General features: G+C 38.6%; 1 protein-coding gene across 2 annotated transcripts; it reads right to left on the bottom strand.

Moving 5' to 3' along the window:
- Positions 1-14,510: 14,510 nt before the first annotated feature.
- Positions 14,511-61,084, bottom strand: TDRD5 (tudor domain containing 5; the record flags this gene model as incomplete). 2 transcript variants are annotated; one of them, XM_081111896.1, is made up of 17 exons in its annotated part: positions 14,511-14,758; positions 21,740-21,950; positions 23,501-23,641; positions 24,439-24,618; positions 26,530-26,685; positions 28,937-29,092; positions 29,580-29,780; positions 37,209-37,275; positions 37,800-38,012; positions 42,139-42,359; positions 43,440-43,612; positions 48,422-48,575; positions 50,986-51,042; positions 53,304-53,387; positions 58,136-58,326; positions 59,814-60,221; positions 60,853-61,084. In XM_081111896.1, the coding sequence occupies 17 exons, from the start codon at positions 61,082-61,084 to the stop codon at positions 14,511-14,513; spliced, it is 3,093 nt and encodes a 1,030-aa protein (XP_080968022.1). The 2 variants fall into 2 exon arrangements, with proteins under 2 accessions (XP_080968022.1, XP_080968023.1); XM_081111897.1 differs by lacking the exon at positions 26,530-26,685.
- Between the last annotated feature and the right edge of the window lie 3,714 nt (positions 61,085-64,798).

The following is a 64,798-nucleotide window of genomic DNA, read 5'->3' as shown; positions in this document are numbered from 1 at the left end:
ACCAGCTTATCAATTTCTACAGAAAGCCAGCTGGGATTTTGATAAGGGTTGATCAGTTTAGGAATATTGACATCTTAACTATATTAAGTTTTCCAATACATGAACATGGAATGTCTTTTCATTTAGGTTTTCTTTCAGTAACATTTTGTACTTTTAATGTACAGGTCTTGGACTTCTGTTAAATTTATTCCTACATGTTTTATTCTTTTTAATGCTATTGTAAATTGAATTGTTTTCTTAATTCCATTTTCAGATTGTTCATTGCTAGTGTAAAGGAAAACAATTGATTTTTGGATATGGATCTTATATCTGAAACCTTGCTGAATTTGTGTCTTAGCTCTAATAGGTTTTGTGTGTGTTTATTAGGGTTTTCATTTACATGAGATCATGTTATATACAAACTGAGATAGATTTTCTTCCTCTTTTCCAATCTGAATGCCTTTTATTTGTTTTAGTTATTGATTGTCCAAACTTGAACCTCCAGTGAAATGTTGAATAGAAGTCACACAAGTACACATGTTGTCTTGTTCCTGATCTTTTGGGGAAAGCTTTCAGTCTTTCAGCACTATGTACAATGTTACCAGCAGCTTTTCATCAAGGCCCTTATCAGCTGAGGAAGTTCCCTTCTATTCCTAGTTTGTTCAGTGTTTTAATAATAAAAGGGTGTTGGAGTATGGCAAATGCTTTTCTGTATCTATTGAGATAATCATGTGGTTTCTGTATATATTTTTAGTTAACGTTTTAGTGGATGCTATAGGGATTACAATTAACATCCTAAATCAGCGGTCGCCATCCTTTCGGACCCCACGGACCACCAGGGGTCCATGGACTACCGGTTGGCGACCACTGTCCTAAATTATAGCAAATACTTCAGATTAATACCAACTTTCAATTTCAATAGTGTGATGGCAATTTTATGTAAAACTTGACCGGGTCATGTTTTTTGGTATTTGGTCAAACATTATTCTGGGTGGGTATCTCTTTAAGGTATTTTTTGGACAAGATTAACATTTAAATTTCATGGACTGAATAAAGCAGATTACCCTCCCAGGGGTAGGTGGACCTCACTTAATCAGTAGAAGGCCTGACCTGAACAAAAGGAGTGATTCTCTGTTGAGTAACAGGGAATTCTCCTGCCTGTCTTTAACCTGGGACATTGGCTTTTTCTTACCTTCAGGCTTGAGCTGAAACACCGGCTCTTCCTGGGTCTTGAGTCTGCTGGCCTTCGGACATGAACTATATCATTGGCTCTCCTGGGTCTTCAGCTTGTTGACTAACCCTGCAGATCTTGGGATCTGTCAGACTCCATGATCACATAAACCAACTCAGAATGAATGAATGAATGAATGAATGTCCTACTGGTTCCGTTTCTCCTACTGTATATGGTGCCATTCCCCTCCTTTTTCATGTTACTATTTTCATACAAATTACATTTTTATACATTACATATCCATCAATACAAATTTATAATTATTACCTTATACATTTGTATTTTAAATCAGAAGAAAAACAGTTAAAATAAAAATATATTTTACCATCTTATATATTTACCTATGTAGTTACCATTACTAGTGCTCTTTATTTCTTCATGTGGATTTGAGTTACTGTCTAATGTCATTTCAGCATGAAAGGGCTCATTGTATTATTTCTTACAGAGCAAGTCTGCTAATAATAAATTCAGTTTTTAACTTATTTTGGAATGTCATAATTTCTCACTCATTTTTGAAGGATATTTTTGATGGCTATAGAATTTTTTATTGACAGTCTTTTTCTTTCAGCATTTTGAATAGGTCATCTCATTGCCCAATAGTTTCTGATGAGAAACAAGCTGTTTGAGTATTCCTCATACGTGATAAATTATTTCTCTTATTGCTTTCAATATTATTTATCTTTGGATAGCTTGACTATGATGTGTCTAGGTCAGGGGTGGGCAAACTTTTTGACTCGAGGGCCACAATGGGTTCTTAAACTGGACCGGAGGGCTGGAACAAAAGCATGGATGGAGTGTTTGTGTGAACTAATATAAATTCAAAGTAAACATCATTACATAAAAGGGTACGGTCTCTTTTTTTTTAGTTTTATTCATTTCAAACGGGCCGGATCCGGCCTGCGGGCCATAGTTTGCCCACGGCTGGTCTAGGTGTAGATGTGTTGGAGCTTATTTGATTAGAGTCCATTTGGTTTTTATTTTGTATCAAATTTGGGAAGTTTTTGGCCATTATTTCTACAAATATTTCTCTTACAGCCTATTCCTCAAGTTAAAATGTGTCCTTTGACATTGGTCTTAGTGGTGTTTTTGTGAATTTGACTCCAAGGGCAAGTTAAACAAAAATAAACAAACAAATGGGACTATATCAAACTAAAAGTTTTACACAGCAAAGGAAACCATCAACAAAACAAAAAGGCAACCTACTGAATGGGAAAATATATTTGCATAAGGTATTTCCAATAAGAGGCTTAATAACCAAAATATATAAAGAACTTATATAATTCAACAATAAAAAACAAACAACACAATTGAAAAATTGTCAGAGGATCAGAATAAAAATTTTTCCATTGAAGGCATATAGATGGCAAACAGGCACATGAAAAGATGTTCAATATCACTAATTATTAGGGAAATGAAATCAATACCACAATAAGCTATCACCTCACACCTGTTAGAATGACTAATATAAAAACAAGTAAGAAATAACAAGTGTTAGAGAGGATGAGGAGAAAAGGGAACCCTTATTGGTGGGACTGTAAATTGGAACAGCCACTATGAAAAACAGTATGGAGATTCCTCCAAAGATTTAGAGCTACTATATTATCCAGTAATTCCTCTCTGGGTATTAATTCAGAGAATATGATAACACTAAATTGAAAAGCTCTCATGTACCCCTATGTTCTTTAAGAGCAGCATTATTTACTATAGCCAAAATATAGAAACAACCTAAGTGTTCATCAACAGATCAATGAATAAAGAAGATGAGGTGCTTATATACAATGGAATACTACTCAGCCATAAAAAGATGCAATATTGTCATTTGTGACAACATGGATGGATCTCAAGGGTGTTACTAGTATACTAAGTGGAATAAGTCAAACGGAAAAGGACAAAAACCACATGATTCCACTCATGGAATATAAAATAAAAAAGTAACAAATGCACAAACAAAAAACATAAACTATGGATACAGGGCAGGGGAACTTTGTCATGGGCTACAGTGAACCAAGGTCAGTGGGAAAAGAGCTGAAAATGAAAATCAGAGAATGCTGAGGATGAACATGGCTCCCTCCCAATTTTGCTGGGACGATCCTGCTTTATAAGATCCTCCAAGGATAGGATTTCCCTGTAGAACCCAGGTTGTCACCAAAGGTGTCCTGAGACATCTGGTCACTTTTACAAGAAAAGAGAACAAATTCTTGCTACTGGCATTACTGGCATCTAGTTGATCCCCAGGGCTACTGTTTATCCCCTCTATGCCTGGTCAGCTGCAACAGGCGCTGCCTTCTTTTAGTAAAGGATGAGCTCTTTTTACCATGGGAACAGGAAGCTGCACAGCCTGCGTCACACAGGCCCACAGTAAATGTTCACTGAGTTAGAAGATGACAGCCCTCTCATTTAGCGACGAGTACATGTCAAGGTGCATCTAGAGTGACGGGGGAAGGAAGAAGAGAAAGCCATCTGCCGCCAAAGATGCTTCTCTCTCTGTTTTCCAGTTTCTGCATTGTAGCCATGTTACTACTACACGCCTGTGAACTGCCCTAGATTTTTCTACTTAGCAATTGCCTATGAAGGTGGTAATTTCTCAAATCAATAATTCAGGAACACAGTAGTGCAGAAATAAGGTGGGTTGAAAATTTATACAAGGCTATTGAGTAAAGTTTATCATCGCAGGCAAAACATGTTTTTTCCCCCCTCCTAAGACGTTGTGGGGGGAAATGATTTTCAGCAGCAAATCTGCTTCTCTGTGCCCATATGCACACTCACACATCCTCCCTCTCCCATTCCACCTTCCTGTTGGCGTCATTCGAGACGGACGCCAGCAGGCTTCCTGGGCTTGCTTTAATTTATCTCTGCGGAGCTCCTGCACTGGGGTCACAGGGAGGTTAGAGCTGATGCTCTTCTCACCGCCCCTGCTTACTATTCACTTTGCTTTTCTCTTGGGGTTCACCAGAGTAGAAAAAATCTCCTGGGGGAGATACAAGATACAAAGGGGACTGGGAGGCTGGGAGATGACAAGATACAGAGGGAATCGGAAGCTGTAGTGCTTTCTTTGGAAAGGGGCAACTGTGACTAGAGAGGTCCAATTAATTCCCTTTCACTGTATCAGACAGGCAGGAACCTCAACCTCACGGTAAGGTCTTTCTAGGTAGGACTGATCTCGTTTCTTCTCATACCCTTGGAGTTTTGCATTGGGCCCGTCCTACAGAAAATAAACACGTTTTATGTTAGGAGGTAATGCCGAGAGTCTGGGAACATGGTAATTGCCTGGGCAGAGAGGCGCTGTCAATCCCGTGCCTTGACCCAGAATGTTCCAGCAGAAGGACCATAACAACTGGGAGGTAAGTGCACTCCCGACCATGGCCAATATCTCCTCTCCGGATTAGGCTCGCTAAGGTTCTTCAAATATTTGTCATCAGACAAGTTGAAACCGAGGGGCTATCATGCAGTGGAAAGCAGCATAGGCTTTTGAAATCACTCATTCAACAACTACTCATGTACCTATGTGTTATTGTTTTAGTCCGTGAGGATACAATAATGAACAAAACGGACAAAACACATGCCGTGTGGAATTTATAATGTGGTTGTTGGAGACAGACAGTAAACATTTATATTGTATCTTAAAAGTAGGTGCTATGGGAAAAAAAGTAGAGGTGAGTAAGAGGGATCAGGATGAGTAGTAATTTCCAAAATGACATCTCTGAGAAGATGCAGGTACTGGAGGGAGAAGAGCCAAGGCAAAGCCCAGGGGTGGGAGCTGCCTGTTTGGACTCCAGGAAAGCAAGGTCGGTGTGGGCAGGGAAGGGAGTGAGGAAGAGATTGTGGGAGGTGAGGTCAGGAAGATAATGGGGGGCACACATCATGTTGGGCCTGTCGGTAGGGTTGACAGATTTAGCAAATAAAAATATGAATTCCCAGTTAAATGTGAATTTCAGATATTTTAAAAGTACAACTGTGTCCCAAATATTGCATGAGAGATACTAAAAAACTATTTGCTGTTTATCTGAAACCAAAATTTAACTGGCCATCTTGCATTTTATCTGGCAATGCCACGTGAAGGCCACTGTAAAACCAGGAGTCCTTGGAGGGTCTGAGCAAAGGCCGGATTCCTGGGGTGCTTTGTGGAAAAGTGAAAGAGCAATGTAGGAAGCAGGGACACCAGACGATGGTGTTGATTCAGACCAAGCGGCAGGAGTGCAGGTGGAGAGAAGGGGCCAGATTCCAGATACATTTTGAAGGTACAGCCAACAGGATATCCTGTCTGACTGGGTGTGGAGTAGGAGAGGAAGGGAAGAGGCAGTGATAACTCTGAGGACTCTGGCTGTGTAGTTCGATGGAGGGAGCTGCAATCAACTGGGTTAGTGAAGACTGTAGGCGGTGTGGCCTGATGCAGATGGGACGAGGATATGGAGCTCCACGTTGAACCTGCTAAGTTTGACATCAGAGTGAAGAGGTCAAATAAGCATTTTACTACGGAGTTCAGGAGAGAGGTCCATGCTGGCGATACAAATGGAATCTTCAGCAGACGACAATTAAAGCCACGCGATTGGCGAAACTCGATAGACGAGACCTGCTGCCCTCCTGCACTAAGAGGAGGAGCCGGAAAAGGAGATGCGAAGGACTGACCAACAAGCACAAGCAGGAGGGAACCCTGGAGAAGGTGATGTCCCTGAAGGGGAGATCTGCCAGACTACTGACAGGTCAGGTGAGACGAGGACTGAGGGCTTCCTCTTGGAGTCAGCAACAGGAGGTCACCGGAGACCGCAACAGGAGCGCGTTTGGTGGAGTGGCGTTGGTGAAACTGGAGGGGGCTTACGAGGGAAAAGAAGAAGCATAATGGGAGACAATACAGGCAACCCTTGGGAGGAACCAGACGTATTTAGTTCCTGCCTTTTATGTCTTTGCCAAAGATGTGACTTTGGGTAAATTACTTAATTTTCTCAGCCTTAAGTTTCTCCTCTTGTAAAAAAAAGGAATAGCAACTGGGACACTGTGAGAATTAAATAAAATATGTAAAGGGTATGGCATATACTGTTAACATTATGACACAATATGAATTTGTCATAGTGTGGGCAAGACACTTAACCTTTCTGTGCTTCAATTTCCTTTTCTGTAAAATGGGAGTAATAATAGTACCCACCCCGTGGTGTTGTTGAAAGATTGAGATAATCTCCAAGCCACTTGCGGCACATTATCTGAACTCAAAAAAGCTGTTAATATCCAACCAATTCTCTCATACATGCTGGTCTACCTCTTTTGTAAATGCACTGCTACCCAGAAGTGAACAGGGTGCTGCACTTACAACTTCCCCTCTTAGATACTATCCTTGTGTTAATGTGACCTAAACTCATTCCCTTGTGATGGCAGTGCCTCTGCTGCTTTGTGATATGTGAATCTGTGCACAAGTGATGGTCATAACTGACTCAAGATCTTGTTGGGAGCTCAGCCCACTCTCTGAACCACAGAAGTTGCTTGTCTTCACTTGAAAGTGTGTCAGAAAGGTTAGTAGTTGTTTTCCATCTTCCCAGAGAACCCAGAAAGCGTAGAGGTTTATTAACTCAGGGTGCAGAATTCCTGCAGGCATTCTTAATCATTTTTGAGAATCTGAGGAGGCTAAGAACTTTCCTCCAGAAAATATACAACCACCCAAAATTTAACACCCAGAGATTAAAAAAAAAAAAAGTCCTTCTAAAGACTCAAAATGTGTTTAAATTGTAAGAATTTTGCATTTCTCTACAACAGAAACTTATAAAGGAGGTAAAAACATCGACTTGGAAAGTCCAAAAGAACGATGGAAAGGTGACTTTTCCCCTTTGAACTTCCTCAGTGGAGCAAGATAGACTTAGTCGCTGTAGCTTCCGAATATGATGAGGGGCTGGTGGGTGCTTCCCCACCACCTTATGTAATACAGACAGACAGACAGACAGACAGACAGTGTTTAAGTTCTGTAAACACAGAAAGCTTTGTGGCAGCTTCCAGTAGGGTTAAATTAGGAGAAACTTCAAATTACTCTAAGACCCTTACTTCCCACAGGATTCACTAATGTCACTTACCTTGTTTTTCAAGTACAGAGAGGTTAGATGAAGTGAATTCCAAGTTCCATTTACAACTCTGAAACTACAGGGCCATGAAACTGAATATTTCAAGGAAAGGAATTTTATTTTAGCACAGGGCTTGGCACCAGAATTCGTCCTAGAGCGCCACCTGGCAGTGAGGTGAGAGAAAAACCTAATCTCCAAAGAAAAGCTATTTCATTTGACTTTTAGAACAAAACAAAATTTTAAAAATAAAAGTTGATAAACTAAAAGATGCCAATTTGGTAAATCAAACTTTTCGAAAGGAGGGTGAGAGCCTGATTGTTGAGAACCTGCAAATGTCGAACTGCTTTTTTTCTTTAATACTTTCTTTTACAAACCAAACTAGAAAAACAATCAAATGTGGTTTGTGCAAAAGAATAACCTCGGCAAATATTTCCAGTCCTCCTGCTCAGTTCTTACCTGGGGGGCACGCTCTTTAATTCTAAATGCAAAGTTTAAATGGGATGCTGTTTGCTCGTGTGCAATTAACTCTTCCCAACGAAGCCTGTTTTATATCCAGAACATAGCAATGTAGAAAAGAGATCAAGGTTTCAATGAACCTTATTTGTATCTTATTCTTTGTCCTGTTTACTTATTCATTCACTCAATAAGACTGACTGAAATTCTACTTTGTGCCAGAAAAGACACGAAGGTGGCTTGGCCTACGTTAGTGGCAGCAGGTCTGCAGGAAAACAGGTGGACTATGAGGTACTCAGGAGGTAGAATCTGATTGGAGCATGGCAATGCAGGGCAGGGAGTGGTCACGGATGGTTCCACTCCTGGGTTTGTATCTGAGGCAACTGGTGGGTGGTGGCAGGGAATACAGGGGTAGAGATGGGACAGGGGAGGAAGAAGATTTTTCTCACTTTTTTTCTGTTCAAGAAAGTGTAAGGAGGGTTTCTGGAGTCATGGACTCCTAAAATTAGGGAACAATGTGTATGAACACGTGCTTTCTGGGGAGACAGTCCTCAGTGTCTGACATTTATTTCAAATAAAGCAAATGACCCCACAAAAGGTTAGGGATCACTCCCCATAGCATACAGAACTTGGAAATTGTTAAATATTAAATTCATGACAAATAGAGGGCTCTACCAAGTTGCGCAAGCACATGGTCTTTAACAGGACTCTATCTCAGGAGTATCCCATGTTTATGATCTGGTCCAAGGACAAAGAAGGAACTGTGAGCATGAGTTTCCTTCAACTTAGCTGAGAGACTTGGCAAAAATTCCATAGAACTCTAGGTTTGACACCACAAATTGATTTCTCCAATATGTTGAATGACTGTAAGTCTGAAAAGATCCTAAGTAAAGCCAGTACTGATAATTACATGGTGTTTTCTACAACTGATTTGACTATTGTTGTTAAACTCACCATTTTTCTCTTAAATCAAGTTTTTGAGGCAACTTCGCTGAGTCTCATGAATCCTGGTAAAGTCAACAAATGGACCAATTCCAAGTAGAAACTAGATAAGGACCAAAAGGTTTTGGTGGAGTTATGTTTTTGAACCTAAAAAGTTTAGCAAACATAAATCTGCATCAATTGAAGAAAAGATTGTTGAAAAAGCCATTCTGCCCTGACCAGTTTGGCTCAGTGGATGGAGCGTCAGCCTGGGGATTGAAGGGTCACGGGTTCGATTCCGGCCAAGGGCATGTACCTTGGTTGTGGGCGCATCCCCGGTGGGAGGTGTGCAGGAGGCAGCTGATCGATGTTTCTAGCTCTCTGTCCCCTCTCCCTTCCTCTCTGTAAAAAATCAATAAAATATATTTTTTAAAAAAGAAGAAAAAAAAGAAAAAGCCATTCTGTCTACTTGATCATAATAGATGTTCCACTGCCTAAAATGTGAGATGTTACAACCAAATGTTCCACCCCTCTACTCTCAATTTGTTTATCTGCACTACTCCAGGTCAGTACAGGAACACTGTTACTTTTAAAATTCACAAAAGGATAAACCTTTGGCTCTTCTAGCCCATATCATGTATCTTTGCTTAAGTTTCATTCTGCTAAGCAAAGGGGAAACATATTGTGAGGAGGAAATACGGAAAATCCCTCAGGAATATGCTTTGCCTAATAGTATCCTAAATAATAAAGTTTTATTTAACTGACAGATATTTTCATGTGTGGTATAAGAGGAGGCTTTCCATAAATATCAACACTACACTAATAGTATGCTTTGTCAAGAAGTAATTTTTCTAGTAAGTTATGAACTTAGCTGTCTTTGGTTTCTACTTAAGAGTACAGTGGGATGACAGATGAAAGAAAAGTTTGTAGGAAATGTCACCTGAGAGGAGTCTGAGGACCACCAGTAAATAATCTGCTTTAGGCAGAAGAATTATTGCAGCAAAGGCTCTGAATGTGGCTTCAGGAAATCAAGGCAACGCAGCCACAAGATGCGATGAGGACTGGTATTCAGTGATTTAAGAATTTAAGAAACCAGAAGATGGCTTATAAGGGTTTGATATGTTCCTATAAACATAAGAAAACAAGTCTTAGAAAGGTAACTGTCAGATATTTAAGAAGTGGCTCCGGTGCAAGTTAATTTCCAGCTTCATGGAATAAAGGTATTTATTTACAATATAGCAAAGGTTTACAAAGGCTAAAGTAAGAATAAAGAGGTTGTGCCAAAAATGAAGACAAATATTTTAGTCAAGAAGAATATCAAATCTCTGTTTTCACAACTACACAAGGAAATTTTGTATTTTACTCAAGTTCTTTCAGTCACATATTTAAAAGAAGTTTTCATTTCTGCAGAATCATCACAACAAAAAAGCTAATTAAAAAACAAACAGCCTAGACACTATTGACGAAACAAATTCCAACTTCATAAATATTTAAATAAAGCAAGCAAAATGCTGTTACAAACGCCAAAGATTAGGTTAATAATAATTCCTTAATCCCAGTAACTGTTTGTTCTATAACAAACGTTTAGAGAGCAGAGATTCATGAATTTGGTTTCCTCACCGATTTATCTAAATTGCATCAAGAATATTAAACACATTGTTGTATGACCATTTTTCCATAAATTAAAAAATATTTTTAAAGGACTGACTTGCCTCCACTCACACTGCTTAAATTCCCATATCTGCTGACTCCTAGCTCAGTGCCTTCTCCACAGGAAAATATTTTTTTAAAAAATTTAACAATAATATAAAACAAAATTTAAAATAAAACAGAAGCTAAAAGCATTTCCTGAAAACTATGTTTACCACCAAGAAAATTTAGCTGTGTGTAAATTCTCTACTCAGTTTTGGGGCAGATCAAGGAATTTCATGTGAAAAGTGGCACACCAATCAGTCATGGTTCCAAATATCAGAGCAGTCCTTGACTGCGAAGTTAAAACAGTTTCTGTGTACGTGGTTCAAATAGCAGAGTTTACACATTCTGGTTCCAATTGGATGATTCCAAAAACTTAGTAGGTTGACTGCTGACTAACTGTATGAGACAAATGAATAGGGCTCAGTTCAAAGTAAACAGATTTAGTTGATATGCGCCTTGGAACACATCAAGATCTGAGTGGGCTATTGGAAATGAAATTTTTAAATGTCTTAGTGGTTCTCAACCTTCTGGCCCTTTAAATACAGTTCCTCATGTTGTGACCCAACCATAAAATTATTTTCGTTGCAAAAAAAAAAGACAAAAAAAAAAATTTTCGTTGCTACTTCCTAACTGTAATGTTGCTACTGCTATGAATCATAATGTAAATATCTGATATGCAGGATGGTCTTAGGCGACCCCTGTGAAAGGGTCGTTCGACTGCCAAAGGGGTCGCGACCCACAGGTTGAGAACCGCTGGTTAATGATGACTCCTGCAAAATTATGAATAATACTGTCTGTGGCATATATATAAACATGACGAATTTAAGTCTGAAAAGACATCAGAAGTTTGTTAGAAAAGCCTTGCCACACAGTATAAACATTAATAGGAAGCTTCAGGAAGATGGCTTTGTAAGATGTTGGTTTCTCATCCCTTCAATGCCCCCTGCCAGGTTCTTTTTAAAAAAATACATTTTTATTGATTTCAGAGAAGAAGGGAGAGGAAGAGAGAAATAGAAACATCAATCAATGATGAGAATCATCTATCAGCTGCCTCCTGCACGCGCACGCCCCCTACTGGGGATGAGACCCACAATCCAGGCATGTGCCCTGACCAGGAATCGACAGTGACCTCCTGGTTCATAGGTAGACACTCAACCACTGAGCCATGCCAGCCGGGCCCCTTCCAGGTTCTTCAGTAGAACTGGCCCACTGCTATTTAAGCTATCCATGTTCAAGAATGAGCTCTCAGCAAATCCACCCTGCCCTTCCTTCCAAAACCAGGGGTGTTTCTTCAGCTACCAGGACCACCTTTCTTCTGGATGTACCTACGACACACTGTCTTCTAGCACCAAATCATTTCAATTTCACAAGAGAGAGTTACACTATTTTCCTGTGGAGAGGGCACTGAGCTAGGAGTCAGTAGACATGAGAATTTAAGCAGTGTGACTGGAGGCCAGTCTTTCTAGGCTTCAAATTTCCTCATCTAAGATCCCTTCTAGATCAAATTTCTATAATCCTAAATCTCTCAGACATAGTCTGACTGCAGGCTGAAGCTTCTAGTTATCCCCCTTGAAATGGACAACTGGCACCTCAATGTGTGAGGCTCAGAGGGAAGAGGCATGGTTGGCAGTAGCTGGAATGACCCCTTTTTTTGATACCCCACGTGTTTTTAGAAGGAAGAGGGGTATTGGTGACAAGCCACTGGAGTCAAAAGTTGAGGTCTGTCAGTAAAGCCACTCCCTCTCCCACTACTAAAGAGTTTATAACCAGGAATTTCCTGTATGTTCTCACCCCCATTCCCTCTCACACACCTCCAGCTCCTACTTCCCAGCCAACATTTCTTGGGGACCTCCATTATTTCTAATAGATCCTTAACACCAAATATGTGGGAAGGGGGGGCTATTCTAAGGACAGTAAATGTCAACCCATCTTTTAACAATAAAATACAATTTAACCCTAAACCACGGAGCATCTACCTATCTTCTGAACAGTTCTTTGTGCTGTTTCAATTAAACAGAGACCTATTTACTCATCTTCGAATGACCTATTAAATTTGTTTCATGCTTTAACTACCAAACAAAGCCCACCTTTTGGGAGAAGACAGGTTAAACGGATAGGCAGACTGGCTGTCCTAGTCAAAGCTAAGTGGTCAAAGTAAAAAGCCACTCAAAGGTCCGTTCTTCACTCTGCTAACTCAAGCAGGATGTTAACTATTAATTATTAAATGGGTTTCTAAGTGTGTTGACAGACAGGGTGAGATGGCACTGTCTAAATGGTTCTTCTCTATCAGGGCATTTGCAGTTGGATAGGATTCTCAAAGAGCCTTCACACAGGGGTTCCCTAATCCCTATCTAACTGGCAAAGTGTAACATTAGTCACTGCCAGGTTACTCAGCATTGGCAGAGTTCCTGCTGGTAGCTGAATGATTTTCAGAGGAAAATGTAAATATTACTCAAAATGTAAATATTGCTTCTACCAAATTTACCTGGCCACAAACCCAATGGCTGCCCATCTGGAGAAGTGAAGTATGTTACTCAAACTTGGTTTCTTCTTTAAAGAAAGAATTCTAAGATAAATTTTCTTCTTTAGAAATAAATTTGTGAATAATTACCTAAACTTACAGGAAAAACAAAGCTTTTCCAGTCCATATGACAATATCACATGTGCTATTTAACTGCCATATTGACCATTTATTGACCCTCCATGTAACTCTTCAAATGTCTTCTCCAATAAAAAATGTCTTGATATAAAATCACAAAATCCAAATGAGTAACCGTTCTTTCCAGTGGATCAATGATGTTTCCAGATTACTATTTTTTGGGTCAATTGTCATATCATCATTCTCTGAGATAACTGGAATTAAAGGTGAATCTAGATTTTTAAATTTTATTGCAGTACACATGTTTTTTCAAAGGTCCTTAAACCAAAAACTATCAGCAGTTAGCGACTCTGGGTTTAACTTTGTTGTATGATTACTTACTTCTAAGAAATAAATTTCAGCCAATAAGATTATAAATTTAAGTGCATTTCCGTATCCATTGTCATCTCACTCCCTTCCTCAGTGGACACGGCTGATTAAGTAGCCGAGAAGGAAGAGGAGAGATTCCTTATTGTGGAAAGAGAGAAAGGAACTAGGGGGCAGCTCTGCTGTTTAATGTTAAAACAGGAGGCTGTAGGAGAGGGCTAAGCAGTGGGAACCTAGTTACATGTCAGTAACTCACACTTCTTTCTCTGACTTCATGTCAAAGAAATGCTTCAGTATAGGGTTTTTATATTTTGGAGATAAGTCTGGTATTTTACCACACAAAAAATGAGTATCATTCAGATTCTTTAACTTCACCTTTGTAAAGCTTTTCTTTCCTCTTGATGGTTTATACTATGAGCTTAATAGGTCATATAATATTTCACACAACTGGACTTCAGAGAACATAACGTTATATAAATGCTTAAATACCACGACTCAACTACTGTGACCTTAAGGCTCCTGGGAACTGTGATGACTACAGAAATGGCTCAGCTCAGTTTCAACAGTCAGCCTCTAATTTAGTCATTTGTCTCCAAAGAATTGCCTATACTGAGAGACAGCTTAATTTTTTTTATGTAAAAGTATTTCCATAACCAAAGCTTCATATGTGAATTTTCTTATTGATCCTAGTATTTCAAAGAAATACAGATGGTAAGAATTTAAGCCCTGAATTCTTTCTCTGATATAGAAGATTGCAAATGAATAGAAAAAGCAGCTTTAAGATTCAGACATCCTTTTTCTGGAGAAAGAGATGTGAGATAATTTTTATCTTACTAAATATGGATCACAAAACATTAGTTTTTCAGTTTTCATTTATCAGTCATGATATGTATAAGAAAAACATTTATATGTAGCAACATAAAGAAACAACAAATATAAAAACTCCATTAAACTACTACATTAAACAAAGGTGAACAAAACTATACAGAATAAAAAACAACATCAATGAAAAACTTAACAATAAATACCAATACTTACACAACAAAATGGACTATTAGCACAATAAAGATAACACACAGTCACACAGAGAGACAAAGGCCTCAACTACCAAAATACTATTTTGTCTCAATATGTCCTATTTTTGGCCTGGGAAATCACCAAACCCTAAGCAGTGGGTTTATTTTCTCCCCAGCTCCCTCCCTCCCTTCCTTCATCCTCCCCTCCCTCATGCCTCCATCCTTTTCACACTGGGGTACCAGTGTAGGAAGCTCCTGGATGTGGCTAACCGGGCAGCAGCTCCTAAGGCAGCAGTGGCTGTACTTCGAGGAATGTAGAATTTCTGAGAAATCTGGTGCTCAGGAGACAAAATCAAAGAGAGCTGGTCCATGGCTCCATAGCTCTTATCTTTGAACACTGTGATAGCATGGCTACTAGAAAAATCTTCATTCTTTAGGCTCTCTGGAGAGCTTTCCACTGAAAAAGAAAGAAAGCACAAGTCTTTTCAAGGGATTCTCATACTACCTTCTCTCTCCTATTCTAGATCTCTGCTGTGTGTTACAAACATCTTCTGTTAGGTGGTGATAAGAACCAATGGCAAATCAGAGAGGATAAGACTTAGAAACTAATCAACAAATGGAAAGGAAATGAGGATGAGGAATCATGCTTTGAGATAAACTTCTGTCTGGATGAGGGCAAAAAGAGAGAGAGAAAAAATGCACCCTGAACAAGAAAAGGAAATTTTCTTTCTAGGGCATCTCATATGAAACAGATTGGATATAATTCCAATTCCAGGGAAGAGTCCTGAAGTGTTCCTATTTCCTTTCCTGGGCATTGTCTATTGCCAAAGCGGTCCCAATTCCAAGTCTGTGGCAGTGTAAAAATAAAACTGATCAAGACTGTGGTTGCTATGAAGTTCTAAAAACCAGTTATTAGCTATAACATGAATTCTTTAGGAATTAGTTTCAATTAAGAAGAAAGAACCTTTTTGGTGAAGGGATTAAGCAGTAAAAATTGGTAGTTGTAGACTAATCACACAGATGTGGATTGCAGCATGAAGAATATAGTCAATGATGGTGAGATAATGAGGTGTGGGGCCAGGCAGGTGCTTAGGGCAGCAGGGACCACTCTGTAGAGTGCATGGTGTTCTGGCCACTTTGTGGTACATCTGACACTGGTGTGAAATGGTACTGAATGTAAACTGTGGTTGAAAAATTATATATATCTATATATATAAAAGCCTAAGCAACTGGCCGACCGGCTGACCATCTGGTAGCTATGACATGCACTGACCACCAGGGGGTAAGGGGTGGGCAAACTTTTTGATTCGAGGGCCACAATGGGTTCTTAAACTGGACCGGAGGGCCGGAACAAAAGCATGGATGGAGTGTTTGTGTGAACTAATATAAATTCAAAGTAAACATCATTACATAAAAGGGTACGGCCCTTTTTTTTTTTAGTTTTATTCATTTCAAACGGGCTGGATCTGGCCCGCGGGCCATAGTTTGCCCACGGCTGGGATAGATGCTCAACGCAGGAGCTGCTGAGTGACAGCAACTTTGCAGAATGCCCTCTCGCACTCCTGGACCCCTTAGGGGATGTCAGACTGCTGGTTTCGGTCTGTGCACCGGACCTCCGACATCCCCCGAGGGGTCCGAATTGCAAGAGGGCGCAGGCCAGGCCGAGGGACCCCACAGGTGCACAAATCCATGCAAAGGAGGGAAGGAAAGGGGAGGGGAGGGGAGGGGAGGGGAGGGGAGGGGAGGGGAGGGCTGGGCCTTTTAAATGAAATAAATTGCTGGGAACTCATATTTTTCAGAGTTCCAATATCCAAAAAAGGGAATGCTAGGCATTCCCACATGTGTACTCTAGACAGTTCTACTAAAAGTAGCTGCTCTATGAAGTACTTATTACTTGCCTACCATGAGAGAAGTAGCTTTTTCCAGCATTCTGCTTCCTTTAAGAAAGCCCTGCTTTAGAAAAATAAAAATCTACGTGAGCTAGACAATGCTCTATTGTGCAGTCCACTATATAAACATTTCACACACTGGCATCAGTATGCTGACTACATTTTGAAAGCACTGCTCTATACCTTAAAAACAGAGATTTTTTAAAAAAAATTCAGAGAAGCCCTGTTTACTCAGTGGATAAAGCGTCAGCCTGTGGACTGAAGGGTCCCAGGTTTGATTCCGGCCACAGGCATATGCCCGGGTTGCGGGCTTGATCCCTGGTGGGGGCATGCAGAAGGCAGCCAATCAATGATTCTCTCTCATCATTGATGTTTCTATCTCTCTCTCCCTCTCCCTCCCTCACTGAAATCAATAAAGATATATTTTTAAAAATAATAATAATTTAAAAAATCAGAGAAAATAGCAGGTATAATCCAGTATTTTATTCACTTCTGCATCTTTAGCACTAGCTACAGTAGTAGCATGTGGTATATGTTCCATACATTTCTGATTAATTAATTATATTCAAGATTTGACATGTTATTCTAAAAAGTAAAACTGCAATCATTAAAACTATAATTGATGCCCACAAGAGAGGAAAAAGATGGTGTGTTCTAATGCAATAATGTGGTTTGACAGGAGGTCTTCGGTGAGCTCAGGTTTCCAAAAGCAGGGTCACGTGATCAAAAATTTAAAAGAGCAGCAAAACTTCTGTTTCCAGACATGATGCTAATTTAACAAGGATTGAAAAACAAATTTCCTGCTTTAAACAACTGGAGAACTGAACAAAATATAGGAAAAAACAGCTTTCAGACCTGAACAACAAATGTGCAGGACAGAGATCCCGAAGAGGAGGTGAGAAAACAAAGTGAGCCCAGTAAGTGCCTCAGCTCACTGGAGATGGCTTCCAGGCTGCAGTACAGGAGGAAGAATCCAAACTGAGGCTGGAGGTCTTACTGGGCTCAGAAGACCGAGTCTGGAATTTGGGAGGAAAGTATCAGAGATGGACAGAGAAGCAGCTGGCAGTCTACAAGAGGTCTCTTTGAGTCTCAGGCCAAGCAGTCATCTGGCCACAATGTAAAATTAATAGTGTCTACCATCCAATAAAAAATTAACAGTTATGCAAAGAAGCAGAAAAAATGACCTAGTAAAGATTTGGAAACAGCCTAAGTGCCCATCAGCAGATGAGTGGATTAGAAAACTGTGGTACATCTACACAATGGAATACTACGCTGCAGTAAAAAAAAAAAGGAACTCTTGCCTTTTGCAACATCATGGATGGAACTGGAGAGCATTATGCTAAGTGAAATAAGCCAGTCAGAGAAAGATAAATACCACATGATCTCACTCATTTGTGGATTATAGAGAACAACATAGACTGATGAAAAGGGACGGACCCAAAGACTGAGAAACAGCGATCAGGCTATCAATCCCCAGAAGGAAAGTAGGGGAGGGCGGGGGTAAGGGGAAGAGATCAACCGAAGGACTTGTATACATGTATATAAGCCAAACCAATGGACATGGACAACAGGGGGATGGGAGCATGAGTTTGTGTGTGGGGGGGAGGTTGGGGGTTAATGGGGGGGATGTGGACACATTTGTAATACCTTAACTAATAAAAAAAAAATGACCTAGTATCAGGAGAAAAATCAACCAATACAGGCTGATTAAAAAAAATGATAGAGATACCAGAATGCAGAAATGATATATATGCTAGAATCGTAAGACAAGGATATGACAATAGCTGTTATACGGAAATGCCAAGTTTTCAAGAAGGCAGAGGAAAAATATGACTATGATGAGGAGAAAAATGGAAGATATAAAAAAGATCCAAACCAAACCTCTAGGGATGAAAAACATAGTTTCTCAGATGAAAAATATATTGAATGGGAAAAGAACATATAACACATGGAACAAGAAAAAGTTAGTACACTTGAAGACATAGTAATACAATCTATCCAAAATGAAACACAGGAAGGAAAGACTGGGGAAAAAGAAGGTGTATTAGTGAGCTGTGGAACAACATCAAGCGGTCTATCACATGTGTAACGTGAAAACGGAGTAAAAGAAGGCGGGAGGGTGATTGAAAAAACATTGAAAGAAGTAATGATTTAAATTCTTCCAAATGTAATGGAAACTATAAACTTACAGACCAAGAAGCTCAATGAACCCCAGGCAGAAGAAATAGGAAGAGAACCACACCAAGGCACCTCATGATCAGATTGCTGCAACCAGTAATGAGAGAAAATCTCAAAGCTTCCAGAGAAAAGACCACATTACAGCAGTGTCCCCCCTAAACCATGAAGGATATGTCCCAAGAACCCCAGTGGATGCCTGAAACCACGAATAGTACCGAACACTATCTATCTATCTATCTATCTATCTATCTATCTATCTATCTATCTATCTATAAAATTATGATAAAGTTTGATTTATAAATTAGGCACATTAAGAGATCAACAACAAGAAATAATAAAATAGAATAATACTAACAACATACTATAATAAACGTTATGTGAATGTGGTGTGTGTGTGTGTGTGTGTGTGTGTGTGTGTCTTCCTCTATCTCATAATGGATCAGATAACCCAGATGGCTACTAAGTGATTCAAGGGTGGTTAATGCACATAGTGTGACTATGCTGGAGAAGAGATGCCTCATATCTTGGGCATGAAGAACCAGGATGGCATAGGATTTCATCATGCTACTCAGAACAACATGCAATTTAAAACTTATGAATTATCTCTGGATAACTGAAATCATAGAAAGCAAAACCACGAATAAGGGAGGACTATTATACAGAGGAACAAAAATAAGAACAACAGACTTCTTGTTAGAAACAGTGACAAGCAGAGTGACATCTTTTAATGCACTGAAAATTTGTCCACCTATAACTTTATATCCAGAAAAATAATCTTAAAGAAATTAAGGAAAAATAAAGACTTTTTGTCATGTATGAAAGCTGAGAGAATACACCAGTAGCAGACCTGTACTACAAGAAAATTTAAAGTTCTTCAAGCAAAAAAAAAAAAAGAAAAACAAAAATGGATGGAAAGTTGGATTTACAACAGGCATTGGCAAACTACAGCCGGTGGGCCAACACCAGCCTATCACTCGTTTTTTTGAATAAAGTTTTATTGGAACATAGCTATGCTCATTTATTTGCATATTATCTATGGCTTCTTTGGGGCTATATTACAGAGGTGAGTATTTGCAACATAGTCCATATGGTCTGTGTAAATATGGTCTATTTACTTTCTGGCTCTTTACAGAATAGGGTTGCTGTAAAAATCAGATTTCCTAAATTTTTATTTATTTATTTATTGCTTAAAGTATTACAAAGGGTATTACATATGTGTCCATTTTATCCCCCCGCCCTAGACAGTCCCCTAGCCTCTCCTATCCCCCAGTGTCTTATGTCCATTGGTTATGCTTATATGCATGCATACAAGTCCTCTAGTTGATCTCTTACCCCCCTACCTCCTGCCCCCCAACCCTCCCCGGCCTTCCCGCTAGATTTCCTAATTTACACAATAAAATAGAGAACACTAGATATAACAGACAAATGAATGAACAAAAAAGAATTTTCTCATTTTTAATTTTTTTAAAAAGAAAATTGACTGTAGCAAAAATAGTAAGAATGGACTTTGAGACTTACAATATGTGAAGAAGTAAAATATATAACAATAGCTCAAAGGCTGGGATGGGAAAAATGGAAATATGCTATTATAATGTTTTCATACTATACACATGATAACAGACACTGATCCTTATATCACACCATTTGCAAAAAATCAATGAATTGGATCACGGACCTAAATGTAAGGTCTAAAATTATAGAACTTTTCTAAGAAAATATAAGAGAAAACCTTACTTGGGTTAGCAAAGATTTCTACATAGAATGAAAAAAACAACTCAAAACTTTAAAGAAAAATAAATCAAGAAATCTGACTTCACCAAAATGAAAGCTTTTGTTCTTCCCAAGATGCTAATAAGGAAATTAAAAGGCAAGCCACAAACTGGGAGACAATATTTCCCATATTATATTTGACAAAGGATTTATGTCTACAATAAAGAATATTTTACAAATCAAAAAGAAGAAGATAGTCCAATAAAAATTAGCCAAGCCCTGGCTGGTGTTGCTCAGTGGTTGGAATGCTGGACAGCACACCAAAAGGTTTTGGGTTCGATTCCCAGTCAAAGGCACATGCCTGGGTTGCAGGTTTGCTCCCTGCCCTGATCAGGGTGCATGTGGGAGGCAACCAGTTGATGTGTCTCTCTCACATCCATGTTTCTCTCTCCTTCTCTTTCCCCTTCCTCCAGTCTCCCTTCCTTTTCTTTACTCCCTCCCTTCCACTCTCTCTGAAAAGCAATGGAAAAATATCCTCATGTGCGGATTAACAACAACAAAAATTAGCCAATACTTGAACAGGTGATCCACTAAAGGAGGTATAAGGATGGCACATAAGCACATGAAAAAATTGTCAAAATCATTGGCAAATGGGGAAATGTATATTAAAACCACAATAAGATACCACTACACACCTACTAAAATGGCAAAATTTAAAAAGATTGATGATAGCATGTGTTGGCAAGGATGTGGAGCAATCACAACTTTCATACGTTGCTGGTATAAATACAAAAGGTACAGCCACTTTGGAAAACATCTGGCAGTTTTTAAAAAGAATGCAGTGACCATATGTAGTGGAATGGCGCAGCGCGTCTACTCTGAAATATGTACTAAAAAGAAATAAAAAACATTATATCTACACAAAGAGCTGTATGTGAATTTCACAGCTGCTTTATTCTTAATGGCACAAACCCTGAAACAACCTAAATGGCTATCATCAGGGGAAGAGATAAACAACCTGTAGTATATCCAACACACCTGGTTACTACTCAGCGATAAACAGAAACACACTTTTGACACTAGTAACAACTTGAACGAATCTCTAAAACAGTGGTTCTCAACCTTGGCTGCACATTAGAATCACCTGGGAATCTTTTTTAAAATCCTGAAGTCTGGGCCTCATCCTCCAGAAATTCTGTTTCTTAGGTTGAGAACCACTGCTCTAAAACATTTTGCTAAATGAAAGAAGTCACTTTCTTCTTCACACATAAAAATTATAAACTTGATGAAATTCTAGAAAAGGAAAAGTAACATGCCAGAAGCCAGCAAGCAGGGGGCGGGAATGACTGCACAGAAACACGACAAAACTTCCGGATTGATGTAAACATCCCATATCACAATTGTGGTGGCAGTTATGAGACTGTAGACATTTGTCAAAATTCGCCGAATTGTGTAAACCAGAAAATTTTACTGTACGTAAACCTGACACCTCCCAGACTGCAGGAAGAAAAGAAGAGTGGCAAAGTGAAAGGGAACAACTGAGCCCAGGACGTGAGACAAATGCGAACGTCAGCATTTTCCAATTCATGTTCTGGAAAAGACAGTTGTTTTTTTTTTTAGCAACGTGGTGAGTCACATTTGTCAGTTCTATGTAAACCTACCTGAACCAGGGTGTTTTTCTGGGGAATCCATCATGGTCGGGGGTGAGTCGAGTGCTGCTGCAGAGAGCTGAGCCTGCTGTGGCTGCGTCTGGATGCTGTGCAGCTCGCCCGGGCTCCCTTCTGCTGACTGCTGTGACTGGATAAGAGAGATGTAGAACTCTTCCAACTTGGGCAATGGGGAAGAAGAGGAAGAACCTTCTGAATTTGGTTGCTGCAGAATGGGAAAAAGGAGGCAAACCATGGAAAGTAACTATTAATATAATGGAAGGATTAAGCCTGTTTTGTTTCCTTACTTATAAATAAAAAATAAATATTTTTGTATCATAAATTTTAAAAATCATTTTTAAGAATCTAGATACTTTCTGGAAAAAACAAGTCCACTAACTTAGTGACCATCAAAACATTCACTGAACACATATTTTGAGCAAACAAGGCACCTACCAAGCACTGCCATACACAGCTAAGGAAGAATGGCAGGAAACGAGAGGCAGTGCTCGCAATGACCACTTTTTGGTTAGGTGTTATGTGTTTGTATTACAGAGAGCTAGAGTAAGTTATCCAATGTCAATCAATAAATGACAAGACAGAGATTTAAACTCAGTCCAGTGTGTGCTCTCTGTGCTCAACCACATCACTTTTCAGGAAGATGTGACCTAAGGAGCTCAGAGTCCTGTTAGGGAAACGGTGTGTGCTGCAGCTAGCCATGAAGATGCATTAACTGCAACACAAAGCAGTTAAATGGAGGGCTCCTCAGAAGAAGTGACACAATGGAATATTAAGAAACCATGGCTTCCAGAAACACCAATCAGAAAGGATATATGCACCCCTATGTTCATAGCAGCACAATTTACAATAGCTAAGATTTGGAACAGCCCAAGTGCCCATCTGCAGATGAGTGGATTAAAAAACTGCGGTACATCTACACAATGGAATACTACGCCGCTATAAAAAAGAAGAAACTTTTACCATTTGCAACATCATGGATGGAACTGAAGAGCATTATGCTAAGCGAAATAAGCCAGAGAAAGATAAATATCACATGATCTCACCCATATGTGGGATATAATGATCAACATAAACTGATGAACGAAAACTGATCCAGAGACAAATGGCAGGGGTGGGGGTGAGGGTTAGAGATCAACCAAAGGACTTGTACGCATGCATATTAGCATAACCAATGAACACAGACATTGCAGCAGTAGGGGCTTGCCCTCGGGGGTGGGAGGGAGGGGTGGGTCAATGGGGGGGAAGGAGACATATGTAGAACTTTAGAAAAACAAACAAACCATGTCTTAAGAGAAAAAGACGAATGTCCCAAAGAGAGACTGAATTTGGGCTAAGTGAATGGAGTGCCAAATTTTCACATACAAAACCACAAATTGTCCTGCTGTTTTCAGGAAGCTCAAAACATAGTTGAGAAACAAGTGTATTTTGTTCCAGGGTTAGTGCGCCTGCCAAACAACATGAAAGAAAACAGGCCTAAATAACAGGACAGATATAGAGCTTAAAATTTACAGCTAAGTTATAAAAAAATACCTGTTTATGTATCCCTAACATAGATGCTTAATCAATCTTTTAATTTTAGGCTCAGGATTTTCTTTTTAAGTATTAAGTTCACTGAACTTTTAAAATCAGCATACATTGTATGTATATGTATTCTATAAAATGCTAAGGGAGGGATCATTAACCAGAATTTTACTTTCTAAAATGAAGCACTTTCCTCATGCAAACCTGAGAGAATAACATTCATTAGACATTTACCTTTTGAGTGCTGGTTGTCCCAGTATTTTTTTCCTGAGTACCCAGTCCTTGTTTTTGAGCTTCTACTTGCATTCCATTCACAAGGCCTAAAGGCTGACATGAATCATCTTCCCAAGTATCTTGTGTAGAAAAACACCAATCCTACAGAGAAAAAATTGCAACAATAAACTGAGAAATAGTGATACATGGCCCAAACAGAGGATAACTTGGCAAAGACAAGGCATCTATGTATATTAAACAAGAAAAGGTACTTATTAATTTTCTGTATCAGTATGCCTTTTCCTCCTTTCATTGATTGACCCATACCCAGTTTCCTGAATTCCTCTGAATACACAGATCTCATAAACACAAATGAGTTATTTGCAGTATTTTCCTCAATACTGTTTTCATGGCTAGATTTTTCATGATCATGTATTATTGAAATGGCATAAATTAGAAGGAACGCCTTAACTGCAGATATTCTTTTTCATAACCGGTGGGAAATAAATGAAAATTTAAATATCTAGTTAGGACCAATATTAGCAAATGTTCTCTCACTGCTGACATCCAGAAGTTAAGACTAACTCAGCAAAAACAAAATTAGGGAAAACAGTTTACTTATAGACCCTAAGGCCCTGACCAGATGCCAATGATGAAACAAAAATCATGACTGAAAGGGCAGATAGGCACAGTAAGTCCATGGTTTATTCGTCCCTACTTCATTCTATCCCCCTTCCTACCATGACTAACTACCAGGACAGGGCATCAAAAGAAAGTCAATTTTATTGTATGCTGGGTTAAAAAAGAAACTGTGTGTAAAAGAAACTGTGTATTTTTTTAAATTATCTTCTGATAAATCATTTTGAATTGAAGAATGTATGGCTTTCTTGAGGTGTGAACAGTTGAGTTTACATGTGCTTTTTTCAATATGATTCACTTTGTTTTCTCAAGGATCTAACCTTCTCTGGCATTTCTTTACATGACAGGTATGGCTTCTTTCCACCATGGCTGGAGGTAAGTAAGTGGGAGGCATCACCCTCTTTTCCCACTTTAGCTCGCAAAGGTAACCAGTTTTCATCCCAAACATCATCACCTATGGTCACTGACTCCAGGCATGGCATTCCAGTGGGGATCTCATCCTAGAAAGTATCGGAAGACAGAAAAGCTTTAATTTATAATTCCTATATGAGCACATTTTAAAATTCAGGTTTATAATTTTTTCTGATTCCAGGTAAAGATGGCAGTTTGAATACACAATTACTCTCTCCCTCCTGAAATATCACCAAAATAAAATAAAGAAATTTAAGGTATAAACTCATGGTCAAAGGGAACAAAAGAACAGAAAATACCATCTACATTCTGGATACAGGAAAGCAGACAAGTGACAGCTGATCAGCAGTCCTGAGACAGTGGAACCCTGAGCTTGCAGTGGAAAAACTAAGAATAAACCCAAATTTATACCACTGTTACCACAAAAGTGCAGGAACTGCCACACAAGGTGTTTTTTTAAGTAAGGGGGTAATGTGGAAAACAAACAAAAGCACTGGTTGAAAAATCTGAGTAAGAAGCAGTTAGATTCAAACAAAACTGAAACAGACTCATAGACACAGAGATCTGACTTGTGGTTGCCAGGTAGACTGGAGTGTGAAAAAGGTAAAGGGATTAAGATTACAAATTGGTATTTATGAAACAGTCATGGGGATATAAAGTACAGCATAGGGAATATAGTCAATATTATTGCTATAACTATGTACGGTGCCAAGTGGGTACTGGAAATATCAGGGGTACCACTTTGAAAAGGATATGACTGTCTAACCCAGCGGTTCTCAACCTGTGAGTCGCGACCCCTTTGGGGGTTGAATGACCCTTTCACAGGGGTCGCCTAAGACCATCGGAAAACACATATATAATTACATATTGTTTTTGTGATTAATCACTATGCTTTAATTATGTTCAATTTGTAACAATGAAATTGGGGGTCACCACAACATGAGGAACTGTATTAAAGGGTCGCGGCATTAGGAAGGTTGAGAACCACTGGTCTAACCATTATGCTGTACACCTGAAACAAATGCAAGACAATACTGAAAGTAAGTTGTGATTAAAAAACAAAAAACGCAAAAAAAAGCGGTAGTAGTTAGAGCACCAGATTCAAGGACCCCCATCTCAAGGACCCAGGAAGCTACAAGTCTTCCTCCCTCTGGAAGGACAGAGGGTCTTCTCAAGAGTAAAACTGAGGATGGAGCACAAAACTATACATGTGTTAAAATCGACAGGACAGGGCATCAAAAGAAAGTCAATTTTATTGTACGTTGGGTTAAAAAGAAACATTAACACAAGAAAATATAAGCTATGCAGGGAAGGAAAAGTTGCCATAACAAACTTGGCTGTGAAGAGCATTTACAGAGTCAAAACACTGTAAATATTGAATAGTGAGCTAACAGAAAGTTTGTTAACTGTATTAGTGAGATGGTGGGGGGAGGTAAAAAGGATATGGTTGTATGTGGTCCATACATACACAGTTAACTGAAAAATCAATAAATAACATAAGCATGTTATGTAAGAAAGAAATAGAGGTAAATTCCAAAAGCAGCATCTCTGAAAGAGATGAAAATGATTGCTCTGTGAAACAGGAAATGTAGGGGGAAGAGTTATGGGGGACGCGAAGCTATGTGTTCATAAACATTTGACTAAAATAAATATGTCCTCCAAAAAAGTTACCAGCATTTTTTCCTGATGCGTTTTCCTAATACTGTTTCTCAACACTAGTTTCTAATCACTGCATAATTCTTGAAGATTGCTCAAAGCTACAGGATAGTAACGGACACACCAAAGCCAGATAAGGCCCTTTCTTTTTTGTGATCAAGACTATGTTACTTCTACTTTGGTCTTGGTGACTGCTGAAGGGAGAATTTATAATTCATCTGTGGCAGATGCTCTGACTGCACTGAAGGCAACAGTAAGGTTTAAAGAGCTATTTCATTCCAGCCCCCTTCACTTATGGGTTATTTGTATTACATTAATTACATTAAAAAAATCTTTCCTTCTACCTCATTTTCTTCCTTCAGATCCTTTAGCTTAGGGATAGAACACTTTGTATCTTCTTCATAGCTCTTATCTTGAGTTTTCAAAGAGCTGAATTCAGAATCCTTTAATGGCTTCTTTGACTCAAAGTCAATGACAGCCTTTCCATCATTAATATCTTGCTAGTAGATATGAAAGATAAATTATGATTATTTTTGTTAATCCACACCTGAGGATATTTTTCCCATTGCTTTTCGGAGAGAGTGGAAGGGAGGGAGGGAGAGGGGAGAGAGACACATTGACACAGAGTACTGCTGCACGTACTCTGACGGGGCAGAGAGCAACACTCTAACCACTGAGCACACAAGTCAGGGTTATTTTATTTAATTTTCATACTAATGCTGTTTCCAAAAGCTATTCGGGGAGGGGAGGAATATTTTTCTGTGGTTCACACAAATGCTACATTGTTTTCTAACTTTATCCATGACCCTTGGACTTCCCATCCTGCTAAACTGGTTCACGCCAATAAACATTTATTTAGTACCTATTATAAAATGTGTACAAGGTAGCTCTGTGAATTTAAAGATGAGTGCAATAGGTTCCAGCTCTAAAAGAACTCAAATATAGCAGGAAACACACAACTGGATAATCACAGTACAACCAATAGTGCAGATCCCTCTCAGTGCCAGAACTAAAGTATTACCAGGGAAGGAGGATGTTTTGAGAAGATGCAATGAAGAATTTAACACAAACTGCTGGAATGCTTAAAAGAAGAGAGGAAATTACAGGGAACTTGGTGTATGTGTGTAGCATAAAAGTATTAATATGTTAAAATATAGGCTGGATGGAATAGGGAAATTTTAAGACTTCTCTCTTTTGCAGAAAAGATGGCCGTATTTCATTTCTATGGCTGAGCTATGATTATTTGAAGACATAAACAGAGTGACGACAGTATATTCTACATATATTAAAGGTTGAACTCAATTCATTATTTAAGAATCAGGAAATATAATTGTTCTAATCAAGTAAAAATGACTAAGAAAACTTCAGGCTTAAGAAAAGTCAAACAAGCCCAATTAATTTTAACGTAAACTAGAAAGAAAAAAAGCACTTTATATTGCTTTAAACATGCAGCAATAGCCCTAGCTGGTTTGGCTCAATGGATAGACTCTATCCACTGAGTGTCAACCTGTAGACTGAAGGGTCCTAGGTTCAATTCCAGTCAAGGGCACCTGCCTGGGTTGCGGGCTTGATCCCCAGTATGGGGCATGCAGAGGCAGCCAATCAATGATCCTCTCTCATCACTGATGTTTCTATCTCTCTTCCCTCTCCTTTCCTCTCTGAAATCAATAAAAATGAATTTTAAAAAACATGCAGCAATAAACTCTCACACATATTTTTCAAAGCCAGTTAATCTCCCCAGTAGTCAAATTTGCTTTTTCTTTCTCTTTTTGCAATAACTAGTGTCTACAATCATAGCCCTAACTGGTTTGGCTCAGTGGATAGAGCTTCGACCTGTGGACGGAAGGGTACCAGGTTCGATTCTGGTCAAGGGCATGTACCTTGGTTGCGGGCACATGCCCAGTAGGGGGTGTGCAGGAGGCAGCTGATCGATGTTTCTCTCTCATTAATGTTTCTAACTCTCTATCCCTATCCCTTCCTCTCTGTAAAAAAATCAGTATTTAAAAAAATACAATCATATTAATAATTTTAAAGTCACAGATGTAAAACATACTAAAATTTTCATATTTTATTAAATGAAAATAAGTCTATTATGTCTAGAAAACCACTTTTTTTGCGCTCCAATTTGAACACACCCTATATTCTTAGCCCAGTACTTGCTGTCAGGAGGAATATAAGACTCAAAGGACACGTTTATTTGTTCACTGGTTGAAAATCATTTAAGTTCTTACTATGTGCTTCACTTATATGTAAAGGGGAGATATGAAGTACCAACCTGGTAAAGTGGTTTTAAAGATAAATTAACATGTGAGTACTCACAACAGTGCCTGCCACACAGTATGAGTTCAATATGCAAAAAGGTTTACAGAGAAATGAAAACATAAGAACACCCGAAGAAGCAGCTGAGGAGTATCAGCATTTGGGTTGGTGTAGGTGAAGTCACAATTGCACCAAGGCAGCAATGGAATTGAGTGCAGGAGAATTCGTGCAGGAGGAAGCATTACTGAAGCAAAGGCTAAACCAGAAATTTATGAGAGGTGTAGGTAACTGTCTCTCACTAGGTATTTCCTGGGTTTGGAAACCCTCAGTTTCCTTACCTATAAAATACAATTATTATAGTAACTATGTCACAGGGACTTTATGAAGATTAATATATCATACTTCAAGTTCTGTATATAGTGTTTGGCATATAGTAAGCACTAATTAAATGTTAACAATAAAATTATAATCATATTTGCAAAAACCTATTACCGGGGTATATAAATCACTCTCTTTTGACTGTGGACTTATCTCTCGGTCTTCATTAAAATAGTGGTTCTGGGAAGGACAACCAAGTCCTGTCAAGACATCCTCTGGCCCTTCACTGGATTTAGTGTATAAAGTTAAAGGATTGAGTTCGCTGAAACCCTAGGATAAAATAAAGAAGAAAGTGTTTAATTACTCAGAGAAAAGTGAAAAAGTTAGCACTTAATAATTTTCAATTGTTGTGGAAATGTATTATCTTCTAAAATTAAGGGTTAAAAATAATGAAAGTTTTTCCTAGTCAGAAAAATTCTCAACATCAATATTAATGGTAATGCAAACATTGATGCCGATAATTGCAAGATAAGAGAGTACTCTTCTTCTCTAAGTACACCTGAGAGAATTAAATACTTCAGGGTAAATTCTCAATTATTTAAAATACAAGTATTCATAGTCTAAAGGACAGGAAGCTAACTGCAATCGTTTGTGGGCATCTGAAAATGAAGAGAGTTGCTCTGCATTGAGAAGGCAGGAATCTCATAGGTATCTAAGACTAGAGAATAAATCAAATAACCTTCTGTATTAAATTCTCTTATAAATTCTCTCATACCTTTTGAAATTAAATAAAACAAATTACAAAATACTGCTCCACCTTAGAAGGGACATTTTCTCGGCATACAATAGCATGGCCCTCTGTTCTCAAGACATGATGGAAATAGACGTCTTCGTTTGAGGATGTATCACACAAAAAAATGTTAAGGATCCCATCTATGTATTCATCTACTACCCCAACTAAGGGCTTCAAACCACACAGCTTCTGGAACTGCAAAATGGCTCTGGAAGTCCAACATTCCTGAAATAGAACCAAGATATGAAATTCACATGGTAAAATCAAACATGAATTACATATAGTAAGCATATGCGAAAGTGAACTCCCAATGAACTAGAGTTGTTTTTTTTTTGTCTCAAAGAAATGTTTTTATTTCTTATTACATATGTCTCCTTTTTTTTCCCCCTTGACATTCTACCGGCGTCCCCTACCCCCCAGTGTCTTATGTCCATTGGTTATGCTTATATGCATGCATACAAGTCCTTCGGTTGATTTCTTACCCCGCCTCCCGCCCCCCAACCCTCCCCGGCCTTCCCGCTGTAGTTTGACAGTCTGTTCTATGCTGCTCTGCCTCTGTATCTATTTTTGTTCATCAGTTTATAAGGGTCTTTATTATCCATAAATGAGTGAGATCATGTGGTATTTTTCTTTCATATTTGCTTATTTCACTTAGCATAATGCTCTCCAGTTCCATCCATGCTGTTGCAAATGGCAATAATTCCTTCTTTTTTACAGCAGCATAGTATTCCACTGTGTAGATGTACCACATTTTTCTAATCCATTCATCTACTGATGGGCACTTAGGCTGTTTCCAGGTTTTAGCTATGGTAAATTGTGCTGCTATGAACATAGGGATGCATATATCCTTTCTGATTGGTGTTTCTGGTTTCTTGGGATATATTTCTAGAAGTGGGATCACTGGGTCAAATGGGAGTTCCATTTTTAATTTTTTGAGGAAACTCCATACTGTCTTCCATACTGGCTGCACCAGTCTGCATTCCCACCAGCAGTGCATGAGTGTTCCCTTTTCTCCGCATCCTCTCCAGCACTTGTCATTTGTTGATTTGCTGATGATAGCCATTCTGACAGGTGTGAGGTGGTACCTCATTGTCGTTTTGATTTGCATCTCTCGGATGATTAGTGACTTTGAGCATGTTTTCATATGTCTCTTGGCTTTCTGAATGTCCTCTTTTGAAAAGTGTCTATTTAGGTCCTTTGCCCATTTTTTGATTGGATTCTTTATCTTCCTTTTGTTAAGTTGTATGAGTTCCCTATAAATGTTGGAGATTAAACCCTTATCGGTGATAACATTGGCAAATATGTTCTCCCATGCAGTGGGCTTTCTTGTTGTTTTGTTGATAGTTTCCTTTGCTTTTTATTTTGATGTAGCCCCATTTATTTATTTTCTCTTTAGTTTCAAGTGCCCTAGGAGATGTATCAGTGAAGAAATTGCTTCGGCATATGTCTGAGATTTTGTTGCCTTTGGATTCCTCTAGTATTTTTATGGTTTCCCGTCTTACATTTAAGTTCTTTATCCATTTTGAGTTTATTTTTTGTGTATGGTGTAAGTTGGTGGTCTAGTTTCATTTTTTTGCATGTATCTGTCCAATTTTCCCAACACCATTTATTGAAGAGACTGTCTTGACTCCATTGTATGTTCTTGCCCCCTTTGTCAAATATTAATTGAGCATATTGGTTCGGGTCAATTTCTGGGTTTTCTATTCTATTCCATTGATCTATATGTCTGTTCTTGTGCCAGTACCAGGCTGTTTTGAGAACAGTGGCTTTGTAATACAGCTTGATATCTGGTATTGAGATCCCACCTACTTTGTTCTTCTTGAACTAGAGATTTTAATGGACAACACATTTGAGGATATTTATAACTTGTAGATGACAAAAGTCAGAATAAAGAAAAAATCATGAAAAATGTGATCATAGAAAAAAATTTTTAAATTTTTATTTGGTGAAAGCTTTCATTTTCAGATATGATTCAGTAAGATTACTGGACCAGTCCTCTTATAAAAATAACTAAATATTCTAGATAAAATACTTTAAAAATGTGTTCAAAAATTGAAAAAAAAACTGGTAAGAAAGTAACAAAATTATCAAGCCAAAATTAAAGGGAAAATGGGAATTATTTTTACCTTAAAGGCATCCACTAATCCAGGCAAATTTGAACTTTAGTTCTGATGTTCTCAAAGGTCAAAGGGAACAGATTAAATCCCATGGTAGGGAGTGGAGAGGAGAACTCTCCTTCATTCCCCTGAGTTCCTGCAGGAGTACACACTCAGGATAATGGGGGAAAAGAAATACACTAGTCTCTTTCACATGGATTTGCACCTTGATTTTCACATCACCTGGGTGGTACACAAATCCTCAAGCTGTTCATTTTAATTAACAAGGTTCCAGACTGGTAGTATTCCTAGGTGCATGGCAAAGTGAATAAATCTCTCTGTAGGTAGGCAACCTCAGCCTGTATTATTCAACCATTCTTACGAATAACTTTTCAAAGACAATGAGCAGTACATAAGCAAAGATTAAAAACATACAAAGAAACAACAAATCACAAGAACAAGAAACAACACAAGTGAAACAAACCTTAAAAAACTTTATATAGTTGAGATTTTAGACAAATTATAAAACAACTAAACTTACTCTGCAGAGATTATCTATCTATAATAATAAAAGCGTAATATGCTAATTAGACCAAATGACCTTCTGGATGAAGCCGGGGCTGTGAGGGCTGAGGCAGCTCCCGTGATTGCCTCGGGCCGAGGCAAGCCACTGCGGCTGCGAGGGCCGAGCCCCTTGCATGAATTTCACGCATCAGACCTCTCGTCAATCTACAATAACCGATCTAGCAGAATGAAAGAATTAAGAGAGCTTTAAAAATACAATAAAATTTAAAACCTAATAGGTTAATTTTAACAGATTAGACAGAATTAAATCAAAAAGTAGAAGGTAACTTGGAAAATAGTACCCAGAATGTAACATGCAAAGCACAGAAATTTGTAAAATACAAAAGAGAGGTTAAAGGATATAGACAATAAATTGAGAATAATTATGGCTCCAGAAAGAGAGAGGCAGAAACAGACAGGGAATATATATCTATATTAATATATGTACATACAGTCATATATATGAATTAACATATATATGAATATGGGGAAACCTAATTGAAAAGAAAATGGCTAGGAATTTTCCAGATTTAATGAAAAGTAATAAGGCACAGATTAAAACAAATCCAATGAACCACAAAAGTAGAATAAATAAGAATAAATCTATACATAAACATACTAAAACTGAAGAACACAAGCAACGAATAGGAAATCTTAAAAACAGCTACAAAAAGGACACTGGCTACAAAAGAACATCCATTAGAATGACAACTGACTTCTCAAATATGATAGGGAAACCAGAAACCAGAGCAATGATATCTTCAAGGCTGTAAAGATATTTACTGCCAAACCTAAAATTCTATACCAAGGGAATATAGCTTTCAAGAATAAACACAAAATTATATTTTCAAGTAAACAAAATTAAGTCCACCATTATCAAACCCTCACAAAATGAAATACTAAAGGATCCAGTTCAAACAGAAGGGAACTATTCCCAGATAAAGGACATGAGTGGTGAGAATAAAGAGCTAAGAAAATGAGAAGTATGTAACTAAATCTACATGGATGTTATTATTTTATGCAGTCAATTTCTTGAGGGGTCAAAAACTATAATATTAACTACACAACAAAAATAGACCAGAAAGCCCTGACTGGTTTGGCTCAGTGGATAGAGCGTCGGCCTGCGGACACAAGGGCCCCAGGTTCAATTCTGGTCAAGGGCATGTACCTTGGTTGCGGGCACATGCCCAGTTGGGGGTGTGCAGGAGGCAGCTGATCAATGTTTCTCTCCCATCGATGTTTCTAACTCTCTATCCCTCTCCCTTCCTCTATGTAAAAAATCAATAAAATATAAAAAAAGAAAAAATAGACCAGAAAATTAGGTTAAAGAATTTAAAGTGTTCTAATATCCTTGCATTGTTATACACATATATGTTGTATTTCCTAGAATAATCACTAAAATAATATAGTGTTAACACATTGTTTGCGGGTAGTTTTTATCGCAAACTAACAGGTGGCGCGGGCCATTTTTGCAGTTGAATAGATTGATTACCGTTATACCTGGAAGTACAAACATAATTCACCATTGTATGTGTTAGAGACCCAAATTTTGTCCTTTGGAATTCGTATATCTGCATGTTAGCATCCCTTTAGAGCAATAAAAAAGTATAAAAATAAACGTATTTATGTTACCCGCATTCTACTGCTAGTCTATAAAAAACGTATTAATACGTGTCCCGCGCTCTACCACCAGTCAACGTAAAACGTATAAATACGTTTCCCGCATACAATGTGTTAATTAGGGGAATGATTTTTAAATATCTCTTCAAAATAGGGGAAGACAAGGTGAGAAAAAGAAAGACTAGATAAGCCAGTGATTTTTCAGGGCCTGGGCTCTTCCCAGAACTTGCGAAGTTTAGTAGTGACCTAATAATCTGGACAGATTGTACACTGATTATAGAATTCACCCAATCTGTGGCTCCCTCCCTTCATGTGTGTTTCCTTTTAACTTCCAGCTGTATGCCAGTCCCAAACAATGTCCTCTAACTCTTTAAACCAGCAAGGCTGGAGATTTGGCTTCCAAGGGTAGACTGCTTTTCTGCCCCCTTTGGATTTTGTCTCTGGGAGTTAGTCCCACCACGCTATTCTGCCATTATAAATTACATTAACTTTCATCGAAACCATAAAAAAGATAGAAATAAAGTGAAATCCATTCATTTAGTTAAAGACACTAGTGACCCAGTGCACGAAATTAGTGCACATTAAAAGGGAATTAATTAGAGGAAATATTTTAATATTGCTATTTGCCCTTTCTCTATAATAGAAGTGTCAGAGATGAAAGAAAATTGGTAAAATGTATATGAAAATCTTCCTCCTGTCAGAGTCTGGGGCGCACCATGGGAACCAGAGTCAAGTCCCCACCCACCTACATGTGCCTTGAAATCGTGCGAGACCCAGACCCAGCTGGCCCCACCCCCATTTGGCTTTATCCAGACCCGGATGGCCTCACCCCCGTCAAGCCCCGCCAGGTGGGGGAGCGCAGCCTCAGGTCACCTGGCCCGGCACTGGGGCAGGGGGCATGGCCTGAGGTCCCCCGGTCCGGGCCGGGGCAGGGGGCATGCCTTAAGGTCCCTGTCAAGCCCCGCTGGGCAGGGGGCACGGCCTGAGGTCCCTGTCAAGCCCTGTCGGGCAGGGGGTATGGCCTGAGGTCCCCCAGCCTGGTGCCAGGGTGTGGGGCGCAGCCTCAGGTCCCCTGGCCCGGTGCCAGGGTGGGGGACGCAGCCTGAGTGCCCCTGTCAAGCTCTGCCAGGTGGAGGACGCGGCCTGAGGTCCCGTCAAGCCATGCAGGCGCGGGGCACGGCCTGAGGTCCCCTGTCAAGCCCCACCAGGCGGGGGCGCAGACTCAGGTCACCTGCCCCGGCCCAGCACCATGCAGCCTCATGTCCCTGCTGACTGCTCATTAAGGCTCGTTACGGGAACTCGGCTCCCGCTGTGGGCGCAGCCATCGTGTTATGGAATCCCTGACTTCGATGTGGGTGCAGCCATCTTGTGTTACGGAATCCCTGCCTCTGCTGTGGATGCAGCCAACTTGACCGTTATGGTATGGCAGTCAATTTGCATATTCCCTCTTTATTAGATAAGACTAGAGGCCAGTTGCATAAAGAGATTCGTACAATAGGCCTTCCCTTCCCCTGGCTGCGGGCACCGGTTTTCCTCTGGCACCCGGGACCCAGGCCTTCGCTCCGGCCGGAGCCTTCAGTCTTCGCTCTGCCGCTTCGTGCCTACGTAAGCAATTTAACTGCCATCTTTGTTGGGTTAATTTGCATACTCTCCTGATTGGCTGGTGAGCGTAGCAGAGGGATGGTCAATTTACATCTTTGTCTATTATTAGATAACAAGATTTACTGAGCACAAATCATGTTCCAAGTATTGATCTATGCACTGGTGCTCTAGTGAACAAGATAATTTCCCTGACCTCAGGAGCTCATACTTTCGTATGTGAACAAATAATACCAGATAGTGTTATGAAGATAAAATAAAGTCACCATGAATGATGGAAGTGGAAAGATGCACTTTAAAGTGGTGGGTCAAGGAAGTCCTTCTTGGGGAAATAACATTTGGGCTTAAAACTGAATGACAAAAAGGAGCCAACCATGAGAATTCTTTGCATAAACTATTCCATTGATCAGAAAAGGCAAATCCCTAAGGCCAGAAGCCCTAAGTTCAGGAAAGAAATAAGAAAACAAAGCAAAGAGAATCAGCAATGGTAGTGATCTGGCAGATATGAGAGTAATGAACATTGGCTACAAGTGGGTCACGAATGTAGTGCTGAGCTTCATGATGTATGTCAGGGCTACAGTGCACCCTTAGAAAATAATCCTGAATACTGACTTGCACAAAAATCATACACTGCATACATTATTTGTAATACTAAAAAATCAGAAGCAGATTGAATGTCTAACAATAAAGGGATACACAGGCCATGATGCACATTTACCTCACAGATTACGGTGAGTCTATTAAAATTGAGAATTATGGTAACATCAACATATTTATGCTATAATCCCGAGTGAAAACATGAATTATGCAATAACAGGACTATTGTTTTATGAAACGCTCAAGACTACAAAAATCCTCACCACAACAACCAATAAGCTAACCTGAAAGAAACATACATCAAATTTCTAAATTTAATGTGTTTAGTGGTAAAATTATACATAATGTTTTTTTCCTTTTTCTTTCCTCTTTACTGAGTTTTTTGGATTAAAAAGAATTTTAAAAGGAAAAATCCATGTATATGTAAGCAACTGATAGAGAAATATAGTATAATAATATGTATGATATGTACAACTAAGAGCTCTGAGGGAAAAACATATATAAGGTACATAAATATGACTATATAACAGTTAACAAATTTAACTACCTGGGTGAAAATGCCTCCTGCTCTCACCCCACTACAATCATTTCCCACAAAGATATTACTAGAGAATCTTTAAAAAACATAGATTGACTGTGGCAGTTCCCATGGATACCCTTTAGCTGCTCCCCAGCATCTAAAGGACAATGTCCAGATTCCTGAACAGGAATATGAATCCCCCTTAGGTTTCTGTCTATTTCTCTGACCATCATTTGCCAAGCCCCAACTCCAGCTCATCCTATATTACGTTGCCAAACAGAACCACTTCAAACTTCTCCAATTTGAGGTGTTTTGTGCTGTTCTCATTTTGCCTGGAATGTCTTCTCTTTTTTGTCCAGTTATAGTCTTAATCTTCCTTCATAATTCCACTCAAATACCACCTGTATTATGGGGCCTTCCCTAATTACCTTGAACAGAGATATATATTCTTCCTCATACCCCTCTACCATACACAGCAGAAATCTCTATAGCAAATATGGCACAGTAGAATTATTTTTATCTACACATCTGTCTTCTATATTTTCTACAATGATTTATTTGAGGGCTTATTCCATGTTTTATTTTTGTATCCTGAGAAACTAAATCTGTTCTTGGCATCACATGTTTTCTGATTAAGAGGAAAACAAGCAAACATACCTCTACCGGTCTCACCCAAGCCAAAGAACAAGGGATAGCCTGAGCTGGAAGCTTTGTGTAGCAGCATCTGCAATTGATAATCAAATATATTAATATTTAATCATGTTTTTATACTGCATGCTATGGAATTCCTAAGCCATTTCTTGATTTTAGCTATTCACACCATTTCAGAGTATTTTATTCATGCATTTTTAAATTAATGTCTTATACTTTAAAGCACTCTAAGAAATACTAGTAAGATCATTAAATATAGTTTTTAAAAACCATGCAAATCAGTAGGAAGAGGAAATCTTCATGCTATATAAATGCAACTCTTAGCATAACCCAAAGAAACATTTTCTTAATAGGAGGTTGAAATTCAATCTCATAGTCCAGTCAGATTCACAGTCATGTGGAAAAAGACACAAGAGATTATAGTCCAACTGTGAACCTAAATGACCACTTGCCAAGTCTGCACTGAGAAGAAAGAGGGATGGTAAGCAGGGAGGATGGAGAGAGGAAGGCAAAAGAAAACAGACGTCTCCTAACCACACAAAGCTTTGGCATTGTGATTCAAAAACTGAGCTGTCCTCCTTAAATCTGTTAACTCACTTGAGGAACCTCAAAGAGGACTTCTGAACAGTTCCAATATTTCCAAAGTCTGGGTAGAACACTTCAACTTCCTGTTTCCCAAGAACTCGATGGATAATGACTCGATACCACCACTTATCCTCAGAAATCTTTACACAACAGAGATGTCCTGGTTGGATAAAATATTCTGGCATGGCATATCGATCAGAAACCAGTTGATTAGAATAACAGCGCCTGTGGAATTCCGTAACATGGAAACATAGGGGAAGAACAATTTTTATTAGTGTATCAAGAGCAAGGAAGTCTGGGCAAAAAGCAAAGGAAAACACCCTCATTTTTTCTGATTTGTTAATGCGTTATTAATACCAATTAGTTTAATTTTCCTTTTTCTTTTCTAAATCCCTTCTCTTCTTCAACAAATATCTTTAAATAGGAAACTCATACACCCATTTTGCCTCACATTCTCTGCTGAAGAATGCAATCTAACTCCATTCCCCAGGACTTCCTAAAATGGACATTGTAAAAATATCAATGGTCTGTTAATTCCCAAATCCAATAGCCTTTCTCCTCAGCTTTCAATATACTTGTTCTCTCTGCAGATGGCCCTGATCCTTTCCTCTTTGAAATTCTATCCTACTTAGTTTCCAAGACACTCTTTTCTCCTACTACTTCCTTGTCCATAATTATTCCCTTAGTGGCTCTGTAATTGCCTTAAAAGTTTGGGTTCCACTGGGGGCTTATCTTTAGGGCGTGTAACATACTAAAAGCTCAGGCTCTGAAACCAGTAACCTGGGTTCACACCCATCACTTACTAGCTGTGTGATGATTTTATCTTCCTGTGCTTCAGCTTACTTGCTGAAGATGGGGATGGGGATAATAAAGCCTTACTTACAATATGTAATGTTCAGCAAAATCCAAATAGAGTAACACCCAAATATTAACTATTTATTATTACCCCTGCTGTATACCATCTCATCCATTTTTTAAATTTTTGTGGGGTTTTTTTCTGCCTCATCCATTTTCATACCTTATACTACTACTGATAAATTGATGATTCTCCATCTCTTATGTTTAGACTCTGCATCCCTTCTGCATTTTATTTTTTAAAAAATATATTTTCTTGATTTTTTACAGAGAGGAAGGGAGAGGGAGAGGAAGAGGGATAGAGAATTAGAAACATCGATCAGCTGCCTCTTGCACGCCCCCTACTGGGGATGTGCCCGCAACGGGGGTACATGCCCTTGACCAGAATCAAACCTGGGACCCTTCAGCCTGCAGGCAGACGCTCTATCCACTGAGCCAAACCGGTTAGGGCCCTTCTGCACTTTAAAACTTTACTTCCAACTGTATGAAAAAGATGCTAGTTGTTGCCAATTTCCATTCTCCTCTTTTTTTTTGTAGAAATAGCATCCCTATTTTTTAAAAAAAATTATTATTTATCCTCACTGGATGACATGTTTCATTGATTTTTATTTTTCATTTTAAAAAATTATTAATTTTTTATTGATTTCAGAAAGGAAGAGAGAGATAGAAACATCAATGATGAGAGAGAATCATTGATCGGCTGCCTCCTACATGCCCCACACTGGGATTGAGCATGTGCCCTGACCGGGAATTGAACTAAACCGTGACCTCCTGGTTCACTAATCAACACTCAATCACTGAGCCATGGTGGTCGGGCTGTTTCATTGGTTTTTAGAGAGAGAGGGAGAGACAGAAACACCGATGTGAGAGAGAAACACTGATCAGCTGCTTCCCATACATGCCTATTTGGGTGTTACTATATTTGGATTTTGCTGAACATTCACATATTGTAAGTAAGGCTTTATTATCCCCATCCCCATCTTCAGCAAGTAAGCTGAAGCACACATACTAGAGTATGTGTCCTCCAGGGAATTGAGCCCATAACTTTTTGGTGTACAGGATGGCATTCCAACCAACCGAGTCACCTGGCCAGGCAATAGAATCCCTATTTTTAATTGATTTCCCAGACTCCCTTACATCTAAATGTGTCTATGTGAATACTAAGTTCTGGACAATGGGATGTGAGATTGTGAATTAATGTGTATTTTACCACAATTTTTAAAAAAGTAAAGTGTGAAAATCCATCTTGTGTCTTTCAAAGAAAAAGGGATATCTCCAACCCTCTACCTCCCCCACTCCTCCTTCCTACTGGCTGGAATGAGGATCTGGTGGTGAGCTACATCCTGGACCATGTGGGTGGGCCAATATATTATCTTGGGCAGCAAGACAGAAAACACTGTTGTCCCTAACACCTGGAGCTATCCTACCAGTATGTATTACTTATACACGAACTATTATGGGAAGAAGAAATAAACTTTTATCTTCATGCTACTACAGCTAACTTATGTCTTTGTAACACTGGCTAAACCCTAATCCTAATATTACCCACTCAACATTACCAATTCAGTATCTCATGATCACCTTAGATTCACTATTTGTAAACTTCTAACTTCCAAGCCCACCTGAAACCTACGGAATCTCTAAAGTCAGCACAGTTTTCATATTTTCCTTTTCTCTCATCCTTTTCAACCACATTCTTGTCATCAAGACTTGACAATTCTATTTTCCTAATTTCTCTCCACCTTTCCACTCTCTCTTTCACCAACACTAGCCTATAATGGATCTTCTCCCTTTCACTCCATCCATCCTCCACATTGCAACTAGAGTTAGCTTTCTAAAATACAAACCTGATGTTCTTTCTTTCTTAAAACCTTTAGAGGTTCCTCGCTGTATACAGAAGAAATAAAATTCTCTTCCCATAGTGTCCACACTCTAGCTCTTCCCTAGCCTTCCAGTTTCACATCCAGTCATTGTCCCCCCAACCTCACCCAGTGGTGACTTCAATTCCCTATTTGTTGTTCTTAGAGCACAGGGCTCACTCCTTTGTAATGTTGGCCTTGGTGCCAGTGACTGGACCTGTACCCATCCACTCACACCTCCTTGTCTGGAAAATTGTTACTTATATTTGAGGCCTAGCTCAAGTGAATCCTTATGAAGCTCTCCTCCACTTTGCCCAGGCACAACTTCTGCCTCACACAATATCCCCCTTATCCTGCATCTATTTTCCTAGCTAATCATAGTGTCACAAAGGCAAAGACCATGACCCTCTTCTCCTTGTACAGCCAGTGCCTCAACATCCCAACACCAAGCAACAGCAGATACAGTATTAACAATAGCAGCCAACATTTGAGCTAGAGACTCTATTCTAAGTACTTCCACATTCACAACTCGGTGAGTTAAGTACTATCATTATCCCTATTTTGTAGATTAGAAGACCAGACCCAGAGAAGTAAAGTAACTTCAAAGTCACAGAGCCAGTAAGTGTGCTTTAAAATAAAGGCACACTAGCCCTAACCGGTTTAGCTCAGTGGATAGAGCGTCGGCCTGCAGACTGAAGGGTCCCAGGTTCGATTCTGGTCAAGGGCATGTACCTTGGTTGCGGGCACATCCCCAGGAGGGGGTGTGCAAGAGGCAGCTGATCGATGTTTCTCTCTCATCGATGTTTCTAACTCTCTATCCCTCTCCCTTCCTCTCTGTAAAAAATCAATAAAATATAAAAAATAAAATAAAATATAGGCACACTAAAATGGACTATACAAGAATATATTTACCAAGTGATTATTATGTGACTTACATTATTCCAGGTATTCTTGGGTGGGACAAGTATATAATGTAAAATTAGAAAAAAACATTAAGTGCTTTTGAAGAGAGACAAAATAAATAATAAAAAAACACTTGTATGTGACACTAATATAAAAATTAGACATTGTTCATGAATAAATCTAAAGTGATTGAAAATGTATACATTTACATGATGTTTATTAATAAAGAACATCATTTTTCAGTAGAGAGAAGAGATAACTTAGAGCAGTAGTTCTCCAAGTATAGTTCATGAACCCCTGGAATCCTGTTAATATCCTTCAGGAAGTCCATAAGAGCAATGCTATTTTAGTATTATTATGAAAATAGTTATTTTCCCTTTTCACTGTGTTAATATCTCAACCAAAACAACATATCTCAAAACAGAAGCAGATATTAAAAAATCCAAGTTTCTTCTCTTAAGCTAGATATTAGAGAGATCTGCAAAAAAATGTAAACCATGCCACTCTTCTAATTTACAAAAATATTTTCAAAAAAATGTTATTTATATTCACACAATTGGATTTACTAAATTTTTAAACAAAAGATATTTTTTAAATCTTGTCATTTTAATTTCTATATGATAAATATCAATAAACGAAAGCTCTCGTGTCCTTAATTTTTAAGAGTCCTGAAGCCAAAAGATGTGAGAAGTGCTGATTTAGAATGAGATACACTAAAAACGAGAGACTCCTACCGCATTTCAATCATCATGTCTTCAAGTAACTCTGATGAATCCCTGCTATAGATCTGGATGTAGAATTGACTAGGAGAGATGATATTCTCCACAAAGACTCCCACGAGGGTACTGGTATCTAATGGCGGCAGTCTGCATAATTTCTTGTCCCAGGCAGCATCTGGTGGGATATCATGATTGGCCATTGCCTGACTGAGCTGTGATTTATCAATTTCTACTTGCTACAAGTTAAAAAAGAAATCAAAGAAGCCACAATAAATCTTCGGGTGACATTTCAAACTTCATGACAACATTTCTCCAAGTATATTTCATGAATCACCTTTATCAGAACCACCTAGGAAATTATAAAAATGAAGATTCTTGGGCTTTAGTCCACACTTAATAATTCAGAATACCTGGAAGTGGGGCCCACAAGTATGCATTAAAAAGAATTCCCTAGGTGATTCTTACCTATGGTAAAATATGAAAACCTACTGCCTTATGATATTAGTTAAAGAGTTAAAAGTGTATTGCTCAACTACCCTATACAACACTAAACATGGTACTTCAAATATTCAGGTTGATTCTCATCTTACCCAACCTTACCAACAAAGGTAACCTGAAAGAATAGATTAAATTTCAAACTAGTCTTATAATAAAAAAAATAGGGTTTCTCAAACACTCATTCTAAAATATATTATTTTCCTTTAGGCCTTCCTATCGTCCTCTAGAAAACACAGCAGACTCTCCTAAAACAATGTTTTCCTTCCATGAAAGACGCAGGAATAGAGGGTAGAAAGGAAGGAGCATAAGTAATTAATTCCTTAATAACAACAGAATAAGTAATAGGAGATGAGAACACAAAAGGGGAAAATTTGTGTGGAGATGTAATGAAGGAGAAAAAAGAAAAGCTCCCTATAACTGAGTATAGGTTGGGGTAGTCTGCAGCAGCTGTTGAGGCATACAGCTAACACAAAGCTCCTCAAGTCTTCCCTTCTAAAGCAGTCCAGGGTTTTCAAGCTTACATTTTGAAAAACCTGGACAGAGAATCAGCAATGTCATCTTAAGAGAACTGTCATATCTTCAAAGCCATCTGAAAACTTGAAAATGAGACTTGAGGGAAAGCTAGTAAAAAAAAAAGATTGAAAACCAGAATAAATGCTGCATAAAGTGACTTTAGACCAAAGCTCTAGTCTCTTCCAAGAAATCAAATATGCAGAAATAAGACTTTGTAAAACAGAATTTTGGTTTAAGGAAGCAGTCATCCAGTTACCCTCCATAATGCTGAATCTCCAGTGCACAAGTCTGAAAACCTCACTCACCAGCTGTAAAGGCTTCACCACCAGGTTAGGCTTCTTGTAAATTCTCTGTTCTGGCTCTTTATGATTTTTAAAAGACCAAATCCATGGGGTTTCCTTAATAGTAGCAGTAGGCAATGCATTTCTAGGGGGACTGGAGACATAAGTTTTGGCTTCTATTTTCTTATCTGATTGAACTAAATATGAACTTCTTACTGATGAAACAGCTCCATCTGAAATGACCAATAGAGTAGCTTAAGTATATCTGTTAAAATATTTTTATAACTGCTATTAAGCACATCCTATGTGCCAGGCACTGGGTATATAGTGCTGAATAAGAGATATGAACCTGTCTTTGCAGAACTTTTCAGTATGGAGACATATAAGGGAAGTTCTAGATGGTAACAAATCTCAATTATGTTGGGGAAAGAGGTTAATTCTGATAAGGCTTCTTAAACTTTGGTGGAAGGTTTTTTAACTTTCAACATTTTTATTTCAATTTATTTCTCCTTCAACTTTAGCAGTGAACATTCATTGTTGCTTCATGTAGCATGTCTGTGACTACTTAGTAGTCCACAATATAATGCCTTAATTTTTAGGGAATTCCCAAATAAATCACATATTTTGTTGAAATGTACATGTGTATGATGATTACAGGAGTTTGGCACATTAAAACAGACCCCAGATACATCTAAAACCATAGTGGCTCCTAAAAAATAAAATAAGTGCACAAATAAATATAATATTTATTACTGTAGTTTTTTCATAATTGACATGTCCATTAATAGGAGATTAGTTAAGTGAATTATAAAATAGTCACATAAAAGAATTATATGTAGTTAAAAAGAATGAAATCAACCTGTATATGCTGACATGGGAAAACATTCACAATATATGAAGCATAAAAAACCAGGACTAATAAAATATTTATATATACTGTCTTGTGTAAGAAAAGTTTAGATACACTATATAACTACTAGAAGCCCAATGCACAAAATTCATGCAAGAGTAGGCCTTCCTTCCCCCGGTTGCTGGCACCGCTTCCCACCAGCACCGGCTTCCCTCCGGCACCCGGGCTTCCCTCCAGCTGCCGGCAGGCACCCGGGACCCAGGCTTCTCTCACAGCCCAGGCTTCGTCCAGAAGGTCGTCCGGTCTAATGAGCATAATATGCTTATATTATTAGAGAGAGGCCCGGTGCACAAATTCGTGCACGGGTGGGGTTCAGCTGGCCCAACCCGATCAGGGCCAATAGGGTCAGGCTGGCTTGGTGGAGGGGCCGTGGGCAGTTGGCCAGGAGGCCCCGACCCCTGGTTGAACTCCTGGTCGAAGGGACAATTTGCATATTAGCCTTTTATTATACAGGATGTTATACAGAAGAAGTCCATAAGTAGACCCTCTAAAACTACTAACACTAGTTACCACCACTGCATTGTTGGAAATGTTTAAAGAAGCAAACATTATTTTTGTAATATTTTCAAAATCTAGCTATGCTTACATATACATTGAAAAAAGTCTGGCCCTACCTGGTTTGGCTCAGTGGCTAGAGCAGCCATGGGCAAACTACGGCCCGCGGGCCGGATCCACCCATTTGAAATGAATAAAACTAAAAAAAAAAGACCGTACCCTTTTATGTAATGATGTTTACTTGGAATTTATATTAGTTCACACAAACACTCCATCCATGCTTTTGTTCCAGCTCTCCGGTCCAGTTTAAGAACCCATTGGGGCCCTCAAGTCAAAAAGTTTGCCCACCCCTGGGCTAGAGCTTCAGACCGAAGACTGAAGGTTCCTGGGTTCGATTCCGGTGAAGTGCACATACCTTAGTTGCAGGCTTGATCCCTAGCCTGTCAGGGCACATTCGGGAGGTAAGCAATTGATGTTCTCTCTCTCACATTGATGTTTCTCTCTCTGTCTCTCCTCCCTCCCTTCCACACTCTAAAATTCAATGGAAAAAATATCCTCAGATGAGGATTAATAAAAAAACAACAAAAAGGTCTGGAAGGCTACACAAAAATTCTAATAGCATTTTTGTGGGGGTAAAATAATGAGAAATGATGCCGAAACCGGATTGGCTCAGTGGATAGAGCGTTGGCCTGCAGACTCAAGGGTCCCGGGTTCGATTCCGGTCAAGGGCATGTACCTGGGTTGCGGGCACATCCCCAGTGGGAGATGTGCAGCAGGCGGCTGATCGATGTTTTTTTCTCATCAATGTTTCTAACTCTCTATCTCTCTCCCTTCCTCTCTGTAAAAAATCAATAAAATATATTTAAAAAAAAATAATGAGAAATGTTCACTTTCAACTTTCTACTCATCTGTGCTATTTGAATTTTTTAGAATGAACATGGGTTATTTTAATCAGAAAAATATACAAAGAAACATTGATACTTTGGGAAAAAATAGCTGTCCATTGTAACCATTTGCAGAAACTTAGCCTATCTAATAATAGACAAACATGGTAAGTGACTGTACCTTCGTTATGCTTCCCATTGGCTAATCAGCGAGATATGCAAATTAACTGCGAACAAAGATGGCAGTTAATTTGCATACATAGGCACAAAGTGGCAGAGTGAAGACTGAAGGCGGCTCCGGCCAGAGCGAAAGCCTGGGTCCCGGGTGCCGGAGAAAAACCAGTGCCGGCAGCCAGGGGAAGGGAAGGCCTATTGCACGAATCTTTTCGTGCAAGTGTCCTCTAGTCTCTATATAAAAGACTAATATGCTAAGTGTCCTTCCCACTGTCCGACCAGTTGCTATGATGCACACTGACCACCAGGGGGCAGGTGCTCAACGCAGGAGCTGCTGTGATGCACACTTGCCATTTACAGAGAAATGGCAGTAAGGACCTGGCCAACAAAGAAACACTTGGCTGCCCCCAAGGGGGACACAGGCCTCACCACCATCCCAGAGTGATAGCCCACCAAATTGCAGCCAACGCTGCCGAGACCCCATGGCCAGCCCAGAAACGGTCACTGTGGGTGCCAGGTAATGACGTCACATAGCAACACCTGGCTTCCTCTCCCTAGCAACTAGCCTCCTTGGAGTTTTTTCAGCCAGGAACACGACTTGCTTTATACCCAGGTGGAAACATTTACACTTTAACCAAATGTCTGTGAAGCATTTTCCCATCTGATTTGATCCTCACAGAAGTCCTACAGTAGGTAGACAGGAGACTTGGTAGAATCCTATTTTCTTTTCATTAGCCAGAAAACGGAGATTTAGAAAGCTTAGAAACTTGACCCAACTGAAAAGAAGAAAGAAATGGTGGACCTTGAAAATGACTTCAGGTTTTCTCACTGCACAGAATATAGTCAAACACTGCTGCAGTTAAATATTTTACCCTTTGTTCTCCCTGCATGATCTACAATAATAACCTGCTTTGTGTTGATATTTACTGCTGTGTTGCTGGCAATTACCTGAAAGAGAACTGGGGTGCTTCACTGGGCTGGAAAAAGTTTAGCTAAGTCAGAAAGCAGGTCTAATTAAGCAAGTTTATTCTATATCTATAAAAGGCTAAGTTGACACGCATGCACGATACATATAAAGCTCTCACTGGTGCCAATCACACACGTGTGTTTCCATCTGTCATTGTTGATTGTGAATTTGGTTGACACTACTATTATAGAGAAAGGGCAAATAGCGATATTAACCCATTGCGGACGGATCACACGAATTCTTGTGTTTTCTGTTCTAAGGTTTGTGACCAATCATGAGGATTCTTTAAAAAGATATTAGCTTGTAAGAACATGTAATAACTTCCAAATGCAATGGGTATTTAATTTTAAAACATGCCTTTAACATTTATGTAAAACGTTTTTTGTACTCATTCAAAAGAAACTTATCTGGCCACTGGGTAAAGCTAGCAATAAAACTACTGGTCTGCAATGTGTTAAAATATTTCTTCTAATTAATTTCCTTTCAATGTGCAGGAATTCATACATCAGGCCACTAGTAAAAATATAAGTACGATATTGTACTATTGGTTGGAAAGACATTACCAATGAGGGAACAGAGGAAAGAGTACATGGGATCTGCCTGCATTAGTTCTTAATAAGTGTATCTGAATCTATAGTAATGTCAATAAAAATTCCAAAAGAAAAATATTAAGCCACATTAAAAATAAAAATAAAACAAAAACCAAGTGCCTTAATTGCAATGTGGTGTCCTGAAGTGGACAGAGAAATAGGAAAAGAACAATTTTTGAAAACTGGTAAAATCAGAATAAACTCTGAAGGTCAGTTAATGTAATGTACCAATACTAATTTATTAGTTTTAATAAATATATCATGGTAATGTAAGATGTTACTATTAGGAGACACTGGATGAAGGGCATATGGAACCCTGTACTATCATTGCAACTTTTCTGTAAACCTAAAATTATCACAAAATAAAATGTTCATTTTTAGAAAAGCACAAGTGCTGGATGCCAAGGCACACCCATTTATTCTGAATTTCCATGTATTTCTTTTTTAAAAAAAGTAAGTTAATTGATTTTAGAGGTAGAAGCAGAGAGAGGGAGAGACAGAAACATCAATGAGAGAGAAACATCAACATCTATCGGCTACTGGGGATTGAGCCTGCAACCCCAAATCGAACTGGTGCCCTTTTGGAGCAGGGGCTGATGCTCAACTACTGAGCCACACCAGGTGGGCTGAATCGCCATGTTTTTCTAAATAGCTTTTGATATACAGCCAGAGTTAAGAACTACCTAGTGCTTCCCCATCAGATCACTGTTTCAAAAACCGTTTTCTTCAGAATCATCCAAAAATCTGGACAATGAAGAAAGTAAATTTTTTAAAAATCAGATAATCTTGAATAGTAATACAGGCTAGCCTATTATAACAAATATCACCAGAAATAAGGTCATTATATATAAAACATTTTCAAGGCTAATGTGTGATCTGCTTGGTTATAACAAAGAATCTTACACATACAAATAATGCTTTCGTTTTCCTTATCCTTACAGGGACAACTAAAAATCAGGTTTGCTTCATATTGTAATTAAACTCACCACGTGGTAGAGGCTTCATATCAGCATCAAACACCAGTAAGTCTTGCTCTCCTTCCCTGAACTCCACATGGAGAATGTCACTAAGAGCTCCAACGAGTTCTATCACGTTTAAGAAGCCCAATTTTTTTGGTGAAAGTTGTTCTTTAAAAATTAACTGTCATATACATACACACACACATACAAAAAAAAACAGGAACAACATGAAACAGCAATGTTAGGTAACAGAAATATAATATCTACAGATACCTTGGACAGTGCTTTAATTTGGATTTAGCCAAGTTAAATCTGTAAGGATCAGTGAACTCAGGTACCACAGTAAAGGCTTGCTTCCATACAAGTCTAATACAAACCAAGAGACCTATATAATCCCTCACTATAAAACTTATAGGCCAACTATGAATATCCCAAGAAATAAAGAATTGGTTGAGGACACAGGAAGGGTGGTGGTGAATTAAACTTAGTATCTTTACTTCTTTGTACCTTACATATGTATTATGGTTTCTTTCCCTTTTATGTTCATTAGTTACTTTAATAGTTTCTCTACCTTCTCTGTAGGTACCTAGTACTATGAAAATGCAATTCAGTAAGCAAAAGGCTAGTTTACAAAGAATTTTTTAATATGAATTCTTTAAATAAATGATATTCAAAAGTCTCAGAAAGATACAGAGCAAAAAGAGATCACCTCCTGGGAAGTAACCCTTTTCACCAGTTTCTTGTGCAATTTATACTACCCAATTTTATTATATATATTGTCTGTGAATTTTTGGTTTTGCTATCTGGTTTCTCTCTTCATATTTATGTGGAGCTGCAGGAAGATCCCATGGCTGCACTGCTGATACATTATCTTCTCTTCAATTAGCAATCTCATAAGGGATGTTGAAAGAATGGCAGAATGTTGACCAGGTATTTCAAGAGAAAAAAAATCATACAGGTAGCTTTTATATCATGTTGGATAAAATAAAGAGAAGGGTTGGCAGGTGTTTCTACAATTTAGAATAAAAGTTAAATTAAATCTACACTCACTATATATTTATAATCATAAAACTGAATTTCTGCCTAAGTCTATTTATTAAGAAAGGCAAAGAGCTTCTGAAACATTAAATGACTTATTTTAATTTCTCCTTAACCTTTGTAATCTTAACACCCTGAACTTTTATTACACGAAGTACATTTGCTAAAATGTTTGTGGTAGAAAACTACTCACTCTGAGTTGTGAGTCTGGCACAGGAGGTTGATTTTACCCATAAATTTTATATTACTCTCTGACTTTATTCTGTAATTTCACTGATAAGTGACTTTACTTGTTAATCCAAAACACATCAGAGTCTTTGTTTTAGCTTCTCCCATTGGCCTACTTGAAAAACACTTTGTGGTTCTAGAAGATACATTTCTTTAAAACAAGATGAATTTAAATTTCCTCCAACTCTATCCTGAGGGATGATATGTATTTTTTCTAAGTTTTCTTCTTTTAACATTTACTGAATAATTACTATATGGCAGGCACTGATCTAAGCACTTTATTTTTAAGTCATTTAAGCTCACCAAACTATAGCATTAGGTAATATTATCCTGACTTTACATATCATCCATAAAATAGCACAAAGCGATGTATCTTACCCATTATGCTATAGTATCTCCCAATATCTGTATTCATGTCTATAAATATATGTCAGTTTTTATGGCATGGTAGTTAAAAGGTAGGATTCTGAAACCAGACTGCCTGGGGTTCAAATTTTGACTCCTCCATACTCGCTATCTGGCCCTTAGGTAAGTTACTTCTTTGTGCTTCCGTTTGCTGTAAAAATCTAATGAAAGACATTCAGAGCAGAGTGCTGCACACAGCTAACATATGTATAGGTCTTAACCATTTTTTAAAATTGGCTATATGGCAGTATCTGAACTATCATTCTTCAACTTGATTTTTTTTTTCACCAAACATGATGGTTCCAAAAATGTTTCAGGTTTCAGAACAAATCTACTTCATTTATTTTATCTACTACATATTATTGCATGTATACATGTCAATCCAAATTTATTTATCCATTCTCCTACTGATGGTCATGTAATCTGTTTCCAATTTTTTTTACTATACTGCAATGTGCACATGCCTTATGAATGTCTTCATGTGCACGTGTGTAAGAGTTTTCTCTAAAGTGCGTGTGTAGAGTGTAGCTGTTGGATCAGTGGGGTGTGTATCTCAAGCTTTATTTGGTACTGCCAAAACACTCTCCAAAGGGGATTTGTCACACAAGCAGCATAGAGGTATTTTGTATCTCTACAACCTCTCTGCTACTTGGTATTATCAGATATGAAAAATAACGTTTTTTCTAATAATATTGTAACAATAAACAGTAAAAATATCCTTCCTATGCATCATGAATTATTTATTAAAAATCATATTCTTAAACTCTCTTAATAAAGAAAAGGACATCAGAAATCAAAACAAGATGTTTAAGTTCTAGAGCATAGCCTTGGAGGGTCCAAGTAGCAGCAACAAAATTTCTATCCATCAGGAAAACATAAGCTATAAAAAAACCATGGCTGATGAAAATGGGAACACTCACCTCAAACTCCCTAAGCAGTTTAGAAATAAGTAAACCCTCTGGAAACCTGGACACAACCTAATAAATAGAAAATGAAATATAATATAAATAGTTACCATTGGAGTGTTGGGTGATAAAATATAAGACAGTATAAATGTAAATATTACCAAAGATAAAAGCAGCATGTTACTGAGTGAATGAAACAGTCACAATATTTTTCAGTTTCCAGTTTTAAAAAACATTATAACAACAAAAAGCAGTGACTTCCAACATTTCCAGAGTTGAGAAATCATTCTTGCACAACATTGCAATTCCACAGCTCTCCACAAATTCCTATCAGTTCTTTAGCCTAGATAGCATACCATTAGGTCACATTTTTTAAAAATCTAAAAAAAAATTCTATAGCATAAGTTCAAGCATTTTAAATGGTAGAAAAGAAATACAATGGTCATTATAAAAAACTTTGAAAAATACAGTACAGAGAAAATATCCAGTTAGCCATTATTGTCTATGTATACATAAAATACCTATATTTAACATAAAATAGGTCATTATTTCTATAATCAGTTTTTAAATATCAAACCAAACACATCTTAACATGTCAGTAAATATGCATCAACATGTTTCTGGCTTGAGTTTTTAAAATATTCAATATACTTAAATTTGTTTGCTCAATCCCCTAGAGCTATTTCCTATTTTTCATAACCACAAACACTGAAGTAATTATCCTCATAGTTGCACCTTATGCACTTGTCCAGTAATTTTTTTAGGATAAATTCCTAGAAATGGATTCAGTCTATCCCAATAAAGTATAAAAAGTTTTGCACTGGCCATGGCCAGGTAGCTCAGTTGGTTAGTATTGTCCTGATACTCCAAGATTTCGGGTTTGATCCCCGGTCAGGGCATATACAAGAATCAATCAATGAATGCATAAGTAAGTGAAAGAGCAAATCAATGTTTCTCTCTCTCTCTCTCTCTCTCTCTCTCTCTATATATATATATATATATATATATATATATATATCTTTCATCTCTCTCCTTAAAAAATCAATAAAATTTTTTAAAGCTTTGGATTTTCCTAGATTTTTCAAGATACTATATATTTTATTTAAATTTTTAATTCAAGTTTCAGAAAAATGCAAAGTAGAAATGATTATAAAATCCTATGATTCAGAGATAGTTGTTGATGCATTTCAGAAACCAACTTATGCAAAAACATATTCACATTATTTATGATTTACATTAAAGGATAACACTAAACATGTCACTCTATAAAATCTGTTTTTAGAGTCCAACAATATGTCAAGGAGATAATTCCATGTAAATTAATTGAGATACACATAAAAACTTTCTTATGAGCCACATGATATTCCCTAGTTTGGGTGGATAATTTAACCAATCCTTTATCAATGAATGCTTACTATTTCTCTAATATTTTGTTACCATAAAAAAGTCATATTGAACAAATGTCCAAACAAGAAGACAGGACCTCAATGCCCGAAAGTTTTTGCATTTCTCCTAGTAAAACCACACAGCTCAAAAGAAAGTAAGGCAGAAAGAGTCACAATGGCACTCTGATTATTCAAATTACAATTAACAGCTACCACCAAAATTTTAGGTGTACAAAGAACTTTTACAAGTTAATAAGGAGAAACAATAAATTAGGCCAAAGACATAAGAAATATAAATGACTACTAAGCATATGAAAACATGCTCAATGTAAAAATCAGGAGATATAAGTTAAAACAACATAATTAGACAGTAACATTTCACTGTCAGTAGGAGTGAAAATCTGTTCAAACCTTTTAGAGGGAAAAGTAGTAATATTTATCAAACTTAATCAATACCTCGGTCAATTCCACTAGTAGATAAATGTTCAGACATTAACTACAGCATTTTTTAATAGCGAAGGCTAGAAATAACCCAATTGTTAATCAATAACAAATTTCATTAAAGTGAAATATTGTATACCAACACGATGGGATACCATACACAATTTAGAATAATATTTGACATAAATATATAGAAAACTGGTATTGGAAAGAACTTGACAATGATTCATTAGGGTAAGGGGAAGAAAACTGGGAAGAGAGCACATTTATGAAGGAACTTAACATTTTCTAAAGAATTTTTTAAAAAACTTCAAGACTGTAATTTATTTAGTTTTTTTCTGATCTTAAATGAATAGCCACTCCATTTGCAATATATTTGAAAAGATCAGGCATTAATATAAATATAAAACTAAGAAATACTCTTAAGCAAATTAACTTGGCCACAAATGATATCTAATTGTATAATCAAGTATTCTTATCCATTTTCCAGAAACAGAAAATACTTACAAATTTTATTTTATGCTTTAGTTCTGGATTAATAGTCCCACCAGGTCCAATCTGTGCAATAACTGATTTGAAGGTGTTCTCCAACTATGAAAAAGAAATAAAAGTTCAAGTTATAGTAAAAAAAAAAAAAAAGTCAAAGATAAATCTGAATAATATGCAAAGGAAATATCTATCAAAGGAAATGTATTTCAATCAACTGGATAAAAAACTGTTCTCAAGAGTCACTGTAACATTTAATACATACAAAATACATTTATAGTAGGTAAAATATTTATTAAAACTAAATATTCTTAAACTTTCCAGAGAATTAACATTCTCTATAACAATTAGATTCTAGAGTCTTCAATTACTCAATCCCATACTCTTACCCAGAAAAAAATTTTGTTACCAATTTTCTTCTCTTTATAAAAGTATTCAATGTTTATTAAACACACACTTAGTGTTTGCCTAATGCAGGGAAGAGATGGGATGGTGAAAGGTCCCTGGGAGGCAGGATTCAGTGTGAGCCAGGGCACTGGTGGAATGACTGGCCATAAAGGGCAGAAGGAAAAGCTCTTCTGTTGAAATAGAAATGAAGGAGGAAGGAACCAACAGGGATGCAGAAAGATCTGTGAATGTGGGGTGAGAAAATAGAGTGACTAGTGTATTCTGAGTTTAGAAGCAAGGCTCCCTAAGGAAAGAGGGAAAGGGGAGGAAATTCACAAAGTTGAGCAAGTGGAAAAATAATGTTAAGGAAATAACCGATGATTATCTGAACTCAACAGACAGAGAGTAAAGACAGGAGCGGCCCAAGTTAAGACAGCAGGGATCTGAGGATTTTAGCAGAGAGAAGCCAATGGCAAAGGGAGACCCCAATAAAGTAAAAAAATGAAGAGACTATTGAAGAGAAGTGGTAGAGAGGGCAATGAAGGTAGAAGGAACTTCATGAACAAAGAAAAGAAGAATAGTTTTCCTGAAGGCATTAGAAAAGTAGTAGAAGAGGAAACCGAAAAAGGTAGACTCAGTCCTATTACAGAATACGCCAAATGAAGTTCTTCCTAGCTACATAAACAAAAACCGATACAGAGATTTTCAGCAAGAGAGAGACATTATCAGAATTTTAATCTGGCAGAAAATTAGATTTGGAGGGATGAGCAATCAGGAGACTAGGGTGCTAAGAGAGTAAGAATAGAAACAGGAGATAATACAAAGGTGCAACCCACAGAAATTAGGAAAGAATACAATGGAGAAGGAATTGCTGATCCTACAGGGATGAATGAGACCAAGGAAAAAGACTCAGAGACCTCAAGTTTTGTGCAGAAAGCTAAAGGACCTTGGACATAAAGGTAGGTTTTTGCTGTTTTTTACTCAATTTCAAGAATTTGGAAATCGGGGGAGTAAATGGAAGGATACTGAATACAAATGTGATTCGTTTCTATGAAAAACGGCTTGTAACAGGGTCAGCAAACTATGACCCATGGGTCAAAACTGGCCCACCATTTGTCTTTGTATAGTCCATGAACTAAGAATGGTTTTGACATTTTTAAATGGGGGCGGGGGGGTAAAAAAGAATATTTTGTGACACATGAAAATGATACAAAATTCAAATTTCAGTATCCATCAATAAAGTTTTATTGGAACACAGACTCACTCACTATTGTCCGAAGTTATTTCAGCACTACAAGGGCAGAGTGGGATGATTACAACAGAGACAATTTGGTCCTCGAAGCCTCAACTATGTACTATGTGGCCTTTCAGAGGAAATATTTTCCAAGCCTGGTTTCAAGGTGTCAAAATGATGGGCTCTTCCTAGGAAAAGAATGCTTCTCAAGAAGATGAATATGGTTTTTTGCCTCAAATTAAGAGACTTAAAATGAATGGAGTGAGGGAGATTTTTTAAAGTCCAGGTAATCTTGAGGATATCTATAATTAGAAGGTAGAAGTTATAATGTGGGGGAATGAAAGAACAGGAGGTGATCAGTGATTGACATAAGGAAAGTAATCAAGAGGGTCCCTGATTTCACAATGCCCATATACAAAACACAAAGAATGGGCAATAAATCAAATGAACAAAAGATTACAACACAGGGGCATAAATAAAGATGTAAACTGACTCTCCGCCACCCCCCTCCAAAGCCATATTCAGATAGGAACCTACAGGATCAGAGAAAAGGCAGAAAAGAGCTTTGAATCAAAGATATATATTCCTCAGAAAAATAGATAAAAATTAATAGGCAATTGATAAAAATTAACACTAAATAGATAATAAAAGCATAAAGTTTAACCTCTAATAATCAGACAGTAATAGTTATTTACCAATCAAATTGGAAAATTATTTTTACAAAAGAAATATGCATTCACTCTTTAATATTTTTTTCTGAAATTTTCAATCAGTAAATAAATTTAGAAAATAAAAATGAGAACTTTACATACTGAAAAAGACAAAGGAAAATCATTTATAAACATTATTATGGTGTATTTGGAAAACCTATGAGAAAATGATTAAACAAGTTCAAAGTTCAGTAAGGTGGCCAGTTTCAAAATAATATTTCAAAAAACAAATTTCTTTCCTCATAAGCCTTAAGTAGTTAGAACCCCATTCTCAATAGCAACAAAAGTGTCACACTACACAATACCTAAGAATATACTTACAAGAAATGCACCAAACTCTAATAAAGAAAACTATACATCTGCAATGAAGAGCATAAGATAATTCTGAATGAATAGAAAGCTGCATATGTTATTGAATAAACGTATTAAATGTAATGTGTGGAGTCTTCAAATTTTTAAAAATTTAATTCGAAGAGAAATCTCATTGAAATCTTAGAATTTACAAAAATAATTATAAACTTCCAGGAAAAAATACATTAGAATAGATAAAAAGTCTGAAAAGGGACTAACTAGGGGAGACTTGCCCTAACAAAATGAAGGTGAATTTAAAAGCACCAAAATAGAACTGGCACAGAAACACACTCCCCCCAAATTATAATCCAGCTAGATTAAAACTTGACCCATACCAGGTACCTTATACAACAAAAAACTTGAAATCAATAATAGACCTAAGAACTAAAATCATAAAACTTCTAAAAGAAAACACAGGAGAACATTTTGTAACTTTGTATTAAGCAAAGATCTATTATGTAGGCATGAATCAAAAGAAAAATGTAAATTCAATTTCATCAAAAATACAGACTTTTCCACAAAAATCAGATTAAAGAAATAAAGAGACAAGCATAGACCAAAGAAAATATTTCTCTGATAAAGGACTATGTCTAGATTATATAAATAATTCTTCCAACTCAATACAAAGACTACTTAATTTTTCAGATTGAGCAAAAATATGAATAGACACTTCAAAGAAGATATACAAATGGAAAATACTCGTATAAAAATATGCCCAGCATTATTCATCATTAGAGAAATTTCAATTAAAACTAATGAGATCCCATCATACACCCACTGAAATGGCTAATAGTTTAAAAACTGACAATATCGCCAAAACCGGTTTGGCTCAGTGGATAGAGCGTCGGCCTGCGGACTGAAAGGTCCTAGGTTCGATTCCGGTCAAGAGCATGTACCTGGGTTGCGGGCATATCCCCAGTGGGAGATGTGCAGGAGGCAGCTAATCGATGTTTCTCTCTCATCGATGTTTCTAACTCTCTATCTCTCTCCCTTCCTCTCTGTAAAAAATCAATAAAATATATATTAAAATAAAATAAAATAAAATAAAAACTGACAATATCAAATGTTAACAAAGCTGCAATGTAGCTCATGAGAAAGTAAAATTGTACAGACAATTTAGAAAACAGTTTGGCAATTTCTTATAAAGTTCTTAAACGCACACTTAGTGTATGACCCAACAATCCTACTCCCAGGTATTTACTCAAGAGAAATGAAGTCTATATTTATACAAAGTGTATGTAAATGTTCATAGCGGATTTATTCATAATACCCCCAAACAGGAAATAACATCTAACTGAAGTATATCAATACAGTGGGATGATATTCAGCAAGAGAAAGGAACAAACGACTGATATATGCTGGATGAATTTCAAAAGCATCATGCTAAGTTAAAGAAGATAAACACTAAAGGCTAGATGTTATTTAATTCCACTTATGTGAAACTCCTGGGAAGTCAAAATTACAGTTATAGAAAGCAGTAATTGTCTGTAGCTGCAGGCGGAGAAAGAGATTAACTGCAAAGTGGCATGAAGGAACTTTGGGGGATGATGGAAATGTTCTGTTTCTTGATTTTTATGGTTCTTAATGACTAGATACGTTGTCAAAACTCAAACTGTCCATTTAAAATGTGTAAATTTTATTATATATGTTACTAAAGCTAGTATTTTAAGTTACAGAAATAAGGCACTTTTATGTTTCAAATTTAATTTTCATATGCTTATTCTGAGCTCAACTTGCTATCTTGCTAACTTAACCAGGCCTTTGTTGATTATATTTTAATAGTTTTTATTCAAAGTCCTTCAGCATTATAGTCACACACAAATACCACGATTGTAGTGCTCAGGGGCCAGCCATTCAGGTGAAGATATTCCTGAGGTTAGTTGTAAATATGCTTCTATAACTTTGGTGAAAAGCTGGAACTAGAGATACAGATCTGGGAGTCATCTGCAGAAAATAGTAGAAACCCTGGAGTTGACAAAATTGTACTCTTTTCTCACTGTCACTTCTCATTTCTTATAATCCAGCGAACCATAGGAAATGCTTAAGTTACATCTGAAATTAGTGAATGACTTGAATTTTAAAAGACCAGTTTTTCCATCAGATATAAGTAATAACCACTGAATTTAAACACATTTTCAGTGTATTTCTATCTCCAAACTCCAGTATCTCACCTGGTTTAATTTTTCAGTGTGATTCAGCCTTGAAGTCTCCACTACATTTGACTTAGTCTTTTCCATGTTCCATATTTGCTTCAATGGCTCCATGTTTGAAGTGGGTCGTGAAAAGCGTGTCTTTGCTATTGGGAAACTTGGAGAGTATGATCCTTCTTGTTTCATTCTAAAAGGCTGAGTAAAAATTTTACCTTTTGTGAATAAAAGGAGAGAAAAATTGTCACTAGAAATTTCTAGTTTATCTTCTGGTGGTTATATACGAGGCTACCGTGAGCTAAATTGCCCTCAATTTAGAACTAAAAATTAATGCAAGTAAGCTTACATTTTAAACATTAAGTCAATAAAATGTACATGTAATGGAAGTGATTAGTCATCAATAGAAGAAAACCAAGAGATCCTAAATGTGTTACTGAAAAAAGGGACATCTAAAACTCCAATTAAGGCAGCAGCTCTCAACCTGTGGGTTGCCAACCTGTGGGTCGCGACCCCTTTGGGGGTCGAATGACCCTTTCACAGGGGTCGCCTAAGACCATTGGAAAACACATATATAATTACACATTGTTTTTGTGATTAATCACTATGCTTTAATTATGTTCAATTTGTAACAATGAAAATACATCCTGCATATCAGATATTTACATTACAATTCATAGCAGTAGCAAAATTACAGTTATGAAGTAGCAATAAAAATAATTTTATGGTTGGGGGTCACCACAACATGAGGAACTGTATTAAAGGGTCGCAGCATTAGGAAGGTTGAAAACCACTGGTCTAGAGAAACACTATACAAATGATTATACTGGTTTCTGAGCCTTTGAGAATGACAGTGATTGGAAAGGAAAAACAATGAAGGAGCAATAATAAGAACTGGGTTTCTAACCTGGCTCTACCACTTTTCCAACCATGTGACTCTGGAAAAGTCATTTGGCTTTCCTGAGCTTTGGTATCCTTATCTGTAAGACAGGGATACTCACACTACTTGTCTATGGTATAGCAATGACAACCCAAGGTCAAATGCTATACAAATAAGGTGGTTATCATTACACTACATAAATTAATGTAGTGCCTGCTATGACATCAAAGATCAATGATGGCAAAGATCAGATGGCAAATACTACTAACTAGTATGATTTTTAAAACTTCATTTTCCATGTTTCATCTTCTTTACGTGAACACATAGAACTAATGTTCATTTACAGTGAGAGAGCTAATTTTGTGTTTTTATAATAGACTAGAGGCCCAATGCATGAAATTTGTGCAAGAGTAGGCCTCCTTTCCCCTGGCTGCTAGCACTGGCTTCTCTCTGGCACCCAGGACCCGGGCTTTCCTCTGGCCCTGGCTTCATCCGGAAGGATGTCTGGTCTAATTAGCATATTACCCTTTTATTACTATAGATACTACTTCTTATGACCTTACTAAATGCCAGGCACTTTACAGACCTCATCTCATTTCATCCTCAGCACAATTCCAAGGTGCAAGTATTATTACTTCTAGAGATGAGGAAACTAATGCTTAGATGTTTTAAGTAACATGCCTGACATCACCCAGCTAGTGAATGACAGAGCCAACATTTAACTTCAACAAATTGGTGGAGCTTAGCCATTACATGCCTCTTTCTGTGTCACGAGTGCTCCGAAATTTGTTCATCCACAATAGTTACCAATGCTAACATGCTTACCTGCTGGCCACCCTCTCTGCTTTTCTTCTGATATGCTCTTCTTTAACGTCAACAAAGAACCTGCTCTGGTCTGCTCTACAGAAATAACATCCGAAGCCGCATTCAGCACCTCAAACATGGACAGGAACCCATATTGCATGTACTGGAATGATCGTCCAAATCGCTTGGCAAATGCCTTTTCGAAATCAGACAGGAGAACAGGAGATAATGCCAGGAGGTCCTTCAACTCACTCTTCACAACAGCTGGAAGGATAGGGGGCACCCTTCCTCGGTAAGGTACTCGGTGGTGAAAGCTTGACCCAGAGCAAACACTGGCCCTTCCCTTCTGCATGGAGTTTCGAACCTTATGACTGCTCCTCTGTTTTGCAACTAAACTTGCGATTCCTCTGGTGGATTCATCTGGAATGGCTGAAGAGATGAACAAAGAAATCATATGTAGATGAAAACTTACTCCCTTTGTTATCCTTTGTATCTGAGGTTGTATAGTCATTTTTTTTTTTAACTCTCCGTGTAGATGTGTCTCTGGATAGCATGATAAATATGAACCCCTGGTTCTTTTATTTTTTGCATTTTGGACAACAGCTTATTAGTTCCTCTACCCGAGGATGAAGAGAGAAAGGTAAAATCCAGTATGTCATTATTACTGCTACTTGACTCCTTGAAAGGTTTGAAAATCTTGAGATGAACAACAAACTTCCCCTCGATTTTGTATGTGTGTGTGTGCTATGTGGAATTAAAAAATATGATTTTATAATTTAAAAAAAGTCCCATTGCTATGCTTCTCCCAACGAAAGGGGCCATCATCTGAAATCAAATGCAAAAATGCAGTTTTTGTCAATGTACATTTTTTTTTGGGGGGGGGGGGAAGGTTTCTTAATTTTGTGAAAGCTCTAACTTAGCCCACAACCTCAAAGGTAGCTGCCTATGATCACCTCCTTCCTAACCCCCCCCCCTCTCCCACCCTAAATGAAAACACCCGGCCTAAGATGCAGGATAACGGCTAAAACTTTACCACGTGGTTACTGATTACAAAGTTTACCTTTCAGTATGACAGTCCCATCCCCGCAGGGGCAGACACTGACAACATCAGGCATGTCCAACACCAGCTCCATGGTGGACCGGTACCCAAGGACTCGCAGGGGCAAGTGGTTGCCAACCATCAACAGGTACTCCTTTTCCAGCTGCTGTGGGGTCAAACCGTCTTTGGTGGAAATGAGAAGCGACCTTATCTCTTTCCTCAGGCATTCCAGGATGCGCTCCTGCTCAGACATGGCACCCTTCGGGATTTAAGCCAGAAACACGGCCCTTAAGCTTAAAACGACCAATAAGTGAAATACAAACAAGGGAGTTTTAAAAGTGTCGAAGGCAGCCCTGACCGGTTTGGCTCGGTGGATAGAGCGTCGGCCTGTGGACTCAAGGGTCCCAGGTTCGATTCCGGTCAAGGGCATGTACCTTGGTTGTGGGCACATCCCCAGTAGAGGGTGTGCAGGAGGCAGCTGATCAATGTTTCTAACTCTCTATCCCTCGCCCTTCCTCTCTGTAAAAAAACAATAAAATATATATATTTTTTAAAAAATGTCGAAGGCAGAGGCAACATCATGGGACGCCTCTGAAACTTGCGCTTCGCCAAGCCAGGACCTACCTCCCCCACCCGCAACTCAAACTCAAAGTCTCAATAAACCTCCAACAGGGTTTCACCCACGTGTGTCTCCAGGAATCTCTGCCAGTGGCCCCTGCGTGCGAGGTCCGAGTTCTGCAGCCTTAACTCGGGTCTCCCTAGAGTCCATCCGCTCGGAATGGACGCTGGGAACCAGGACTGGGAACGCGGCCCACGCCACGCCGCCTGCCCTCGGGATAAAGGCACTCTCACCCCGGGCACTTTCTCCAGCCCGGACCCTCCAGGGGCTCCCGCTGCCTCTCACCGAGTCCCCGGCGCCGCCCCGTCCCACTCCGCGGGGTGAGCGGGCCCCTTCCCCGCCCCCAACGTCTCCCGGCCCCTGGCGCGTGGGCAGCGCTCCTTCCACCTGTTCGGGGCTGCGCAGCACCAGGGCGCAGAGGCCCCGGGAGGAGCAGGAGGACCCCCCTCCGCAGCCTGGCCTCGAGTGGCCGCCACTCACCGTCTGGCCCCGGCGCTGCCGCCGTTGTGGGCACGCAGGGTCCGAGGCGCTGGGTCCGACGGAAGAGCGCGCTGGAGGCGGCCCGCGCGCTGCGCGCCTGCGCACCGCAGCCCCACGGACGCCGCCGGCGCTCCGGCGCCACGTGCCAGCCCGAGGGCGCGCGCCCCGGGGACGGTTGGGCAGGGCTGACCGCTCCAGGGTCCGATCCGGGGCCTGCCCCAGTGGCGGGGCCGCTAGGACCGACTCCCAGGAGCGTCATGGCTGCCTTCTGGGGTGGCCGGGGCCTACCTTCTTGGACGTGGTTGCTAGATGCAAGGTGGGGATGAGAACCTCTCCAGCCGCCGCCGTCCTGCCCTGGGGCCGGGCAGCCGGGAGGAGAAGGTGCAGAGGTTCTAACCCTGGGTGGGGGCCTTAGACTCACCGGTGGGGCTTGTTTAAGAGGGGCGGGGAGTGCGGGGTGCGGGTGGGGGGGAGTGCGGGGAAGATGTCCGGGTCTGATCAGCAGATGCTGATTCAGTGGGTGCAGGTCTGTTAGGGATAATCACAGGCAATTTTGATGCTTCGGGGAGAATCGCTGCAGAGCTAGAGGAATGCCCGGGGTGAGGAGGGCTTCCTGAATGAGGGAACATTCCAGGTGCCACTAGGGATAAAGGAGCTGGGAAACTAAAGATGAGGATGTACTTGGGAAACTAACCTAGGGATGCATTTATTGGATAGGTGGAATGAGCCAGATTTACTACTATAAGGTCCTTGAAAACCAGAAAAGAGTAGAATAGAGAGGCATAACCTATTACCTTAAAATGTAAAGATAATCAAGGAATTTGAATCAAGAAGGAAATCTGAGCACACACATGTACCTTACCTTCTATCAAAAATTCCAGAGCATAATAAATCCAAAAGAAACCCCAGAGAACAAACTGTTCCATGAATGAGCCAGGAATATTGAAGAATCCCTTAAGACAGAAAATAGGAATGTTGAAATGATGAGCTGGTATACAGCAGAATGGATAGAGCTAAATAGCAAATAAAAAGAAAAATGATGAGATGGGAAGAATGGATCCAGACATTGCAACATCTGAATGACAGGTGTTACCGAAACAACAGAGAATGGTGGTGAGGGTTGGGGGTTTAAAAAGAAGAAAATGTCCCAGATTTGAAGAAAAAGACAAATTTTCAAATTAAAAGGACCCACTAAGTCCTTGGAATTCTAGAAACTAATGAAATAGGTTACCTATAAAGCAATTGAAATTAGATTGCCATTGGGTTTCTCAAATGACGCAATATTTTCAAAGCTGAAACTGAAATCCTATACCCAGCCAATTCCATACTGAAGTGGGAGAAAAGACATTCTCAGCTATGCGAGGATTCAGAAAATTTATCATCTCACTGGAGAATGACTACTGCGAAATGAATTGGGAAAAACAACATTATCCCAGATTCTCATCCCCAATCATCTGAGGTAACAGGTAACACATATCGAACATTTACTACATGCTCTTTACAGAAATTATCTAATTTCCCAATTACACTGTGGGAAGATACAATTATGATCCCCATTTGAAAGTGAAGAGACCGATGTACAGACATAAACAAGGATATAACAAAAAGTGATAGGCAATAAACTTACCTTGAAAAAAAGAGGATTTTCAAAAAAAAAAAAGATATTCTGGAGCTAAATCCCAGATCAATAACCGCAAACCAAGTGTCAGGGTAGTTTGGGTTGCTTCAATAAGAAGACCCCATTTGGAAGAGGCCCTGCAATTGGAGCCCTCACTTGGGTTGACCATAATGCACTGTCATTCATTCTCCATGACCGGCAGTCTTTTGTGGTGACTGACCCGGGAAATGAATGGGAATGAGGTGGGAACGGTCACACCGGCATCTTTCACACCGTTGATGGTCACACTCACCTCTGCAATTCTTCAGGTATGTGGTAATGCTTTTGGTGTATTATTTTGGCACTCCGGTTGGCATTTTCTACCAGAATAGCCCTTACTCAATGAGTGAACTCGGCAATGAAGAAATTCTGTCAGTTGCTAAGATGACCTATTTTAGCTATTCTCTTGTCAAGTAGGGTACATAACCATAAGATGCATTCAGTACCACCAGCCCTACCCAAAGGTGAACTTGGGCCAGAATTCAGTGATTTATCACCTAACCCCTATATAAGCTCAGAATGTGGATGGCAAACCATGACATTTTGGTACCAGAAATTAGTGATAGTCTGTGAGCAGTTTGGTACCTTCTCTTCTCCAGAGCAGTTATCCATAAGGGATCACACAAGGTCTTTGGGAAAGGCTGGGACAAAAGTTTGTAGTACTGAGGTGTTTTAGCAACATCCTTCTTTAAGAATATCTGGGCTACGCTCAAAAGGCTCTGGGTCTGGGATCTGAGTTAGCTCTATGAATGGGGTGACAAGTCATGTCGCTCACTCTTGAGATGCCTCGGTTCCCAGACCTAGAATTGTGTTTTCTTGGGTTTTTTGCTTTTTGTTGTTACACTGAGTTGTTAAGTTCATTCCTTGGATCCTACAATTAACCACAACCAGAGAGCTCTGTGAGTCAAGAGTCAAGACCAGGGGTCCTCAAACTTTTTAAACAGGGGGCCAGTTCACTGTCCCTCAGACTGTTGGAGGGCCGGACTATAGTTTAAAAAAAAACTATGAACAAATTCCTATGCACACTGTACATATCTTATTTTGAAGTAAAAAAACAAAACGGGAACAAATACAATATTTGTATTTGCATGTGGCCCGCGGGCCGTAGTTTGAGGACCTGGTCAAGACCATCGTGTTTTCCACCCTGCTGCCTATATGATGACTAGAGCCCATTTTCTTCTGGTAATTAACTATCTCCACCTGGTCTCCTC

This window comes from Myotis nattereri (genome assembly GCF_964212035.1).
Source record: "Myotis nattereri genome assembly, chromosome: 18".
NCBI classification, from domain to species: Eukaryota; Metazoa; Chordata; class Mammalia; order Chiroptera; family Vespertilionidae; genus Myotis; species Myotis nattereri.
The sequence above is the reverse complement of the archived record's forward strand: the minus strand, read 5'-3'. Positions and strand labels throughout refer to the sequence as shown.